Source organism: Phocoena sinus, chromosome 2, assembly GCF_008692025.1.
Source record: "Phocoena sinus isolate mPhoSin1 chromosome 2, mPhoSin1.pri, whole genome shotgun sequence".
In the NCBI taxonomy this organism is placed as follows: domain Eukaryota; kingdom Metazoa; phylum Chordata; class Mammalia; order Artiodactyla; family Phocoenidae; genus Phocoena; species Phocoena sinus.
Genome location: NC_045764.1, coordinates 88,219,956 through 88,292,044, shown reverse-complemented (window position 1 = coordinate 88,292,044; position 72,089 = coordinate 88,219,956).

Here is a 72,089-nt window from a genome sequence, read left to right as displayed (position 1 = left end):
CTTCTGAGTCAGAAAGGGAGAAAGAACTCAGTTGTTGATATTTGAATGGGTGAACATGAGACACAGAAAATAACTTGTCTATATTAAGAGACAAATAGAGCTCAAAAGGCAATCATTTGACTAGTGGTATTATCAACCTATTCTCAAAGCTTTTTTTTTTTTTTTTTGACAATTGTTTTAAGGATGAGAAATTCAAAGTGTATCTTAACAGCATCCCTGGGAATTCAAAGTGTGAATAATCTTCCTGATATCTTCTTTAAACTCCTAGTTGCCATTTTTGGTTCCAGAGGTCCTAGAATGCAAAGGGGACAATGGGCATTCCTTGTTTTCAGTACAGTCTCACCTATGGAAAGCTGGCAATTCCAGGTTGCTGACAGTTTCCTAACAATGTTTACAGCCGATTAGGATGGTTTGGCAGCAGCATAGGGAAGAAATGACAGAGAGGATCTAGGTTACTCCTGCTGCTAAACCCAATGCCAGAAGTCGCTGTTCTTGGGCTCTTTCTCAAAGCTGTGTCCTGGCAACAAGCATTTCTAGAAAGAATATGTGTATGTGTGGGGGGGAGCAGGGTAAGCTGTTGAAGGGAGGGAAAGAGATATCAGGGAGACAGTGTCTTCATGTTTCCTATATGGTACTCGGCTGGGTACATCAATCATATATAAATATTAAGTTGGTCCCTAAACCATATATCAGAATTTTGGTGGCAAATCTTTCACTCTACACTTTTGAATCCCAGTGTTCTCCCCACTGCACCATTCTGCTCCAGCGGAAGCGGGTGCTATGTTGAGAGAGGATTGGCGAGGGAAAGGATAAATGAAGGGCAAGAAGACCTCCTGGCTGCTGCAATAAACCAGGGTAAACCAAGCAAGTAGTGATGATGGAGATGTAAAAAATTTGAAGATACAAAAAAAAAAAAAAGGTCTTGGTGACCTAATCAGGTGTGGGAATTAATCAGAGAATTCTTGCTTGAGCAACTGGGTAGACAGCAGCAGCATCCATAGAGCCAGAGAGACATAAAAAATTGCTAGCTGGGTTGAGGTCAGTTGGGGGAGCATAGCCATATAAGAAATGCATATGAAATTCAATAGGAATCTTAAACTGTGGTGCAAATCTTGTGACCCCATTATTTTTTGTTTGCTTGTTTACTATTATTCTATGTGAGTCTCTCTCCAGCCTCACTTCTTTCTATACATTTTCATGCCCGCTTGCTTTGCTTCCTTAATCCCCTAACAGACTTACACTTAACTTCTTTTAGTTCCTTGAATGTTCCTTTCCCTATCTCACCTCTGCAACTAGACATATGCTTTGCTTTCTGGAGTGCTTTTCTCCTTCCCTCTAGTCCTCTTTCTTTGGGTCACTGCTGTTCACCTTTCAGTCTTCCACTTAGCCATCACTTTCTCCAGAAGCCTTCCTTGCACCATCCGCAACCTTCCCAAGCCCATGTTAGGTAACTCTTTAATGTACTTCTACTTCCTCTATCATAGTGCTTATCACTAGTATTGAAACTGTCTGTCTTCACTTCTACATTATAAGCTCAACTAAAACAGAAGAAATGTTTGCCTTGCCGATAATTAAGCCCAAAGAATCAGAATAAAACTTAAATACACATTAGTAGAATTGAATATTTCTAAAATTATCTAGCAAACATAAAATAAAGACAAATGTACAAAGAGACCCAAATTCTCAAGCTTTGTAGTCATTATGACCTTTCTTCATTTATATCAATTGATATGTCAATTATAATTTATAAGAATAAATAAGAATATATATGTATGACATATATAATATGGGGAGGGAGAGAGAGGTAATAAACTAAGAACTAGAAAATAGAGTTCTATATGACATTCTGTGCTTAAAAAGCAAAGTATGGCTTTATATATGGCATTTAAATACTCTGGGTTTAAATTTTATCATCCGTACAAATAAAAGGTAGGATGAAGAAAGTTTTATGTTTCTTCAGATTTAACATTATGTGAATCTATGAAAATAAACAACAAGGAGGAATCTAAGGCTTATCAATTGTAAACGTTGTAAACAGAGATTTTCAAAAATAAGATAAGAATTGGGGTGATGTACAATAATATGGGAGTAGAAATAAATTTCCAATTTCTGTCAAAAAATAGAAGTACCATGCGTTTTTTGTTTTTTTTTAAAGAAGAACTTTATTCCTGGATTCTTCAAGTTTGACTTTGTATATTATAAATATTTTGTAAAGCCTAGCTGTAGACTTGCTCATCAAGATGGTTAAAGCTCACCATAATACATGATAAATCAAGTGCAGCTAGTAAGCACTGGTAAAAAGACCTTCTACTAACATGTAACATTACTGAGGGGCAAGATGGAGGGAGACTGTAGACACAAACAAAGCACTTGGATACATGCAAAGATAAATTACTGATATAATATTACATCATTTCCAAATAAAGGTAAGATATTAAACCAATACCAGGGAAAGCGGAAATCCTTTCAAGTGTTCCAGAACAAATAAGTACTGGTTGGGAGAGACCCTCAGAGATCATTTGATCCAGCCTCACTAGGATCTTTGATCTTGAAATACCCCCAGTAAGTGCTGTCCCACTTATTCTTGAATGTCTTTGAGGAGACAATCTCGCTGGAAGCAACTCATTCCATCTTTGGGCATCTCTACCTATTCCAGAATGTTTTCTTTTACCATGCTCCCTGAAGCTTCCATTCATTGGTCTTAGTTCTGCCACGGGGATCAAGCAAAACACATCAAATATCTCTTTCACATGAGAGCTTAAAATTGCTATTGCAAATCTGGAATGAATTAGCAATTTTGTATTTCTATGCAACATAAAAATATACTATGACAAGACCTTTTTGAACTAGATGTGATAGTTTAATTTCTTTTTTATTCACCGAATTATAGAAATTACAGTTTTGCCTAAATCTGATTCATGTTGTTTTTAAACTAAAGCTATCCTTTTTTAAAAGTATCGCACCACCTCTTGCCTCTTTTCTGCAGTTTTACATCAGTCATCAGAGTGTAATTGCTCTTGTTCTTGCTTCTTGGTATGTGAGACGTGGGTGGTCAGTTTGTATGACATCTGACATTAAATGCTTGCTGACTTCCCTCTTTTATAGAAATAGCTTATGTATCACACTGTAATATGCTGCCAGCTAAGGTACACTGGGGAGTAGAGTGGCCGTGAGGATGGTGTGAACAGAAGCCACTTCTTCTCTCAGACAAAAGTATGTTGCAAAACGGTTAAGAAAATGACAACTATAAAACAGTGAAGCGCTTCCCTGGTGGCGCAGTGGTTGAGAGTCCACCTGCCGATGCAGGGGACATGGGTTCGTGCCCCGGTCCGGGAAGATCCCACATGCCGCGGAGCGGCTGGGCCCGTGAGCCATGGCCGCTGAGCCTGTGCTCAACGGGAGAGGCCACAACAGTGAGAGGCCCGTGTACCAAAAAAAAAAAAAACAATGAATTCTTTGAAATAAGACCAGAACTAATTTGTAACTTGGCCTAGAAAGTTACCATCTACATAACCTTCATTAAATGAGTTAACTTCACTCAGCCCTAGGGTCTTCGCCTATAAAATGGGAATAATATTGACTTTGCAGGCCTCTTGTGATAATTAAATGAGGCACTTTTGCACACTTCATCTAGTAAAATGCCTGGCTTGCTTCTCCTGTTTCAAAGCTAGTGTACTTAGAAACTTTCTCTCTTAGCTCTTGATAGCTTCTCCAGGCCTCCACACCCTCCCACACAACAGTGCTGCTCAGGACACCCTCCAGCCCTATATTCAGGCCAGGTAGCATTTTCTGCTCTGAGCTCTTACCTCCTGCAACTGGATGATTCCAAAATGAGAGCTCCTCAGCAGTGGTGAAAGCGTCAGGACTGAACTGAGCTGCCTTATTCTCATTCCTCAGATGCCGGCAATGCACAGACTGATGAGGAATTGAATGTCTCCACAACCCAGTTTGGTAGGTCCCTGAGTAACTGAGGCTGCTTGGCCTCTGAAGGTCCTCTTGGTGGTCTTCCTTGGATAGCTTTGGTTGAGAGAAGCCTGCTGCTATTGCCCAGGGAACCAAGGGGAAGGAAACATGTACAGAATACTGATCATGTGTCAAGAACTGTGCCGGGTCTGTGCCTCAGGAACACTCGTTGAGATATCCATGCATTCTTCATTTATTCATCAAAATCTATTGCAAGCCACCTCTGGGCCAAGTTGTGTGTGACAGTCTCAGAGAAGAAGTCCAGTGAAATGTGTAAAACAGAGAAATTATACAGATAAAGGAACTCTTAGTCTCTGGGGTTGTAAGATCCTGGAAGAAATGACATAGGAACTGAGGTTTGAAAGAGAACAGGCTTTAGAGGGAAGAATAGTTCAGGCATGGGAAACACACATATGAAAATACAGGAGGCCTGACCAAACATAGCTTGTTGTGGAAATATCCATATGGTGACATTATAGAAGCTTGACATGCAAAAGAGGATTGTGAAAATACCTTAAGCTAGAAAGAGGGTGTTGTGTAAAATAAGACCAAAGACATAGAATTTAAAGCTATGTTGCTTACCAAGGTAGGAAGGAGGGAAATCTCACCAGCTCATGGCTGGGATGCAATCACTTTTCAATTCCTTTGCACATCAAAATCACAGACTTTCTGGTCAAAAAGTACAAACTTCTAGTTATAAGCTAAATAAGTACTGGGGATGTAATGTACAGCATGGTGACTATAGTTAACACTGTTCTATGGTACATATGAAAGTTGTTAGGAGAGTAAACCCTAAGAGCTCTCATCACAAGGAGAAAAAAACCTTTTTGTTCTTTTTTGTGCTTTTCCTTTTTATTGTATCTATATGAAATGATGGATATTAACTAAATCTAATGTGGTAATCATTTCACAATATATATAAGTCAAAACATTATGCTGTACGCCTTAAACTTATACAGTGCTGTATGTTAATTGTATCTCAATAAGACTGTAGAAAATTAATCACAGAGTTCCTTTTATATAAGGATACAACATAAGATCCTTTGAGAATTGAATTTTGTCAGCAGTGGACTAGAAATTTGAGGATACATTGGTGATGCAAGTATAACATGATGTGGGGGTAGGGAGATTCTTGGGAAAAGTTGTGGAGAGAAATCTTAATGAAAGCCCACCTCAGAAGGTTATCTGTGAAGGGTAGTGACAATTTAGACATGAAAGAGGCACAGGACTTGTGTGGTAAACATTAAGGTATTTTTATTTTGCTGAGACCATATACTCTTCTAACTAACAGGAAGTTATATAAGATGAAGTTCTGTTTAACATAGGAGAGTTGACTTTTTTCATCAGGAACCTGGACTTGTGTGTTCCATATATTTTGCAGGGTTAATGAATAATTTAAGCATGTAGAGTCATGATCAGATTTACACTTCATAAATATTACCTTGATCACAATGCAGAATATAAATTTGTGGGGGATGAGGCTGGAGGCAGATAAATTAGTTAGGAGGCTACTGCAATATACTGCGGGGAGATAATGAGGGATTACACTAAGAAGAGCCACTGGGAATAGAAAGGAGATGAGGTTATCTAATAAAAACCTGCAGAAAATAGCAAATATAATGGAGAAAACTTAGATGCATTCTGTTTAAAGTTGGGGTAAGCCATGGGTACCTGCTATCACTGCTACTTTTCAACATAGCACAGAGATTCTGGTCAATTCAGTGATTTTAGAAAAAGAAGGTGCAGTAGATTGAAAGCATGAGACAGTGTGTGATTATTTACTGATGATGTAATGACACACACACACAAGCACACACACACACACACAAATCCACAAACTATTAAAACAAAAAATAGAGTCCATCCGTATGCTGGATACAAGATCACTTTAAAAATCAACACACATTAAGATCTTTAATCCATTTTGAGTTTATTTTTGTGTATGGTGTTAGGTAGAGTTCTAATTTCATTCTTTTCATGTAGCTGTCCAGTTTTCCCAGCACCATTTATTGAAGAGGCTGTCTTTTCTCCATTGTATATTCTTGCCTCCTTTGTCATAGATTAGGTGACCATAGGTGCATGGGTTTATCTCTGGGCTTTCTATCCTGTACCATTGATCTATATTTCTGTTTTCTTTGACATAAATCACAGCAAGATCTTTTATGACCCACCTCCTAGAGTAATGAAAATAAAAACAAAAATAAGCAAATGGAACCTAATTAAACTTCAAAGCTTTTGCACAGCAAAGGAAACCATAAACAAGATGAAAAGACAACCCACAGAATGGGAGAAAATATTTGCAAATGAAGCAACAGACAAAGGATTGATCTCCAAAATATACAAACAGCTCATGGAGCTCAATATCAAAAAAACAAACAACCCAATCCAAAAATGGGAAGAAGATCTGAATAGACATTTCACCAAAAAGACATACAGATGTCCAAGAGGCACATGAAAAGATGCTCAATATCACTAATTATTAGAGAAATGCAAATCAAAACTACAATGAGGTATCACCTCATACCAGTCAGAATGGCCATCATCAAAAAATCTACAAACACTAAATGCTGGAGAGGGTGCGGAGAAAAGGGAACCCTCTTGCACTGTTGGTGGGAATGTAAATTGATATAGCCACTGTGGAGAACAGTATAGAGGTTCCTTAAAAAGCTAAATAAAGAACTACCATATGACCCAGCAATCCCACTACTGGGCAGATACCCCAAGAAAACCATAATTCAAAAAAACACATGTACCCGAAAGTTCACTGCAGCACTATTTACAATAGCCAGGGCATGGAAACAACCTAGATGTCCACTGACAGATGAATGGATAAAGAAGATGTGGTACACATATATAATGGAATATTACTCAGCCATAAAAAGAAATGAAATTGGGTCACTTGTAGAGATGTAGATGGACCTAGAGTCTGTCATACAGAGTGAAGTAAGTCAGAAAGAGAAAAACAAATATCATATATTAATGCATATATGTGGAATCTAGAAAAATGGTACAGATGAGCCTATTTGCAGGGCAGGAATAGAAACGCAGATGTAGAGAATCGATGTGTGGACATGGCGGGGAAGGGGAGGGTGGGGTGAACTCAGAGATTAGGTTTGACATAAATACACTACCATGTGTAAAATGGATAGCTAGTGGGAACCTGCTGTATAGCACAGGGAGCTCAGCTCGGTGCTCAGTGATGACCTAGATGGGTGGGATGGGGAGGTCCAAGAGGGAGGGGATATATGTATACATATAGCTGATTCACTTCACTGTACAGCAGGAAGTAACACAACATTGTAAAGCAATTATATGCCAATAAAAAAAATCAACACACAAAATATCAACAAATTGCATCAAAAACAATTGTGCCAAAGACTACATATGTATGCAGGGATTCCACCCCACTCCTCCCCAGCTCTCTTCCTTTTTCCCACTCACATCTAAGTGTGGCAAACCTTCCTGCCTCCTTCATGGGAAACCCAGGGAACTATAGTATTTCTTGTGGTTACCCTACATCTTAGCCACATTTAAGCAAAATGTCCTTTATTAATCTCTCCCGCTAGGACCCTGACAAATCATAATACTAATCATCCCTTCTCAAGATGATTAGTATTAGCCACTACAGAAAGTCCATGTTTCTTTTCCGTCATTGATCCAACAAATATTTGTTGACATGTGACCCAATTTTGGCCGATTAAATGGGATAGGAAATCTAATTAGCTTCCAGGGAAAAGTTTATACACTCATTAAAAAGCATCACAGCCTGGTGTATAGCACGGGGAACTCCACTCAATACTCCGTAATGGCCTATATGAGAAAAGAATCTAAAAAAAAAGAGTGTATAGGGACTTCCGTGGTGGCGCAGTGGTTAAGAATCCGCCTGCCAATGCAGGGGACACAGGTTTGAGCCCTGGTCCGGGAAGATCCCACATGCTGTGGAGCAACTAAGCCCATGCACCACAACTACTGAGCCTGCACTCTACAGCCCATGAGCCACAACTACTGAGCCTGCGTGAAGCCCGTGAGCCTAGAGCCTGTGCTCCGCAACAAGAGAAGCCACCGCGATGAGAATCCCATGCACCGCAATGAAGAGCAGCCCCCACTCGCTGCAACTGAGAAAGCCCGCTCGCAGCAACGAAGACTCAACGCCGCCAAAAATAAAAAAACAAATAAATTTATTAATAAAAAAGAGTAGATGTATAACAGACTCACTTTGTTGTACACCTGAAAGTAACACAAAGTTGTAAATCAACTATACTTCAATAAAAATTTTTAAAAAAGCATCGCAGGAAAAGATGGTTCTCTCTTTCCTCTGAATGTTGTCCTGACTGAATGTGGAACTTGAAATTTCTGAATCATCTTTCTATCACAATGTGGATGAAGTTACCCCAAAGAATTTGTTCAGCACTGAGAGAATGAAGTGAGAGAAGAAAGCAAAGAACCAGACTCTAGAGAACTTCAACACTGACAGGTGGTGTGAAAGAGGAGTTCTAGAAGTGACTGAGAAATGTCAATCAAAGAGACAGGACATGAGTCAGAAGAAAGGACAAGTATGGAAAGTAAGAAAGAAAAAGCTTCAAGAAAAAGGGGCATGGCCGATATCATCATGCTGTTGAAGGGGCTGGTCAACTGAGGTCTGCGAAGAGACTATACAATCTGAAGCAAAAGCAGTTGCAGTGGAATGATGGTGCTGAAACCCAATTGTCAAGGCCTGAGAAGTTAAAAAGGAGTTAGAACATGGATGTAGAACATGAGGAGAAACTGGATACATTTTTGGAGAGTTTTCCAGGGAAGCAGTGCATTAAAAGAAGGAAAGGGGGCTTCCCTGGTGGTGCAGTGGTTGGGAGTCCGCCTGCCGATGCAGGGGACACGGGTTCGTGCCCCGGTCCGGGAGGATCCCACGTGCCGTGGAGTGACTGGGCCCGTGAGCCATGGCCGCTGAGCCTGCGCGTCTGGAGCCTGTTCTCCGCAACGGGAGAGGCCACAACTGCGAGAGGCCCAATTACCCCAAAAAATAAAAAAAAAAAAAAGTAAAAAAAAAAAAAAAAAAAAGGAGTAAAGGAAAGTTGTTGGCCCTTTTTTTCCCTTTTTATATAGGAGATAATCCAGGATGGAATAAACCTGTGGGTAGAGAGTGAGAAATTAAAACTGCAGAGGAAGACAGATTGGTCACCATAGAACTTTCATCAGTTTGAACAATTACACTATTTTTAACAGCGGATTGATTTTAATCAAGTCTACCTCATGTATTTGAACACTTATACCTATGATCTGAAGGTGTAGGATCTGAGTTTCTACTCCTGCACCCCCCTCACTCTCTCCCTGCACCTTCCTTTAGGGCTCTAACACTCCAACTTAACCTGATAACTGTCAGTGGCCCTGCCTGCAGCTTGAATTTTAGGTATGTGACCCTCTAGTGAAAGTAAGAACTATGGAAAAAAAGCAGGAGAGCTGACCAGAACCAGAGCACTTGGGCAGATACTCTGACTTCTGATGACATTTCTGGCCACAGAGTCATTTCACTAATGCCTGAAATCTAGATGGTGAGGCAGGGCAAGGGGCCTGGGGCTTGGAGAGAAGCAGGTTAGAAAAGGGATTTCCTTGGGGAGATTGCTCAGAGGTAGGTCTAGAAAATGTACTGTTCAAAGGGAAAACAGTAGCTACTTTTCTTTTCCTCCCTCCCTTTCTCCCTCCCTCCCTTCCTTTTAAAATTCCTAATGCCTTTATAATAGTTACAGTTATTCAGAAAAGAATCTAAGCTTTTCTAATTTATTTTGCACTTCCTGGGATTCATTTCCTCCTCCACACTCTGCCCTCCTGTATTTTCTTCCTATTTAATATTAATGTGATTCCCATCTTGTTTCTCCTCCACTCAGCCTACTTTCTTTTTCAGCTTCAGTGATGAGTCTCTGGCACTCAGGTTAATTTTCCCTTTATTTTAATCATTTCTACTTTCTCACTTTGACCTTTCCTTCATTTCTAATCGACACCCCCAGGCTACTGTGAGAAAATTAAGTCACCTCCATCCATTTCGGAGGACCAAAGTGTGCACTGCTCAGTCACAAATTCTCCATCTCATTTCCTTCCATAACAGAGGCCCATCGAGATTAGTCGAAAGGAGCAAGAAATGAGTGAACTATTTGTCCGTGGCGGCCATGGCTCACGGGCCCAGTTGCTCCGCGGCATGTGGGATCTTCCCGGACCTGGGCACGAACCCGTGTCCCCTGCATCGGCAGGCGGACTCTCAACCACTGTGCCACCAGGGAAGCCCTCAAGCTCCAATATTTAAAAGAAAAAACTTTTTGTTGGAATCTTTATGAAGACTGATTATTCTATAACGCACTTGCTAAATACCAGCCTCAGTGCATGAAGTCACTAGGAAAGAGAAGCAGTGTGGTGAACACACCGGCTATCTGAGTTATTTTCTTAGCTCTGACAACCTCTTTCTTCACCTCTTCATGTGAAGCTGTGCAGCTTTGGGCAGTTACTTAACTTCTCTGACACTAAGTGGTTTCATCTGAAGGAAATTAGGTCTCTGCTCCCATGAAGTCAGCAGTGCTAGAGCGATCTTACTGTTCTTTAATGTTCATAGTGTCATAATGTGATTATTATGAGTGTGGAGGCTTTGTTTTATTCAACTTACCTAGCATCAGAGAAACAGGTTTTAGGGCTTGTGTGTCTTCAGTTTTTGTTCTGGATTTGCCCTTTATTTGAGTGTTACAGTACACAGAGTGTGCTGCTATATGTCCAGATTGCAGGGAATTAGGATTCCCTTCTCATTTACCAGTATCTTTCTCAGCAGACAAATGTTTTATTTTCCTATTAGTCTATCCCACCATTTTACTGCATCTAGAGATTTATACAGGGTGCAAGTTTGGGGGTCTGTAAAGGCTAGAAATGGAGGCCCACTCTTCACTTCTGCAACGCTGCTGCATTCACAGACTTGTACAGTCAGTATTTTTGTGCCCTGGAAAACCAGGTTGGATGACAGCACCCGGAGAACACTAATGTCTTTCATTTTAGTTTCATTTCCTGGTGTCAGGGCAGAGGAGGGCATGCTCCCTTTGCTGCTGGCAGGTGTTGTTAGCCACGTTCAACTGTATTTTCCTTGTAATTTACTTCTGTTCTTCTTGAAGTAAATGTCACTCATGGATTCTTGTAGCTCCCATTGGTCTAAAGTGTATAAAATCCAAGCCTGAGTTTTGAGCTGCTGACCTATCTGGGGTTATTGCAGCAACAGTTCAAGAAGACTAGGACATAGAACTGGGGACAAAACTTGGGAATAACCTTGAACAAGTCCATTAACCTGTTTTGGCCTCAGCTTCTTTATTGGTACAATGCACATGTTAACCAATATCATCCCTTCATCTGTGACATTCGAAGACTCTAGTTCTTGATGTTGCCACTAGTGGTTAGTTTCTGCATTTCTCTGTGAGTTGTTTAGAGATTTTCTTTACATATATACTTAATTATTGGCCTGGGCCATTGATTACCATTTCATGTATATATCTAGATATTGGATTTAAAAATATGAATGGATCATTATAAGCCCATGTAATTCAGTATCAGATGGAGTTACATTAAGGAAAACAGTCTAGCTTCCAAATTTAGAAGTAACTCAAGTATTTTCTTGAAAGCCTCAAGACTGAGAGATTCTCCAAACAAATAGTTCACGAAATATTTCTTAACATCCCTTGTCCTCTCTTCAATTCTTTGTCTTCATAAAACTCTTTGGAGACTCTCCCTCCCCAAAATGCAGAAGACCTTATAATTCCTCACTTTCGTCTTCCTCCCATCAATTCCCCTTACTTATTTCCTGTTTTACACAGGTTTCGCCTGACTTTTTAAAATCCTTGTTCTCATGCTCTGTCCCCATCCAGTTCTTGAGCAAAAGGTAAAAGGCAGGGAGGCCAACAGTGAATGTTCACTTTATTGCCACATTCATCTCTAACTGATGATCTTTTGCAAATAACTGAAAAAGCAGGAAGTCATGGTGAGAAATGTGACAAAAGTACAGCTTAGTTCCTCACCTGTAGTCTGGGAGAGACAAAGGGGAAACAAAAGAATTAACTTCCCAGTAGTAACCCCTTCTTTTCTCCCACATTGAGTTCATCAAAATGCAGGGGGTCATACATCTTTGGAATAACAAGCTAGGCACACTGCTCATTACTCCTCCTCACAAATCCTAGAAAACTATGGGACCTTCGTGGGCTAATTCTAAAATAATGGAATATTTTAAGTGCCTAATTCAGGCAATAATTGCCCTAAAGAGCCCATTCTAAGACAAATTATTTATGAGATAGATAACTCTAGGCAGGCAAACCAATCTTTCCCTTCATTTATTTAAATTCCAACTTTCTTGAGAGGGTCTTGAGTTGCTCTGTTTCTGATCACGTTTATCCCTATCCAGTCTGGGTTTTCACTAATGGGTGAATTATTATTATCTGTTTAATCCTTTAAATAGGAGGCATCCTGTATCATTTAGGAACCATTTGGCTACTAACACTAAATAATGAAGGCTGTTTCTACATGCAAAATGTCTCCAGGGATGCTGCTGATTGCATTGTTTTGGGGACTAGACTTACGACATCAGAGCTAGCTGGCATCTCTGTGATTAATCTAGCCATCTCTTATTGTTTCACATCATGAACACAAGATGGCTCTTGTAGTGTTAGTTTAATGTCCACATTAAAGCAGAAAGAAGGGGAAGGGGAAAAGGGTTTTAAGTCAGGCATTTTGTCCCTTTAGTTAGGAAAGCGTAAGCAAAAGTTTTTCCCAAACACTGCCCCACCTCCAGTTCAGCAGACATGTCACTGAATACAACTGGATCCCATGGCCATCCCTCACTGTAATGGAGGCTCAAAAGGATGAGAAGAGGATTGATTCATGAGCCACTGCCTGAGGCTGTGAATATTATTTCTCTGAACAGATTAGGTTGCTTTTCTCAAGGATAATACGGGAATGGCTCTGGAGAAGCCAATCCCCACTGAATATCCTACACCTTTCAAGGAAGTAGAGAATCATCTTTGAAAGAAATTTTCTTAAACAGATAAGGGCTATTAAGTTTTCGTAGAGATTTACCAGTAAGTGTTGATCAAATAGTCTCTTTGATGTATGGGAACAGGAAGGAAAAAGAGGAAGGGAATAAGAAAGCAAGAGTATCTGTGGAGAAGGCAATGGAACTGAGACTTTTTCTGGTGGATCCAGAGTTCAAATTTATATCTCTCTGTAGAATTTATCATCTACGCTACTTTGTATTTTACTGCTGTGGAATTTTTCATCCATTCTACTTTGCTGCTTCTATTAGTAAGTATTACATTTTAATTTAAATTCCGTAGCATCAACACCACTGAGAGGGTTACAGAGTGACTGCTGGTATATCCCTTTCCTTCACTTTTATAAAGATAAGTGAAAAACTGAATGTATAATTCTCTGAGAACTCAGAGGTCACAGTTGTGAGTATTTTGATGAGGAACAAAAAACTATGGTCACCATTTGGATGTGGGAATTATTTTCTCTCTTGGGGGACGTAGATTTTCTAGAATTCTGAGAAATTAGACGTAGAGGTATATTCAGAAACACTTGGACACTGAATCTGCTTTTGCACCTTAGCTGTCATGTGGCCTCACTGTCTCTGCGTTTATTTGGAGAACTGCAAGAGTCTAATGTTTTAAAACGTTCCTTTAAATTGTAGTGAATAAATTAAGTGTAATTTCTTCTAGATGGAGATGTAAGCCTCAAATATAAAAGACATTGGTGTAGCAAGAATAGAGTGTTTCACCTTTGGTAAGACCCTAACTTTGTGTGGGCAATGCCACTGCAGCTTCATGCCCACACTGGGGACTTTGAAACTGAGGAAAGCTCTGCTAAAATATGTCATTTTTGTTCCATCCCCATGTGTCATTTCACTTCCATTAAAATATTTTACCTGTGAAGAATTAAACGGTGAAGTAAGTCTAATCTTAGGGTTATCTGTGTGTGTGGTTCTTACTCACTTTCCAGTCTCCAAAAATGCAGGTTCCACAAGTAAGTCAATGACATGGAAGACTGTAGTCCTGTTCTCTCTTCCCAGCACTAATTTCCAAGTCACACTATTACAAGGTTGTTTGGGGAAGGACTACTCTAATAACGAGCAAGTCGTACCACTGGAAGGACGCCAGAAAGCCTCCTCATTGACTAAAATGATCTATTATGCCAGTCTCAGTGGGTATATGAAATGAGTCCCAAGGAAAGACAAAAAGTGAGAAAATTTAGGAGGTACCTGCTATAGAACTGATGGCATATTTACTCATAATCACCCACCAAGATCCTAATAAGAATTTATATGCCTGCTTTCCTTGTTGGCATCTGTTTGGAAAACACTGAATCAAGTACTTGTCTGCAAAGATATAGTCCTGAAGCCCAAAAGGCTGGCCTGCGTAGACAAGCTGCAGAAGTGATTTCTGGGATCCTAGACTGCAGCGTGAGTGGGTGATATATGAAGAGAATGGTTACTAAATCCCAGCATAGAAACTCTGTCTATCCAGCGTGGTTTCCTACAGCTAAGCAAAGGAGCAGCCTGTCTCTATATAAATGGCTTTAGCACCAACATAGCTGTGAATTTGGAGCAGAAATAACTAGGAAGAATCTAAAAAATGTGGGCTTTAACCAAGAGATGCCAAAAGCCTGCAGGAATAACACAAGAACAGGAGCCTAACCAAGCAGAAAGCAACAATCTTTATTACAAAGCAAAGAGCAACAGCAAATTGAAAGGCATGAGCTATATCAACCAGTTATAGATACAGCAGGAAGGGAAGCCACACAGAAGGATGCCATGTGGAAAATGTTCTGTGAGCTTCTTAAAGAAACACAGAGCAGAGAGCATGGTGCAGAACTAACATCCCACAGGCTAATTCTTACTGTCACGTTATGATGCCTTGATTTGCTGTGATTGTCAAAGACATGAGAGTTGCTGGAGTTCATCCCCACCCCCACACTTCAAATACAGCCATCCTAGTAACTTCACTGACAGCAAATACAGCTGAGGTGATTACTGCCATGCCCTGAGTTCACCACACTAGGAGAAAGCTCTGCCACTCATCTACTGGGGTCTGAAGCTTTGCCATTGAATACCGTGGCTTCAGATGTCCTTTGATTCTGCTTCTGCAAAAGAATATGCTTAAGCACAAGAAAGGACAGGGGCACCAAATAAAACCTCTATTACCTCATAATTTTGCATGTGGCCAGTGTTATAGTTATGGAGAAGAGCAAAACAGGTTATTTGGGTACAGCTAAACATTTTCTCTCAGTATCAAGAACAAAACAAAAACTTGAGACATCAGGCTAGTGAGTAGCTGTGCTTTCCTAAAAAATGGTGTATGTTATAGACGGAATGTTTGTGTCCCCTTCAAATTCATCTGTTGAAAGCCAATGCCCTCCTCCCCCCACCTCCAGGGATGATATTAGGAGGTGGGGCCTTTGGGAGGTGATTAAAATTAGATGATGTCATGAAGGTGGAGTTCTCATGAACGGAATTAGTGAGTTACCAGAGAGCTTGCTTTCTCTCTCTGCTCTTCATATTACGAGGTTACAAGGAGAAGTCGGCAGTCTGCAACCAAGAAGAGGTTTCTCACCAGAACCTGGCCATGTTGGCACCCTGATCTAGGACTTCTAGCCTCTGGAACTGTGAGAAATACATTTCTGTTGTTTATAAATACCTGGGTGCTTTTATCTTGGGCTTTTACAAAACATTAAAAAAAATTGTTGACAGAAGAGAGAGAGGCTTGCAAAACAGCAGAGCAGGAGGAGGTGGAGCTCATCTCCCTCCCCATGAGCATATCAAAAATACATCTACATGTGCAGCAATTCTCACTGAAAACAGACTTGAGACCGGCAGAAAGACTTATACAACAAGGGTATGAGATAGAGCTACACAAAATCAGGCAGAAAGGGTTGAGAAGTGATTAGGTTGGGGCCAGTGCCCCTGGGAGGTGACACAAAAGTGGAGGAAAATATCACGGCTTTGAGATCCTCCCTGGGTAGTAAGTGGCATGAACCACATATTGGGCACCTGAGCCATGGGGTCCAACACTGTGAGAATGAGTCCCCTTAGCTGGTTGAAAACCAGTGGGACTGAAAGCAGGGCTGTAAGAAATCTAGACTCCACTTGTGAAGAGCACACACATGCTTGCTTACTACTGAAACAAGGCAGAGGAAGCAGACTGAAACTGTCCAGGTCTCAGGCCAGTTTTTCGGACCGCCCCAGTGCATGCCCCAGCCTGAGCAGAGTGCCCCTTCTTCTCCTCTTGCCCTGCCACACAGCTCCACATTGGGGTGAGGGGTGCTGCAGTCAACGGGAGTACATAGATGTGAGGGATGGAGCCAGCATTTGAACATGTCTAGGGCAGCCATTGCTGGCACTGAAGGAGGCAGTGAATCAGAAGCAGTCCAGGACTTTAACTGGTGTGACTTCACCACACTAGGGTGAAGGCTGGTGATGCCAAGGGAGGGCCCAGTTGTGGAGGATGGAGCCATATTGGACCTGGCACAACATCCAAACGGGACAAAAGTGGCCATTACTGGTGTTCACGGAGGTGACAGATGGGGAAAGTTCTGGAGCTCTGACTGGTGTGACAAGACTGCATAGTATGCATCCTGACCCATACAAAGTGCCCACTCCAGCCCATCTTGCTCCAGCACTGCTCCCTTCTAGGACAAAGATGCCATTGCTAGTAGCGGGGGAGAGTGCACATCTAGAGGGAACAGAACCAGTTTGGACCCAACCCTCAGGGATTCTGGTCCAGCAACTTGGGACCTGCCCTTGACCCCAATAAGATAATGCCAGCCACCGAGGATAGGAGAAACCTTAGCTCATACCTGGTTCTGGCTCTTATCCCTTCATCTCCAGCCCTAACTCACACCAAGGAAGAGCCAGCACACCCTGGGGGAAGACATGATCCATGCTCACTTCAGATCCTACTTTCTCACCAAAGACACCAAGCACATGTTGACTGTATAGGGATGCACCCACACAAGGACACAACATTAAGACTGGGATAGGCAACTGTTTCACCTAGTTTCGTAGAGTCAGAGAAAGTTAATAAGCAAAATGAGAAGAGAAAGAAATTTATTTCAAATTAAAAAACTAGAGAAAACACCTGAAAAAAATAACTAATGAAAGAGAAATAAGTGATCTATCAGATAAAGAGCTCAAAGCATTGGTAATGAGAATGCTAACTGAATTAGGGAAAAGAATAGATGAACACAGTGAAATTTTACCAAGAAACTGGAAAATATAAAAAAGAACTAGTCAGAATAACTACAATAAGTGAAATAAAAAACACACTAGATGGAATTAACCACAAACTTGGTGATACAGAAAAATGCATAAGTGATCTGGAAAATAGAAAAACGAAAATCACTCAATCAGAACATCAAAAAGAAAAAAAATATTTGAAAAGAGAATAGTTTAAGGGACCTCTCTGACAACATCAAAACTACCAACATTCACATTATAGGGGACTCAGAAGGAGAAGAGAGAGAAGAGGGTTGAAAATTTATTTGATGAAATTATGGTTGAAAATTCCCCAAACCTGAAGAAGGAAACAGATATCCAGGTACAGGAAGCACAGAAGGTCCCAAACAAGATGAAACTAACAGACTCACACCAAGACATATCATAATTAAAACGGCAAAAGTTAAAGATAAAGAGAATTCTAAAGGCAGCAAGAGACAGAGTCATATACAAGGGAACACCCATAAGGCTATCAGCTGATTTTTCTGCAGAAACTTTGCAGGTCAGAAGGAAATGGCATGATATATTTAAAGTGCTGAAAGGGAAAAATTGCAACTTATGATACTCTACCCAGCAAGATTATCATTTAGAATTGAAAGAGAGAAAAATAACTTCTCAGAGGAGCGAAAACTGAAAGAGTTGATCAATACTAAACCTACCCTAAAAGAAATGGTACGAGGTCTTCTCTAAGTGGAAAAGAAAAGACTACAACAAGAGGTAAGAATCTATAAGAAAGGAAAAATCCCACTATTAAAAGTGAATATAGAGTGAAGGCTATGGATCGACCACTGAAATAGGGTAATACAAAGATAAAGACAAAAAAAATGTGTAAGATCAACTATAACTGAAATAAACAGTGAAGAGATAAACATGAAGATGCAAACTATGACATCAAAAACATGGGGGAGGGGAGTAAAAAAATGTAGCTCTCTTAGAATGTGTTTGAATTTAAATGAGTACCAGTTTAAAACAAGTAGATATAGGTCAACATATATGAATCCCATGGTAACCACTAATCAAAAACCTACAATAGACACACAAAAACTAAAGAGAAAGGAACACAAGCATATCACTAAAATAAAAAAATCATCAAACTGCAAGGGAAGAAACTAACAGAAGAAGAAAAGAACAGAGAACTACAAAACAACCAGAAAACAAGTAACAAAATGGCAATAAATATATAACTATCAATAATCACTTTAAATGTCAGTAAAATAATTGTTCTAATCAAAAGACATAGGGTGGCTGAATGGATTAAAAAAAAAAAGACCCATCTATATGCTATAAGAGACAAGAGACTCATGTCAGAGCTAAAGACACACACAGACTGAAAGTGAGAGGATAGAAAAAGATTATTTCATGCAAATGGAAATGACAAGAAAGCTGGGGTAGCAAAACTCCTATCAGACAAAGTAGACTTTAAAACAAAGTATATAACAAAAGACAATATATCATTATATAATGATAATGGGATCAATACAAGAAGGGGACATAACACTGGTTAATATATATGCACCTAATATAGGAGCACATAAATATATAAGGCAAATATTAACAGACATAAAGGGAGAAATTGACAATAATACAATAATATTAGGGGACTGTAACACTCCAATTACATCATTGAACAGATCATTCAGACAGAAAATCCATAAGGAAATGGTAATCTTAAATGACACAGTACACCAAGTGGACTTAATAGACATCTATAGGACATTCCATCCAGAAGTAACAGAATACACATTCTTTTCAAGGGCACATGGAATTTTCTCCAGGAATAGTTCACATTCTAGGCCCCAAAAGAAGTACCAACAAATTTAAGAGGATGTAAATTATACCAAGCATTTTTTTCTGACTACAACTGTATGAAACTAGAAATCAATTACAGAAAGAAATGTGCAAAATACAAACAACAAACATGTGAAGAATAAACAATATGCTACTAATGAAGAAATCTAATAGGAAATCAGAAAATACCTTAAGAAAAATGAAAAAAAAAACACAGCTTTCTAAAATCTATGGGATGCAACAAAAGCAGTTCTAAGTGTGAAGTTTATAGCAATACAGGCCTACCTCAATAAACCAGAAAAATGTCAAATAAAAAACCTACCACCTAAAGGAATTAGCAATGGAAGAACAAAGTCCAAAGTCAGCAAAAGGAGGGAAATAATAAAAATTAGAGAGAAAATAAACAAAAGAGAGAACAACAACAAAAATAGATAAGCTCAATGAAACCAATAACTGCTTTTTTGAAAAGATAAACAAAATTGATAAGCCCTTAGCTAGGCCCATCAAGCAAAAAAGAGAAAGACCCAAATAAACAAAGTAAGAAATGAAAGAGAAGAAATAACAACCAATATAACAGAAATTTTTTTAAAAAAGGAAATACTATGAACAGTTATATGCCAACAAATTAGGCAACCTAGAAGAAATGGATAAATTTCTAGAAACATGAAATCTTCCAAGCCTGAAACACAAATAAATAGACAATATGAACAGACCAATCACAATAGTGAAATTAAATTCATAATTAAAAAATCTCCCAGGAAACAAAAATCCAGAATTGGACTGAGAATGAGAAATGAGAATACACAATACAATATTGTGTATGTTGTAGGTATACAGAATCATTTTCAGTTATACATATACATATATCTATGCATGTTCAGCTTCTTTTCCCATATTGGTTATTAGAGACTGTTGACAGCCCTTCTTGGTATACATAAATCCTTGTTGAATACCTGTTTTATATGAAATACTTTGTATTTGTTAATCCCATTCTCCTAATTTATCCGTTGACCCCTTCAGTCCTGTTTGGTAACCATATGTTTGTTTTCTAAGTCCCTTAGTCTGTTTATGTGTTCTCCATTTGTTCAATAGTGTGTATTTTTAGATTCCAACTATAAGTGATATCATATCATATTAGTCTTTCTGACTCTGACTTACTTTATTTAGTATGATTATCTCTAGGCTTATCTGTGTTCCTGCAAATGGCATTATTTCCTTCATTTACATGACTGAATCACATTCCATTCCTTACAGGTATCACTTCTTCTTTATCTGTTCATCTGGTCATGGACATTTGGTTGGCCTCTATGTCTTGGCTCTTGTAAATGGTGCTGCAGTGCATACTTGGGTGCATGTGTCTTTTTGAATTCTGGTTTTCTCCACATATACTCTTGGGGTAGTAATGCCAGATCATATGGTAGCTCTATTTTTAGCTTTTAAAGCCACTTCCATAATGTACTCTACAGTGGCTGTTACCATTTATATCCCACCATCACCATAAAAGGGTTTCCATTTTTCCATACCCTCTACACCATTTATTCATTGTCAATTTTTGATGATGGTTATTCACACCAGTGCCAGGTGATCCCTCATTGTAGTTTTGATTTGCATTGCAAAGAAAAAGAAAACAAAACAAAAAAACCCTGTTTAAAATTGCATCAAAAAGAAAAAAAATAACTAGGAATAAACTTAACCAAGGAGGTAAGAGACCTATACTCTGAAAACTATAAAATATTGATGAAAGTATTGAAGTTGATACAAATAAATGGAAAGATATCCTGTGTTCTTACATTGGAAGAATTGATATCATTAAAATGTCCACACTACCCAAAACAATCTACAGATTTAATGCAATCCCTATCAAAATACCCATCACATTTTCACAGAGCAAGAAAACCAGAAAAAATAATGCTAAAATTTATATAGAACCACAAAAACAAACAAACCTCAGAATTGTCAAAGCAAACTTGAAAAAACAAAAACAAAGCTGACTTCAGACTATATGCCAAAGCTACAGTATCAAAACAATATAGTACTTGAACAAAAAACAGATACGAAGATCAATGGAACAGAATAGGGAGCCCAGAAATAAATTCAGGCACCTATGATCAATTAATCTATGACAAAAGAGGCAAGAATATACAATGGAGAAAAGACAGTTTCTTCAGTAAGTGATGCATGGAAAACTGGACAGCTACATATAAAAGAATGAAATTAAAACATTTTCTTACAGCATATACAAAAATAAACTCCAAATGGATTAAAGACCTAAATATAAGACCACAAACCTAGAAAAAACTTAGGCAGAACACTCTTTGACATAAATCGTAGCAATATATTCTGGACCTGTCCCCTACAGCAAAGGAAACAGAAGCAAAAACAAATGGAACCTAATTAAAGTTAAAAACTTTTGCACAGCAAAGGAAACCACTGACAAAACGAAAAGACAACCTACTAAATGGGAGAAGATATTTACAAATGAGATGACCAATAAGTGGTTAATATCCAAAATATATAAATAGCTTATACAACTCAATATCAAAAAAATAAACCACCTAATTAAAAATTGGGCAGATGACCTGAAGAGACAAAGAAGATATACAGATGGTCAACAGACACATGAAAAGATACTCAACATCTCTATTCATCAGAGAAATGTAAATCAAAACCAAAATAAGGTATCACCTCACGTGTCACAATGTCTATCATCAGAAAGTCTACAAATGGGCTTCCCTGGTGGCGCAGTGGTTGAGAGTCCACCTGCCAATGCAGGGGACATGGGTTCGTGCCCCAGTCCGGGAAGATCCCACATGCCACGGAGCGGCTGGGCCCGTGAGCCATGGCCGCTGGGCCTGTGTGTCCGGAGCCTGTGCTCCGCAACGGGAGAGGCCACAACAGTGAGAGGCCTGCGTACCGCAAAAAAAAAAAAAAAAAAAAAAAAAAAGGTCTACAAATAACAAATGCTGGAGAGGATGTTGGGAAAAGGAACCCTAGTATTGGGTTGGCCAAAAGGTTCATTTGGTTTTTTCCATAAGATGGTTCTAGTATCGCTCAGTTGTCTTTAACTTCATTCAAAACAATTTTTGTTAGACTGTATTGTGACAGCTGTAGCTATCAGTGTGCATTAAAAAGAAAAACTTATCAAAACTGGTGAATTTTTGTGTAGCCATTTTAATATTGAAGATGGAAGAAGAAAAGCAACATTTTTGGCATATTATACTTTATTATTTCAAGAAAGGTAAAAATGCAACTGAAATGCAAAAAAAGATTTGTGCAGTGTATGGAGAAGGTGCTGTGACTGATCGAACTTGTCAAAAGTGGTTTGCGAAGTTTCGTGCTGGAGATTTCTCACTGGACGATGCACCACAGTCGTGGTAGAACCGTTGAAGTTGATAGCAATCAAACTGAGACACTAATTGAGAACAATCAATGTTATACCATGTGGGAGATAGCCGACATATCCAAATCAAGTGTTAAAAATCATTTGCACCAGCTTGGTTATGTTAATTGCTTTGATGTTTGAAAATGAAACCTGTATATATATATATATATATATATATATATATATAACCTGAAATGAAATTCTGCCAATTGCAAAAACATGGATAGACCTAGAGTGTAATATGCTCAGTGAAATAGATCTGACAGAGAAAGACAAATACCAAATGTTATCACTTTTATGTGTAATCTAAAAAATAAAACAAACAAAAATATAACAAAACAGAAACAGACTCACATATATAGAGAACAAACTAGTGGCTGCCAGTGGGAAAAGGGAAAGGGGGAGGGGCAAGATAAGGTAGGGTATTAAGAGGCACAATCTACTCTGTATAAAATAAATAAACTACATAGACATATTGTACAGCACGAGGACTATCGCCAATATTTTACAGTATCTTTAAATGGAGTATAATCTATAAAATATTGAATCACTATGTTGTACACTTGAAACTAATGTAGTATTGTAAATCAGTTATACTTCAGTAATAAATGAACAAATAAATAAAATAAAACATTGTTAACATGCATTAACCCTTCACACTAGAGTGTATATTTAGTATACATAATTTTTACATAAAGTCAACTTAAGCATAAATATATTCAGTAAGCTACAGGGACCACACAGATAGCTCTACTGTTTGAAACAGAACCTTAAAATAATAATAATAAACATTCTTTAGATGTTTTCTTTGTGCCACACGTTGTCACATTTAGTCTTTCTAGCCTCCAAGCTTCAAGGTAGGTATTATAAGTTTTCTTTACCAAGTGAGGAAATTGAGGCTTTAAGAGATTATTGTGCTATATCACAAGGCTAATAAATGGAGGATCCAAGATTTGAACTTAAATTTGAATTTTAAAAATCAGTGCTTTTAATTGCTATTTAATGATTCCTCATAGGACATTGGGGAACCCCTTATTCTGGAGGGGCTACACAATCTCCCTGAGGTCCACAAAGCTTCCTGCTTATGAGGGGACATCTGGGTGTACAATCTGTCAAAATAATCTTAAGTTCTTTTTTGCAAAATCTGTTTAAAGTCACACTTTAATTTCAGAGTCTTCTCCTTCAACTATCACTAACTCAGTTACGTTTCTTACTCAGCTTCTAAATGCTACTATATATAACAAAGGAAAAAATGGATTTTTAGAAAAAATATGATTCCTTTCATATTTCATTTCAGTTGGACTGCTCCCTGCAAATATTGTTGTGGTATCATAGAAAGATATTTTACTTTTGTTCTCAGGTCCTATCGTAGAGCTCCTAAAACCCTTGAGATTTCCTGAATAACACGGGTAATAGAATCATCTTTGTTCTAGTGAGGTGATTCTTGGCAGCACCCAGATACCTTCAGGCTGGTCACCGTCAAGACCAAACCTTGATTAGAAGTTTGGAACTTTCAACCCCATCCCCCAACTCTGGGGAAGAGAGAGGACTGGAGATTGAGTTAATCACCAATGGGCAATGACTTAATCAATCATGCCTACATATTGAAACCTCCATAAAAACGTCTACACAATGGGGTTTGGAGAGTTTCTGCATTGGTGAACACATGGGGGTGCCTGGAGAAAGCATAGAATCTCTTCTCCCCTTCCCCCATACCTTACCCTATGTAGCTCTTCTATTTGGCTATTTCTGAGTTGTATTCTTCAAACACGTTGTATCCTTTAAACAATAAACCAGTAAACACAGGCAAAGTGTTTTTCTGAGTTCTGTGAGTTGTTCTAGGAAATTATCAAACCTGAGGGAGAACTGGAAGAACCCCAAATTTGTAGTAAACTGAGCAGAAATGTGGATAGCCTGGGCAGCCCATTGCAGCTGGCATTTGAGGTGAGGGCAGTCTTGTGGGACGGAGGCATTAACTTGTAGGGTCTGGGTACTTAGTGACAGAACTGAATTGAGTTGTAGGACACCTAGTTGGTGTCAGAGAATTGGAGAAGTGGTGTTGGAAAAGACATCATGTATTTGGTGTCAGAAAAGGAAAAAATACACATTTGGTGTCAGAAGTTTTGTGAGTAAAGAGTACACCTGTTCACCCAGGAATACTTTTTGTTTTCAGCTTTGTGGGACTCATCATATTCCTGGTTGAGGTACTACAGTCATTAACTAGGTGAAAGGGAAAACACAGCCCTTGTACTAAGATGTGCTCTCCTTCCTGGTATTTCCAATAGTCTCGCTACAGCAGCTTATGCTAAGAGGTGGGTGTTTTACTCTTTCTTGCCCATTCTCTGTTATATAAGGGGTGTACCCAGGTTTTCTGGAGCCTGAAGCCCATACAATTTGATGAGCCCTCTTTAGGAAATGTAATACAAAAACATCTTACAGTTGCACAACAAGAACACACTGGGAAGTCTCCTCCCAGGTCTTAGGAAAAGGCCCGTGTGGAGGAGGAACCAGGAAGCTTAAACTTCAATAGCTTCATGGTGTAGGCAACCTCAACTTCCCTTGGATAATGTTGATCTTCTGCAGTGATAGAGCAAAGAGAACATGGCACAGGCGTAACATCTGTTTCAGGACCAGAGAAAACTTGAGAATCCTCCAGAGTACTGGAGGGAGGGGTCGAAGGGAAGGGCATAGGAAACACCTGGGGAAGGCAACACCCAGACTCTAGCAATGGCCCTGTCATCTAGCAGGTGAGTTGATAAATGTTTATTGACTGAATAAATGAGCACAGACAGATTTCCTCGACAGGTCTCACTGGTAGATTCATTTGATCTAATGAATCAATTAATTCATTCTGCATTGGCAAATTATGCAGATTTTAAAGTAAATCCTTTTTAAAAACTCCTTATTTCTCTATTTTAAACATAAGGCTAGGACTTTGACTCTGTGATCATTCTCTATACCTAGACTGCCAGATTGGTTGTCCTTGCCATTCCAGAACAATAGAGATCATGATAGAGATGTGCAAATCGATACCCACATATGATCAGAGCATCATGGCACACATAAGGACATGGAGAGCTATGAAGTGCATCTGGCCCAGGAAAAATGCACTCCCAGAAAAAGAGGATTTTGTCCGACCTTTAAGATGCTGTGGTGTCCAATTTATTCATAATAGTTTTCAAGGCAAAAATCCAGGGATGCGTAAGTATAAAAAAGAGGAGGAATAAAAATAACACTTGCAACTCCACAAGCTCCAGATCATTTTAATCAAAATTATTTCCAGTTACTGTCACTCCTCCCGAGCAGCCATTTCTGCCACAAGGCATCAGGCCAATACAGTCAGGTTCCTGAAAGTTTCCTTCATCAATCCAGGAAATATATAGCGGGCCATTTGTACCATCTGCCACCCAGGTGTCAGTCATTGGAAAGCAGATAGGAACCCGGGAAAGTGTGTTGGAATGCCATTTGGAAAAAAAATGAAACGTGCTCTGGGAAAGAGACTGGGAGTGTATTGAGCAAGAGGAAGAAAGAGACTCCACAAAAAGAGCACATAAAAAGCAAAGATATATGTTAAAGCTCTGACAAATCAAAAGAAATTCTTCTATCACCTCTCAGCCAATTTGATATCATTCTTACTTTTGGCAATGATAAAAAATATAATATTTCACAGGCATTTTGTTGTGGTTGATATTACATTCTTTATGCATATAAATATCTCCTTGTAACAATATTTGTGCACCCCTCTTTTTTATAGTGGGGAATACAGGGGAAGAAATCTTGTTACAGGGCACCCTAATCCTGACCTTATCTCAAGCTGTAATAAAAAAAAAATCTTCATTGTAGTTAACCTTCTGAAATAATTATGCTCTTTATTTAGAGACTGATTAAAGTCACATAAGTGCAACCTTTACACTGCTGGTATTAGAAATGCTGGCAGCTTTGGTCTTCAGTAATGTGGCCATTTCATCTGCCACAAAATTATACTGTCTTACTTTTCAGTTAGGAATCCTTAATACAGACAATTGAGAAGTTTTCAGGCAAGGCGGACCTGTGATAGAATGGCATCTGGTTACATAGAACGGTCATGGTTTTGTCTGTCTTTGTGTGCTGTTCAGGTATCCATATAACTGACACAGTCATAGGAGTCAGTAATAGTCATTGTATCTTCAGCAATGGAACAGACAAAAGTGTGTGGTTGGTAAAACTTTCCCTTAGTATCATGTCACCTTTTTAGTGCTGTTTCTGCTTTTGTGGGACTCCTCTCCTTCCTCTCCCTACCTGTCTCTTTGCTCCCACACAAATTGCTTATCTGTTGATTTATTTCATGGAAATCTCACTTGGAGTTTGGGAGAGTTGAAAAGGACCTAGGCCATGTTTCTCTAACTTGAGTAATGTGTGGCTCCCTTTAAAGGATTTTTAAAAAATCTCCTGGATTTTGAGTATTAACTTAAGTGATTTTTACAATGTTACTTAAGTATTTATAAACCTAAAGCTAGGTATAAGCTCCATCTGCTTATAGCTGTTATACAAGAATACAATCAAGACAAATTACATATTAAATACAAGGGAAACTACAAAACAACAAAACAAAACAACATGAATTTAATGTGACAGATAAACCTGTTTTGCTGAAATCAAATTGACTCTCATATTGTAAATACTGTCCTCAGTGCTATGGCTCAAGTCCTCTTGAGTCTGGCACGTATATAACTATTACAAGCTCTGAGGTGACTATACAGGAAGTCAGTGGGGGATGTAGGACAGTTATCATTTTGACTTGCGCACACGGGCAGCATCAGGGCAGTCAGATAGGTTTGCCAGCACATCAGAAGGATTCCAAAGATTCCACTATACTTAAAACACTTTTTTTTAAAATTTTAAAAATAATCCTGGAATTAAAAAAAAATTTCAATTCAAAGCAACAATTCCATTGGTGGTTACTTTCAACAGGTTTTCCCACCATGATCTATTATTACCATTAAAGAAAAAATTGTTGGTGAGAATTTAACTCCCTTAGTTCACGTTTCTTTGTTACCTAAAAAAAAGAGCTCTACATGTATTAATTATTGAAACAAAATATAACAAATACCAAAACTAAGGCTTGCTATTAAACATCTGCATTTTTTGCAATGCTGTAGTAAATCTTGCTCACTGCATTATTTATTCCAATTTCTTTTTCTTCAAACCTTCAGCAATATTTTCTACGAGTCTTTCTGATATTTTGCTGATAGAAGAACACATTTTAGTTTATTCCCAAGTTTTTTTTTTGCGTTACGCGGGCCTCTCACTGTCGTGGCCTCTCCCGTTGCGGAGCACAGGCTCCGGACGCTCAGGCTCAGCGGCCATGGCTCACGGGCCCAGCCGCTCCGCGGCATGTGGGATCTTCCCGGACCGGGGCACGGACCCGTGTCCCCTGCATCGGCAGGCGGACTCTCAACCACTGCGCCACCAGGGAAGCCCTCCAAGTTGTGTTTTTATGTATTATTTCATCCATTTTTAGTGTATCAGGAAGAACAGGGATTTACCCAGTGGTTACATAGCTTTTTGTTTGTTTTTTGTTATTAAGGAGGAAACCTAAAATCAACTTACAAATATTTATAATTAAATCTAAAATTTTTTAACCTTGAAATAATTATAGACACAGGAATTTTCAAAAATAGTCAAGAGAGGTCCCAGTTACCCTTCACTCAGCTTCCTTCAAATGTTCAAACATCTTGTCTAACGCTAACATAACATCAAACATGAAAACCGGGTCATTGGCATTGGTACAATCTACAGGCCTTATTTATTATTAAATTTTAGTGAAACTTTGTAAATACTGGCTTGAGCATACAATAGCCTCAGGTATTACTGAACAAATAATTAAGGTATGTATCGTGATCGAGCTGCTTAGTTTGTGAATGTTTCGGGGCTCACCATGATGCCTTCATAGTATCCATTACCTAATCAACTGAGGGAAAATCTGTGCTTGGGGCAAGGCTCTTTATTTATAATAATGGATATAAAACATGTTGCAAATATTGTTCTTGATGATTTATGTTTCTAGGCTGACACTATGTGTAATTTGATTAGGCTGCTTTTTTAAAAGTTTGCTATGTGGCTGACAGTTTTCCTAGAATTAGAAAATGTATCTGTTCTTTCCCTTTATTGATTTATATTAGTGCATATAGTAATGTATTATCTTTAACCTAGTTTCTTTTTTTGGTCACTTTTGATTTGAGGATTTAATTGAAACTAGATATTTATGCAGTAAATCTACTTGACTAGCAACATGTAAGCTACATAAATTGCTTAATATAAAAGGGCGATTGAGAGTCCTATTTCTCTCTCCTCTCCCTTTATGTTAAGGAACTCTCTTCACTCAAGATTATCTCATGTATTTCATATGACACCTGACCCATGACCTTCTTGTAAATAGATTAAAAAATAATAGGACTTGAAGTTTAAACACTCAATGGATCATCTTATGTCCCTATTGGAGGTTATGAACTCCACTTAAAAGCACTGACCCACAAGATAACAAAGCCCTCACTGTTTCCTTGTTCCTTTCTAGTGTCATTACTTTGTGTTTATAGCTCATAATAGCAGACTACTGTTAACTGACGAGAAACATCTTCTTATCCCTTTGTAAAATACTTTTCACTTCATCTGGAGTTCTCTTCCTTCCTTTACTGATCTGGAAAACTATTCTTTCTTTGAAAGTCCAGCTCATATGTCCCTTCTTCCAAAAAGCTTTCCCTTTTCCTTTCTCTGTATTACATGTTTGTTCCATGTAAATCCACTGGCATACTTATCTCCCCAGGCTGTACTTTGTTTCATTACGCCCCTACTCAGTAGAGGGTAGAAGCTATGTCTTATTCTTCTCCCTCAGTGTTTGGCATCTTGGATCCAATTGATTTTAGACTTATCTTTTCCCAAAATGCAATGGCTTGCCTTTATAGAATCTTGACCACTTGAACCACATGGAACCCACCAGAAAAAGCACAATGATGGCGTGGAATAGAGTATTTGCCATTAAAATTTTTAACCATGAGGATTTTCAAAACTAATACAACTGGAGAAAAGAATTAACCTGTAAAAGAAACAACAAATTTCTCTTTGATAGCTTCAGTTATATTACTATTATGAAAGAATTCTGAGGATAATAAGTATAATTTTCCCATAACATTCAGGATTATTGTCTCCATTGTGCGTTAAATGGCCTATTATTTTCTTACTCACAAAGGTACAATGAATATCTCTGAGGCATTTCATGATCCTGCCTCCACAAGCCCCCAGAGACCTTAAGCTGCATTGTAGCCTCCAGGACTGCAGAGTATGTTATATGGCGGAGGGTAAGGGAGGTGTCTAATATTAGACTTTAAAAACTAGGCTTTATGCTGTCATATCCTTTGGGAAATGAACCACAGGGTATACATTTCTCATTTCTTTTCTCTCAGGAGGGTGCCAAACTCTTGCTTAGGCACAAGGGAGAGAAGGTACTTTGGGCTATGTTTTCTTTTCCTCTGACATTTGTTTTATAAAGGAACTATTACTGGACTCCAGCTAAAATTCCCCCATTGCGTATACCTGAGCGTGTAATATCCATTTGTTTTAACCTTCCTCAAATGCCAAATCATCTGTCAAGTTTTATGCTTAATTGTGACGTTTTCACTGCTTCTGATTTATAGTGTTTGTCTCTGGTGCTCACAGTAAAGATATCTCAGACATCTCAGTGACCAAAAGAGTATAGTCAGAGGCAGTAGGGAGTTAGGGGAAGAGGGAAAGGCATAGCCTAGCTCACTAGATACTTGGGGAGTTAGGTAGATGAAGCCTTGATTTGTTTGTCCTCAGGTACATAATCTGTCCCAGACTGGGAGGAAAAAAACGGGGAGATAAAACAGGGAAGACAGTAGTTTTTTTCTTAAGAGCTGGTTGTTGAAAATTTTCCAGCTTACCATTGAGAATAGATTTAATATGACAAAAATGTATCCAGCATCCAAGCAGTCTATAAGAAAGACTGTCTCCAATGCTATTGTACCTACTGTATATACTATTACTTATTACCAGCAAAAAGGTTGTACCTTTTCCACACTTAGTTCCAGCATCCACCAGGGTCCTGGCAGGGGAAAATAACTCATTCAAAAAGGGTATTTTGATCATGGTTTAGGGCAAGATGAAGAGAACCTAAAAAGTGTTGAGAGTCCTTACTATTTTTTAGCCTGAAGAAGACAGGGAAGGGAGTCATTATCAGAAGTTGGAGACAAAGCAGCTGTGTAAAAGGGGGGCACTTAACAGGACCTGTGACCTGTGGAGGAGGGATGCAATCAGGAGCTAGGAGAATACTTTGATGTCACTTTTCTCCCTTTGTCAATCTGCTCATTCTTCCCATTATCCAAACCCAACTCTTAAGTCAGGGGGCAATGGAGCCCATTGATGTAGTTCCTACAGATCAGACTCATTGGGCGTAAAGCAGGGTGGAGTGACTTAGCGCGCATAAATGGAGGATACCCAACACAGAACCTACAGATGTTGGTTTTCTGTGTCTTTTTCTGGTGCGCATGTGTGTGTGTGCACAGAACGTAAGATATCAGGCCTTAGAGATTCATTCCAAAGAGGCAACTAGCAGTAAGCTGCAGGTTGCCCCAGCAAGGCCCTAACCAAACAATGGTACTAGGGCTGCTCTGGGTCCAAGATCTCAAGTCACCATTTTGGCTGTTTCTTGTGATTCAGCAGGATAAGTGGCTAACCGGGTAAAGTGAACACCAGCTATGAATGTTTTCTTCATCAAGGAACCTTCCCTCGTAAGTGGTTGATGGAAGAACTGGTGCATTTTCCCAAGTGGGCTCTTCTGTGCCTACTGTCCATTTCATAGAGGCCTCTGCCAGTGGTGTGCTGGAGCCAGGTCGTACCGACTCACAAGAGCCAACTGCATCACTTCCCAATTTCAGTTCAGTGACATCACATTTGCAGCCTGAAATTGGCCCTGGCGTGAAAATTTATACCACGGAAAGCAGAAAGAAACTCTATAAATCATTTTATTTGCTTCCCCCAGAGAGTTTGTTTTTAAACATTGAGCAGCACACTGCTTATGCATATGGAAATTCTCTGAATAAATTACTAAGGAGAGCTCTAGGAAACAGAGCTTTCTGCTAGGACTTAGATGTGAGAACCTACCCTTCTTGTTTTATTATTTTTCTCCTAAAATATTGACTGTTTACTTAAAATTTCCCAATTTTTGAATTCTCCTTTCTCTAACCACAGAAACGCTAGTCCATCGAGGTGTCAGGGAATTTATAGCTTGCATATATTAGCTTGTAAAAAGTCCTGAATCAGTCTACATATGCCCTTTTTTGTATCACTTTGGCTTGGTTACATCTTCATGATTGTTTACCTATTTTATTGCATATATATCGACCCAGATGAGTTACTCCATGTCAATCAGGATGGGGATCTTTTGGTGTGTTATTGCTACATCCTCCTGTGAATGTGTCAGCTATTTCCACTCAGTCAAAATGAGGGACTGTGATATACAGGACACCACTGGATTCTGAGGGGCACTGAGAGAGAACCGGGGGGTGGCAGGGTTTAGGAAGACATTTGTATTGAAAACCTTCCTTCTTGAATAATTGTTGTTTTTAGGTAGGGGAGTTATCTCTATAGTGTCATGGATATTCGTATTATTTTCAGATGTGGAATCAGTGATGGAAGGGCATTAGAGTTGAGACTTGCTTCAGAGAGCTTATTAACACTGATCAAATCCAAAATTTATTTCTTCTGTTTGCCCTTCCAGATCCCTTCTCCTCTCTTTTCTGCACTGCTCTGAGCACTGGGAGACAGACCACCGTGGATTGTATACTGAGACTCCCTTGCCTTCTACTTTCCTGCTGGGTTTACTCAATGGGAGGCACCAACAGATCAGAGGAAGAAGAGATAAATCAGTTTAGCCATGACTGCTTCTCTGCCAATATCTATGGTTCTCCCAAATTCTTATAATACCCTCTCTTCCCCACCATCCCTGTCTTTTCATGTTGGAAGCGGTAACAGCTCCATTCTGTTAGAAGTATAACAGACCCTGGGTGCATCACCAAACCCTGTTGGCTCCCTTAACCTATACTCACCTTCTTGTTAAAACAAAAAAACAAAAAAAACCCCTTTACTTAACACTTTTCAGTTACCTCATTTCATTGGACCATCTATCTCCTATCAAGGTCCTAATACGTTGTTATAATTGTTTTAAATATAGCTTTTAAAGTGAAGAGAAAATGGGGAGAGACGTTTTCATTGCTGGTGGAGCTTTTTTGCACACCGAGCCCCAAGCCAAATTGCTGCGCTCTGTCGACTTCCAGATTCCCCTGGGTTGTGTCAGTCTTCCAAGGAGTGATGCCACTCCTTTTGGCCTCACCAAGTTATTCTAATTTCTCATTTTCCAGTTGTTTTTTTTTTTTTTTTTTATGGAGCAAAAGACATTTGGCTCATGGCTTTCTTTCTCTTCCTATTGCATCCTAACGTCATGCCCATCCACTTCTCTGTTGCCCTTAAACACAACAGCTACTCCTCATGCCCCATTAAGTGTAGCAATTTCTTCTAGTTCAGGGGTGTTTCTAGAGTTACACGTAATCATATGAGTGTACTAGATTTATTAAAGCATTTGGAAATATCACTAGGGCTGTAAATGTCTCTAGTATTTCCAGAGTATGGAAAGTCTACCAGCAAATCTGGCAGAGAACAGTCTATTACCAATCCAAACACTAGCGCTTCACATCTGTTATGCTTAAAAATTTTAAACTAATGTATTCATTCCAGAAACAGCAGAACAAAAAGATATCCAGCTAGGATGTCTATTTTCATATCAATATTTAAAATGTTTTCAATATTCACCATTTCACACTCATTAACTCTCCAGTGACTTTTTGCTTTCAGGAGATCCATCAGTTTCAAACCAAAGCGAACAACTAAAAGGACATGTAAAAATGCAATACACATTGTCAGGCAGGGAGTCCAAAGCTATCCAGAGAATGCAATTAGCAAATTTTCTCCAAATTCATGCAAATGAAAAAATTATATCACCACCTTCAAAATCCATATTTATTATCACTCCAAAGAGAGTAAATCAGGGTCTAATTTTACAGTCTAGCCCTCAAAAGAAAGTATTTTATAAAGTGATAATCATGGGGCTTCCCTGGTGGCACAATGGTTGAGAATCTGCCTGCCAATGCAGGGGACACGGGTTCAAGCCCTGGTCTGGGAAGATCCCACATGCCGTGGAGCAACTAAGCCCGTGAGCCACAACAACTGAGCCTGCACGTCTGAAGCCTGTGCTCCTCAACAAGAGAGGCCGCGACAGTGAGAGGGCCGCGCACGGTGATGAAGAGTGGCCCCCGCTTGCCACAACTAAAGAAAGCCCTCGCACAGAAACGAAGACCCAACACAGCCAAAAATAAATAAATAAATAAAATTTAAAAAAAAAAAAAAAAAGTGATAATCATGAATAGAAAATTCACACTAAAAAACAAAATGTATAAAACAAATAAACGTATTAGAAATGAGCTTTACTAATGAAATTACAGAAAATAAAACAATGAGTTTTCTTGTCTTTCAAATTGAGAAAATATCTTTTAAAATAATATTGATGAGTGTTATGGGAAAATAATAATGTATTTTTGAAGACATACTATCTGGGTTTAAGTCCCTGTTTCATTTCTAACTGAGTAACTTTGGACATTTGACTTAATCTGTTTGTGCCACAGTTTTTTAATCTCTAAAATGGGGTTCATTATAACATACGTTACAGAATTACTGAGAAGATTTTCAAATATAGCATCTGTAAAATAGAACAGGTCCTGCCTCATGGTAAGGGCTTAGTAATTACCAGCAATCATTATTATTACAGCTATGATGAATGATGATGGCCTATGGTGAGAAGGGCAGTGAATTGGGTGTTGAACAGTTGTTTGTACTATAATGAGAGTGTAAACTGGCATAAACTTTCTGGACGGAAGTTTACCTGTATGCATATACAGTTTTGAAAATATCAGTTTTCTTTAATACAGTAAAAACCATTTCTAAGCATTTATCCTAAGCATCACGGAGACAATGATTTCTTTCCAAGGATGTTCAGTTTAGCATTATTTATAGATAATCATTAGAAACAACATCTAAAAATGGAAATATAAAAATATTTCAATGGAATATTATATAATAAATATTTCTGAATATTATTTAATGTCAGAAAATATATAATATGTGAAAAAGCAGAATATTAAATGTTCATGTGGTTGGACTCTAATACTTGTTCTAAAATGTAAATTTTATAAATTGTATATATGCACAAAATTATATATATTGAAAATTTCATATATATATGAAAACCTGAAAAGAAATTAATCAATGTCTTGATTTCACAGGGCATTATTGCAGGTGATTTTTGTTGACCTCTTTATATATTTGCGTTTTCTGAGATTTTTATTATTTTTATTTTATTTTAAACTAATTTTATTAATTAGTTTCAGAATTAGAACAAAAATCTGATAAAAGTCTCCTTAAGAGGCTTTATATATCATTAACAGACGTTCAAGCTAGAGCAGTCCTGTAGTCTCTTACTCATCTTTCTTTTCCTGACAATTGCTTGTTCAATTAGATGCATTTACAACTTCATGCACAATTGATAACCTTTTGTCATAAATGTGACGACAATTACCTGGTCAGCAACCTTGACACCAGTTTTGTGGCCAAACATAAGTGTAACTCATCTCCACTTCAAAATACATAATAACTAACATTTACTTATAATTTATTGAGAATATACTATACGCCAGACATCGTTAAATATTTTGCATACATTATTGACTTCCATTTTTACAATCATCCTGTGAATTAGGTATAATATTCTCTATTTTATAGAAGAGGGATTTGAGGCCTCTGGAGATTAACTTGTCCACAGGTACCCAAATTCCAATACTGGAATTTGATGCCAAATTAATCTGACTCAGAGACTAAGCTTTGACCCCTGTGTATGTTACCTCTCAACAAATGCCTTGTGCATACCTGGCTTCTTTTCTTTGCTCTCATTATTGGGAAGAAGAAAAAAACTATTCCAAAGTATAATCTAGGATTTATTGATGTCTGAAAGTTAGTATAAAATAACCTGGAATTTAACAACTGTGGCTAATACATAAACTAGACAACCATGCTAAACTGGAGATTAGTTGTAGACATTTTGCTAAAGACCGTACATTTACCAAAAAATAAAAGAGAATAATCAAATATAGGAAATGTATGGCAAACCTTAGTAGTATTTTTTATAAGAAAAAAAACTTAAACAACAACAAAAAACTGTGTTTCATATGAGGATTCATTTCTTAACAATGGAAATGTTTCTTAGTTTTGGTTTTTGTCTTTACAGTGACAATTTGCTGCAATTGGCCACCCAGAGGGAGTAAGGGTTAGACACCATTTCCTCGTTTGTATAACGAAAGGGTATTTTATAATCTCAAACAGGCCTTAATTTTATCAGTCTATGATTCTGGTAGTACTAGAACACCATAGCTATACAGTAAATATTTAAAGAGTGAATACATATCTTTCAGTTATTTCTTAATCCTATGTATTCTTCAAGGCCTAGCTGAAGCGTCACCTCCATAAAGTCTCCTTTGATTACTCAGACTGCCTGAACTCATAAATAGTACAGTAATTACATGTTATCTTTAAACATTTCTTAATAATTTCACATTTGGAAGTCATTTTAAAATAAGTTGTAAGTCAATTTGACAGAGACAGGTTTTCAGCCCATAATTTCATATATTCCTTGGGTTCTGCCACAGTGTTGGTCTCACAGCTGATGCTTAGCCAATTCCTGCTGAATGCAGAGTAAATTTGAATCTGCAACTAGATTCAGAATTTCTTATGTCAGGATATTTCTTTTCTCAAAGTGAGGTTTCTCAGATTGCAGTCCAGGTCTTCTCCATACCTGCTGTTACTTGATCATCATCATCATCACAGTCATCATCATCTTCATAATCAAGAACATTTATTTGGTCCTTCTGGAATGAATGGCAGCAGCCCATGTTCCATCTTCAGGTGAGACGGGAAACAGCTGGTTATTATTCTCTATATAATAACCTTTTATATGTTTAAGGACTGTTTCCAGGGTCTAAGATCATTAACTTTAAAGCACTTTGAGGGCTTCCCTGGTGGCAGAGTGGTTAAAAATCCGCCTGCCAATGCAGGGGACACTGGTTCGAGCCCAGCCCTGGTCCGGGAAGATCCCACATGCTGCGGAGCAACTAAGCCCATGTGCCACAACTACTGAGCCCATGTGCCATAACTACTGAAGCCCACGTGCCTAGAGCCCATGCTCTGCAACAAGAGAAGCCACCGCAATGAGAAGCCCGCCCACTGCAAAGAAGAGTAGCCCCTGCTCACCGCAACTAAAGAAAGCCCGTGCACAGCAATGAAGACCCAACGCAGCCAAAAATAAATTAATTAATTTTTTTAAAAAAAAGAGCCTTGAATATTGGACAAGGTCAATTGATGCAAAAGAGGGAATGAGAGGAATGACTGAGAACATGTTATGGGGAGAGGAGGGATTGTGTGTTACCAACATGCTACACATCTCTCCACCAAGTGTAATGCAGCAAGCAAGGGCAGGAGAAGATGAGCTGTCAGTCTCTTGGTGCACATCATTTGTCATGGGTCCTCTTCTGTCTGCAGAGGCAGGGACACCCCTGTTAGAATGCAGAGCTTGTCACTGGACCAATCATATCTATGCACACTGAGTGCACTTTTGTTCTTGCCAGTTAACGTAGCTAAGAATGGTTGTACTTCAGGACTGCGATTTCGCCAATGCTTTTGGCAGTTGAAATTAAAATCAAATTCCTGAATATATATTTAAAGAAAATAGATGATTTGCCTCATTCTCCAAAGGGGTAGGGGATAGATTTAGAGCAGTCTTTTGGCAGTCATTGTTTACATTTAAAAATACCTAAAATTGATAGTATAACCCGGGCACAGGACCAAGTTTTGACAAATTAGGTAAAGAATTAGAGACCACCTTGAAAAACAGGCATGGGATTTCCACACTGAGCTGCATACTTCTAGGAGTAAACATTTTGTGTCACCACTCACGTATCTATTCACAAAGAGGTAGTTGTTTCTGGAAGATGGCATCAAAAACCAAAGGCCAGCTTGAATAAAAATCCAAATTTGGTCACCATCCTCCTCTAAATAGAAAGGAAACCACATAACTTCAGCTTTGAAAATTGCCTCTCCTTTCTTAGTTTCTTTGGCCAAAGTCTGAGCTACATATTTCTTAACTGTATTTCATGTTTACTTCTTTCTACGTCTCCTTTTCATTTGATTCAAGAACATATATCTCTCTATGTATGAAGTCTTACTTGTTTTTTGGTTTTTAGCCAAGGGAATTTAATTAAATTAATCTGGAAGATGGAAAGCTGAGGCCCATAAGGGCAGTAATAAATACTAAAAATATTGATAATAAGAAGGATGTAAAAATATTCTGATTTGGAGGTAGAGGGATTTAATTATACTTGGAGGGTCTTATTAATTAATTAATAAATTCTTGGTAGTCATTCCTCTTTTTTTTTCTAATTCCCTTTGCTCAGGTACTGAAAAATATTCTTTGGCCAGAATGCTGAACCTGAAGCAGACAGACAGATTTTTCCATCTCCTATACTTTCTTTAGTCATTGCTCCTTCAGTAGGAATTGGTGTTAGCAGGCAGTGTTCATGAGTAGCAGATTTCCTGGGACAGTTCCAGTTTCAAAGAGGTTCTGTTGTCTTCCATAAACATATAACTGCAATTTACAGCATGTAATCTGATTCAGGGATTGGAAAAATAAGGTCCCTCTTCATGGTGAGTATTAGTCAATTGTTTAATCAACATGTATATTTGTATATATGTATGTTATATGTTGGTGTTTAAAAAAACTATATATTGTATGCATGTATATATACATATATATGTGTATATATATACACAGGTATACATACATACAGCTGATTCTCATTCTCATTAGTTTTGTTCTGTGAAGCTGTTGCAAACACTGAATTAGCAAACACTGAATTAGCAAACACTGAATCATTGCTCCTAGGGGAAATACACAGGTTTCTGAAAGCCTCCAATCACAACAGTCTTGTCAACTGATCAATACATAGCCTTGTTTCATGCATATTTCTGTTTAAAGATGCCTTTTTAATATATATTGCTGAATCATTAACATTGAACTCAAGACCCACAGCACTGTAATTCATGCTTGAATGAAGCTTATCTAACACATATTTTCTTTGTAAGTCACATCACAGCCTTCTTGCACTTAGAACACTAGACAGCTCTTGAGCACTACCCTTGGGGGTTATTTTAAACTGTGAAATCAACAAAAAGCACAAAAATTCAAAAAAGGTAGCACTTAATGGACCATGAAACAGACACTGGTTTACAGTACGGGAGTTGAAACAAGAAGGAAGAGTATCGTCTTCTTCGACTTTAGCTGGGATTGTGCGTCAGGTAATTCAAATTTTTCTTCACTCTGGGCATGTCTGCAAATAACCATGAAACTGCTCAAGTGTTGACTTTATGGTTAAAAATAAATTTTAGCAATTAGCCAAAATTTACAATACAGAATCCACAAATATGAGGATTATTTGTATACGTGTGTGTGTGGTGTGCGAATGTGTATGTATATGTATGCTTGTCTCATCTAAATTAATTGCAGAGGAGCAATTTGCAAAAATACTTTTAACAAATTTACAAATCTAAAAGCCTAAATTGGCAATACTAGTAATTTCCTGGGCCATCCTAAGATAAGGGGAGATTCAGCCTGACCATTCACCTTCTATGTCTCTATTTACCACTGCTGAGTAAAGACACATCCTCAGAAACATGGCACTGAGACCTTTAGTTCTTAACAAGATGGAGTTGTAATCCTTCCACATGATTTCTTTGCCCACTCATTAACATGTGTTCTAGCCTTGATATTCCCACAAAAAGAGAGATTTGGTATTCTCCACATACCCCACCTGTCTCTCTTCTGTGTTTTCTTCACATTTAATACAATTGTCTCCACCATATTACAAGCTGGAGAAGCACCACTGTTATATACACAGCATCGCTTATTACTTGTGAACTTTCATTTTAAAAAAGGAAAGTACATTGAAGCTAAAGGCCAGTCAAGTACGACTACCACCAACAGATGGTGTTAATGTTTACTTATATAGCACTTTGTTCTAACCAAGAAGTTGAATCTGAGGAGAGATTTTCAGAACCTAATATGTATGCCAGTAGAGCAGCTTCTATATTTGTGTGTGTCCATCTCCTCCACTTGGCGGTTATTTTGTGGGCAACAGTGGCACTTCACTAATTTTTGTAGCCTTCATGTGTATCACTGTATCTGATACTGTATAGATAGCTCTCAATAAGATATAATTTGTATTAACTAGAGTAAGTATTATCATTGATTGCAAGAAACTTACATTTCAGTAATGTGAAGAAAAAAGAGAATATATTGAAATATTAAGAGTTATAATGGAGAGGAAGAATTATTGGTGAGTTTTATTTTCTTCTTTATGTTTGTATATCGTCTAATTTTCTTACAATAAACATGGTATTATGTTTCAATAAGATGGTAAAAAATTTTCTGAATTGAAAAACAGAAAGCAGAAATATTTATTTTTGCAAAATTCACAGTAATGTCCTCTCTTTCATCAGATATGAGCATGTAGAGCAAGAGCATTACAGACAGAAGATGCAGCGTTTGCAAAATCTTTGCTTGTGTAAGGAATTGGAAGGAAGAAAATGTGGCAAGAATATGAGGACGAGAAGGGGAGAGACAATCTAGTGCCTACCATATCACATTGTGTCTACCACTCTGCTGGCTGCTAAGTGGATTGGATATCAGAGTAAGGATTGGCGAGAGAGAAGAGAGGGTCAAGAGTGTCTCTTTAGCTTCGGCTTGTAAAATTGGATGAATGGGGGTGCTGCACTAGGCGCTCCTGAAATGTTTGTTTAGGAATGTCTTACATTCAGTCCTGATATGTTGAGCTTAATCTGTCTTCAAATAGAAATGTAAAATAAGCAACTGCATGTTAATAATGATAATAATAAAATAATAAAAATAATAAATGACAAGTAACACTTATGTAGCCCTTATTTTTTGCTGGTCATTATTGTAAGAGCTACGTATTCATTTAATTCTTCCAACAAACCCAGGAGATTTGTTTATTATTAGCTTCTTTTTACAGATGAGGCACAAAGAAGTGTGTGTGTGTGTGTGTGTGTGTGTGTGTGTGTGTGTGTGTGTATGCATTTACATGGCATTCAGTGGCAAGATGGTGGGGAACTGAGCGAGCAGAGGATCAGAGTATTGAGCAGGATTGCTGAACAGCTTTGATGGCTCTCTTGAGGCTAGTGAGCTCAAATTTATAATACCAATAGGCGATTTATAATAATACCAATAATACCACTTGGCTACTGGAGTGAAGACAGAGAAAAAGCAGAGAGTAGGCAGCATAAGGCTTGAGGTTTTGCTCACGAGGTGTGATGAAAAGACAGAAGAGCAAAGGAGTTTAAGAATGTCACTGAAATACAGTATGATAAGAAAGTGGAAAAAAGATGGAGCTGATGATTGGCAGAAATTGAGGAGTCAGTGGATTTCCTTTTAGCCAATCTGGAGCCCCCACAGAATCCTTAAAGATCAGGAAATGTGATCTTTTTATGTGATGTAAGCTTATGATCTGCCTTAGCTTAATCTCATAAAAATACTATCAACTTGCTTGAACTCCAGAAAATCTTGCTTGTTCTCAACCACTAAATCCTGACCCAGTTGGTTCTCTTTAGGTGCCAAGGATCTCAATGATGTCTAATCCCCAGAGGTTTGTGCTTTGTAAGCCCAATAGATCTTAACCCAATAAATCTATTCACAATTAAGATATGTTCTCATATTTATTAGCCTTTCACTTTAATTGAAGGTTTATTCCTCTCTGTGTATTTTTAGAAAAGTGGAAGTCAAAACTATAAATCTAAACATTGAATAACGAGCCTTTTCTTCAGGCTCATATGTTGGCAAAATTATTGCTGAGGTAGCTTAAATAATTAATGATTACTATTAACAAATAGCTCTGGGCAACACAATCTTAGAGAACACCTCTGTATTTTCAGGATCAATGGCCCATCACTAGTGAGATATCTAGAAAAATGTTTGGGTTTAGGTGGGGAAAGAGATAAACTGGAACCCTCAAGCTGAATGGCACTGAAAAGAAAAAAAATGTATCACAATTTTATGATGGTCCTATTCTTTGGATTTTCCTAGGCTCACCAAATCAATGTGAGGAAGAACGTCCCTAGCTTGCACTACTGTGTAATCAAAATTATTTGCTTGCACATTTTTGAAACCGTAAATGATTCTGACCTTTGCTAAAGTATGATGAGTAGAAAGGAAAACTGTCCCTTTAAAACTTGCCTCTTGATGTGAATAAATTAGAGACTTCTCACAGCTCCATGCCAGACTCCATTTGTTGTAATGTTGAATTGAAGTTTCCAGGTGAAATGAACAGCTGCCAAGCTAGCCTTTCAAGAGCTGCCTTTGGGAACATGATACTTTATTATCCATGTTGTGCCATTCTATGCTGAGTAGTAGTTAAAATTATGAGAGGTCTGACTAAGTGATCTGCTTCAAGGTTATTTTCTCCTTCGCCAGTAGAGTAACTTCAGGCTGTTCCATCCATTTGTTCTTCCTCAGGGCACAAGAAGCCAGCCAGTTGGCTGAAACTAAAGTCTCTCACCTGTTTTTTTCTTTTTCCTTTTTTCTTTTTTAGTAAATTTGTAAACTGAATTCAGTCTCTAATAGGTTTATCTAAAACCAAGCTTTTGGCTTTCCCGGAAACATGTCTTCTTTCACTAGTTAAGAATCTTCTCCACTTGTTTTTGAGTTTAAAAGTTTGTCAGTTTCCTGTAGCCAGTGATCAAGGCAGTTAGTATGTTTTTATTTTGTTTTGTTTTGTTTTAACCCCTCCAGACTCCAGATCTGATTGATTACAGAACAAATTATATCCATTATTCAGAAGTCCAGTTCTATTTCTTTCTGGCAGAACATAATTACCTCTTAAAAGCTTAAGGAAAGATGTGATAATCTTCAAAATTTGGCTTGTTCATCAAATCAAATGGCTTTTATTAAGCAACAGTTTGAGTTGAGTACAAATGAATCAAAAACGTATTTTAAATAATAATGGAAAATGCCTTTAGAAAACCATATATTGGGCTTTTCCAAAAGCAAAACAATTGAAATTTTGTTGTGGTGTTTGGCAAAATTAAGGACATGCGTGAGTTTTGGGGAAGAAATGGAAAGAAGCCAGTTTTCTGGGAAGAAGACTTTGAGTTATCTCTTGTAAAGACATAGGACGACTGTAAATATCTTTCTTATCTCCAGGACTAGTGACAGAGAAGGTTATGGAAACTCTCTTCCCTACATATAGAAGAACTCTATTAATTAACTTGAGGTGCAATTGGTTTTTTAAAATAAGTTTCCTACAAAGTAATGCAAGACTGGAGGGAATGGAATAATACTAGTATTCTAGAGACTATGACAGGCACTGAAAGGGGCTAATTTGTGTCGGGGCCACATTCAATACTCCCAGACACTATTTAATGTATCCTATATTCATCCATGTAGCTAGAAATGGGTATTTCCCCTTGCCTTCTCATAGCTTGTAGACTGTACACTGGAAGAGCCCTTATATGTCCTCTATTGTGATTGTAATTTGATCTCAGAGTATACGTCAGTTTCTCAAAAGGGTCTTTTTCTGACTTTCTCCATCAAAATTATGTCTCCCTCTCCACTAGTTGCTTTCTCATAGAACCTGTTTATTTTCATTTCTAATCTTTATTACGACTGGTAATTTAACACTTACTTATAATACTTGTCTAATGTCTACCATCGCATTAAACTCTTAGCTGTGACTGTGTTGTACCCCTCGTACGCTTAGACTAATACCCTCACAGCCTCACCTCTGATTTCAGCCACTTATCTCATGATGATGAGTTTCTTGCCTCTGGAGGTCTTTCATTTTACCCCTTGACCTTCTCGTATGCTGCAGTCTTTATGGGACCCACTCATCAAGCAGGTGTTTGCAATCTGGAATGCAGGGAGCAAATGTCGTCAGGGACAACTTTCATCCAACAAGGTCCAGAGCTGATGGAGAAATGCTTTGGTATATCCTCAGGCTGGCAATGCTGAACTATTGGACTCACTCACGTATAGAGTGCCAGACTTAAAACTGGCTCTACTAAATGCTATATAATTGTGAATGTAGACCATTTGCCCATGTGTGTTGACCAAAGTGTTCACATGCACACTGGAAAGGTCTGGTTTTCTTCTTAAATGTAATTAATATAGGTCCCTGTTTTTGTAGAAATTGTTGTATTGTTGCATTTTGAGTCCTCAGAGTGTGTCAAAATGGTTTAGTTTGCACCGCACCTAGCGTTCTTTGGCCCTTTCTCAATTGATCAGCTGATCTCACCCTCATATTGCCTTTTACTGGACTCTGTTTCCAGATTCATGCTCAGAATTTTCCTTTTCTGACAATATCTGAGCTAGTTCTTGCTCCTCAGTCCCTGGTGGAGTCATGGAGACCCAGGAATATCCCCCTTGTTCTGGAGCTTGGTTCATTCACCACCTCTTCCCACTGGGTTCTGACAAAAACATCCATCTTCAGCGCTCCTCTGTTTCATAATCTTCTTTCAAAGAAGCTTTATTTTTTTCTCAAAATTTCACAGGAAGCCAGCATCTAGGTTTACACATACCCCCCCTAATAAATTGTTGTCTCCAGAGCTTGAGAATTCAATCCAGCTGACTTGAAATTAGTATTTCTATCCCAGGACCAAAATTGTTTAGAGATTTTCAAAACCAATTCTAACTTTGAATTATGACCTGAAGCAGAAGAGTAATCAATGTGCCTGGCTTTAGAACCTAAGGGTCACTTGCTGCAGACAGGCAGCTCAGAGTTCTAAGGAAAACAAATGCCCCTCTCGTGGTCCCAGGAGGAGAGCTCAGCACAGTAGACCTAATGGGAAGCTGTTTGAATTTGAAGTTCAAATCCAAAGCTTCCATGTCAAGCTTAGAAGAAAAAAACTATTCACCAGGTCAGGTACGTTATAATAAGCCTTGAAGATTACAAGTTAGTTTTTCAGGAAGTTGAATACTTTTTCCCTGTCAGGCATGAAATGATTAGTAAACTATCCAATCCCTATTTGAAATATAGGAGGGTGGGAAATTCCATGTAAAATGTAATGAAGTGGGTATCATCCCTATTTTATTGATGAGGAATCTGAGGCACTAAAGGATTAAATACCTTGCTCAAAGTCAGAAAGTTAAAAGCTGGTAGAGATGGGATTCAACCCAAGGATTATTTAATTTCAAAAGCCTCACTTTTGCTATAATAGCACGCAGCATCCGAGCCAAAATAAGCTAAAAACAAAAAAGATTTTGTTCAAATGTATAACTACTTGAAAAGTAATATTTTACTTATAAGGAATATCACATATCTTCCTGGCTGTCAAGTTAATGTCATATAAGAAAGCAAAAAATATTACCCACATTGGAACGGCTTATATTTTTCTTTACATCACACACCTAAAAAGTATAGCACAGACATCTAAAAGTGGAAGATGGGAACAAAGTATCATTTACTATAATTTTTATTTCTTTAGTTGTGATTCTTCTCTATCATCTTGGTGGCAAAGTTTTACATTCAATTCCTAAACCCCAAAAGTGTAATGTGGGATTGTGCTGAGGTGAGTAGATGTGGTCCCTGAGAGGTGTTAAGTCCTGTTCTCTGGTTTTGAAACCGAGTGGAGCCCTGTGGGGCTCCCGGGCATGGAGGCCTTTTTTTTTGGCCCCTGTTTCTTGCAGGCGAGACTCCAGCGTCCATGACCTCCCCTGAGTTCCAAAGGGCAGATTCGAACAGTTGCTAATCAAGGGAGGAGTAGCCAAAAAACCACCTGAGGCCAGATTAAAGGGAGCAGAGAAGCTCATCAAGATTAGGAGACCACCTGAGATGAGATTAAGGGTGTGCACTGGCCTCCCCCAACACCACCCTTGATCTATTGCTATAAAACCCCTCATATAATCCTCCCGGGTTGGGACACACAATTTTAGAGGGCAGGAGCCCACTGTGTTCCCCTTTGCTGGGCAAAGCAATAGAGCTATTCGTTTCTACTTCACCCAAAACTGTCTCTGAGGTTCGACTCAGCAGCAGTGTACAGAGGCTGAGATTTTGACATCAATTTCCTCATATAAGAGAAGCAATTTCTACTGCTAATGAAAAAGCATGGAATGTAGATGGTAACCAGAGGCATTTTTATTTCTATTTCCCATTCTCCCTTTAAAATTTTATTTAAAGGGTTATATTCCTCCCCTGCCCCTCAATGAAAACTTGGGCAGGCTCATTACTTTTCTGTTCCCATTCAGATTGAAAATGAACAAACAAAATAGTCATTTTGTCATAAAAATTCATAATTCAGAAATTCAATAAAATTCATATCCATTTCCACATAAGAGCTAAAATTCTAAATTTGACTTAGTGGTAAGTCTCTGATTTAATCTGCTTCGGTCAGGGGGTGGATGGTTGGGGAAATGGATGAAGGTGATCAAAAGGTACAAACTTCCAGTTATAAGATAAATAAGTTCTGGGGATGAAATGTTTAGCATGGTGACTGTAGTTAACAAAATTGTATTATATATTTGAAAGTTGCTAAGATAGATTTTTAAAATTCTCATCACAAGAAAAAAAGTTACAACTGTGAAGTGATGGATGTTAACTAAGCTTAGTGTGGTAATCATTTTGCAATATATACATGTATCGAATCATGTTGTATACCTTAAACTAATACAATGTTATATGTCAGTTTTATCTAAAAAACCTGGGGAAAAACTCAATACGGTTTAGTTAAAAAAAATCACAGCATTATGGGTGGGGTATGTGTTGTGGAAATAGAGACCATCCCCCCCGCAAAATTTCTTATTTAATCTACTTCACGCAGAAAGCCTACATGGGGAGGGGTGTAAGGTACTTCTATTCTCTGCTTTCTTCATGTTCTCATTCTCAATTTTCCTGCTAGGGTGAGGGTTGAGGTAGGTGAGTCTAACGGTCTATAGGCCAGTTATTACTTGTTTTACTTGTTAGCAATATGGGCCTGGCAGGTAGCTAAAGTTAGTGATCCTGAGTGGGCCTAGCTAATGATGAAAGCTAGATCTATCTCTTTTCACAGCTTTTTTTTTTTTTTTTTTTTTTTTTTTGCGGTACACGGGCCTCTCATTGCCGTGGCCTCTCCCATTGCGGAGCATGGACATGCAGGCTCAGCGGCCACGGCTCACGGGCCCAGCCGCTCCGCGGCACGTGGGATCTTCCCGGACCGGGGCACGAACCCATGTCCCCTGCATCGGCAGGCGGACTCACAACCGCTGCGCCACCAGGGAAGCCCTAGATCTCTTATGGGTGCTTTTGCTGGTACTTCAAAGGTCGTCTGCTTGGCATCTCTTTCCTGCAGTTTTCATTAATTAGCCAAACATATCTATCTCCCAGATGGTCTCTTGTAACCTCTAACTCAGCCCCTGGGCATCCAGCCTATCTCTTGAGGTCCCTGTACCCCTCTGGAAGGCCATACTGGTCAGAACCAAGAGGACTCTACTTACCACACCTCTACTGACCACACCTGGTCAGTGGAAAACACTCCTACAACACTTGGGGTTTCAGGATGATCTTACTGCTTTAGCACTAAACTGACTCTACCACCAAGGATGTTAGTCTGCCTGACCATTGCCTTCTACATTTCCAGGGATCTGATTAGACTCCCGCTGTAGTCCACTTTCGCTTCTTCAGGCGAGTCGGGCACTGCTCTCTATCTTTGGACTGCAGGGAATATATCTCAAAACACTCTGAGTCATCTCCTTATCAAGGATGTTATCCAAAACTTATAAAAAAAGGCAAAAAGATTACCATGTGCCCTTTCAAATTCATATGAGCATTGTCTGACTAGCCTGTCCAAAGGTCATCTGTCAGTCCAGAATAAGCTAACATTTGTGACTTACTATTTACTAATAATTAGGTCTTAGATTCTGAAAAGTTAGGTATAAACTTACAGAATATTGATCGGCTACAAATTCGTTTTGATCAATAGAGATGCAAATGATATTTTTTTAGAGAAGACTGGTGATTTCTACGGTTATAATTTTTTTTTTGGTCCTATGGGACATCACACAATTTTCTATCTAACTTTGAAATAGTATCTGACATTTATTTATATATAAAAATATATATATTATTGTTTTGTTATCAGGCAGTTTTACTCATTAAGGAGTTAAATAAGCTATTGACATAGATTCACTGTTTATTCATGTGAGAGTCAACTTTTTGAAAATTACATTTTGATGCCCTGGAAGCCCATGTTCTAAGTTCGAAGTTAGAAGGTGGTGCCTCACTTCTCATCACTTGAAAAGAGGGTGGTGAGAGTTCAGCAAAGTAACAACTCTTTCTAAAGAACTGTGTTCACCAGTCTGTTTCACAATATCTTCCCCTCACACTCTGGTTCCTTATTATATTCATGAAGTAAATGTAAAGATTCATGATTCTGGGAACAAGTTTTGGATCATTTCCTTTGAAAACTGGAATATGGAAGGTTTCTCACTTACATTTGACTCCCTAATAAACTATTCTATTGATAACTCAGTCAGTCAGTTGTGGAGCACAGGCTCTAGGCATGAGGGCTGCAGTAGTTGTGGCACGTGGGCTCAGTAGTGTGGCTCGTGGGCTTAGTTGCTCCGCAGCATGGGGGATCTTCCCGGACCAGGGCTTGACCCCGTGTCCCCTGCATTGGCAGGCAGATTCTTAACCCCTGCAAGACCAGGGAAGTCCTGGCAGTATTCTTTGAACATCACATTTTCACAATATTTATGTCTAGAAACTTCTAAAAGAGGTCAGTATGAATTGGCCTAGCTTTCATTACCTGTGAAGCTGAGAATTGTTTGCTATTTATATTGAGCAGGTACAAGGTAGGTGCTGAAGAAGTGCATAGATTAGAGACAGTGACCTAATCTCAAATGTTGTCTTCTTATATATGCAACAACACCATTTTGTTTAAAGTTAATTTGTAAAACATCAGATTTCCTACATAAAACCTTTATCAAAAATGCCTTCTGAGATCATTTATAAATGATCAACTAGGGAATCACTTATCTGATTGAGGTTATGTGAATTCCTGTACAGTTCACAACCCCTCACCTTGTTTTAATGTCAGTTATGGAGATGGACTCCAGTAACATGAAAAGTTCTATGACGTGTAACTGCGTATGACTTGAAAACTTGAAGACAAAATAAATGCAAGACATTTCATTTAACACAGGCTCTGAACAAAGTGGAAGTATTTGCAATTACTGACTAAAAGGAACTGACAAGGATTTCCAGGTTGGGATTATCCTTGCTCATTGTATTTCACTTTCAGATGATTAAAACTTTGGAAAGTGATGAGGTCAGCATAGGCAAGCCCAAACTGGTTGAGATCTTTACTAATCTTTGGGAGCATAAGATGATGCCAACACAACAATTAGATTTCTACAAAGATTCAAACTTTTTTTTTAATATTTGAATTTTATTTTTTATACAGCAGGTTATTAGTTATCTATTTTATGCATATTAGCGTATACATGTCAATCCTAATCTCCCAATTCATCACACCACCACCACCCCACCACCACTTTCCCCACTTGGTATCCATACATTTGTTCTCTACATCTGTTTCTCTATTTCTGCCCTGCAAACCGGTTCATCTGTACCATTTTTCTAGGTCCCACATATATGCATTAATATATGATATTTGTTTTTCTCTTCCTGACTTACTTCACTCTGTATGACAGTATCTAGGTCCATACAGGTCTCTACAAATGACCCAATTTTGTTCCTTTTTATGGCTGAGTAATATTCTGTTGTATATATGTACCACATCTGCTTTATCCATTCATGTGTCGATGGACATGTAGGTTGCTTCCATGTCCCGGCTATTGTAATTAGAGCTGCAATGAACATTGTGGTACATGATTCTTTTTGAATTATGGTTTTCTCAGGGTATATGCCCAGTAGTGGGAATGCTGGGTTGTATGGTAGTTCTATTTTTAGTTTTATAAGGAACCTCCATACTGTTCTCCATAGTGGCTGTTTCACTTTACATTCCCACCAACAGTGCAAGAGAGTTCCCTTTTCTCCACACCCTCTCCAGCATTCGTTGTTTGTAGATTTTCTGATGATGCCCATTCTAACCGGTGTGAGGTGACACCTCATTGTAGTTTTTTTTTTTTTTTTTTTTTTTTCAGGACGCGGGGCTCTCACTTTTGTGGCCTCACCCGTTGCGGAGCACAGGGTCCGGACGTGCAGGCTCAGTGGCCATGGCTCATGGGCCCAGCCGCTCCGCGGCATGTGGGATCTTCCCGGACCGGGGCACGAACCCGTGTCCCCTGCATCAGCAGGCGGACTCTCAAGCACTGCACCACCAGGGAAGCCCCCTCATTGTAGTTTTGATTTGCATTTCTCTAATAATTAGTGAAGTTGAGCAGCTTTTCATGTGCTTCTTGCCATCTGTATGTCTTCTTTGGAGAAATGTCTATTTAGGTCTTCTGCCCATTTTTGGATTGGGTTGTTTTTCTAATATTGAGCTGTTTATATATTTTGGAGATTGATCCTTTGTCCGTTGATTCGTTTGCAAATATTGTCTCCCATTCTGAGAGTCGTCTTTTCGTCTTGTTTATGGTTTCCTTTGCTGTGCAAAAGCTTTGAAGTTTCATTAGGTCCCATTTGTTTATTTTTGTTTTTATTTCCATTACTCTAGGAGATGGATCAAAACAGATCTTGCTGTGATTTATGTCAAAGAGTGTTCTTCCTATGGTTTCCTCTTAGAGTTTTATACTGTCTGGTCTTACATTTAGGTCTCTAATCCATGTTGAGTTTAATTTTTTGTAGGGTGTTAGGGAGTGTTCTAATTTCATTCTTTTACATGTAGCTGTCCAGTTTTCCCAGCACCACTTACTGAAGAGACTGTCTTTTCTCCATTGTATATCCTTGCCTCCTTACAAAGTTTCAAACTTTTTTAAAAGTAAAAATATTTGTTAATTGCAAACACCAGGATCCCAAGTTGATTGATTATCATTATAGTGCTATATTTTCTGGTTTTCTGGGAAAATACTAAATACAAAATGGTCCCCCACTCTACTGTTTTATGTTCAGGCCCTGCAATCTTTGAAAGGCTTAACATGCAAGTTGTAAAATGCAAGTCTGAAAGAGAATTCATTGTGCCAGAAGTGACAGAGGGCAGTAGGAAACTTACAAGCTGTCCTCTAGTAGATTCAAAAAGTAATTAATTGCAGCTGCTGTTTTGCAGTAAGCTGGGGAAATGTCACCAAATACAGAAAACTCCAAAAAGAATGACAAGGCCTTCCTGTAATTTTCCCAGCCTAAACAGAAATGAGGTGAATGCATTGTGACTGCTGTAGGTAACGAGACTTTGTAAGATTATTATAAATAGGGTGCATAATTAGTGTTCTGCAGTGCAGTAAGCATTTTGTGTTTTTTTGTGAATTTGGAGTAGGCCTCAATGGCTTGACAAAACATTCACTCTCCCTAAACTAGGCAAACATCTTGGCTTCAAACACTGCCTTCAAATACACTGACTGTCAATTACTTGCGAAGATGAATTTAGAAAAGAATCAAAGCATTAACTATAAGAAGAATTAACAGTGAGTGAGTGACTATCACGTATCAGCAATGAGTTATTCATTTTACAAACTACGCATTACAGGTATTATCTCATTTTATCTGCATTAGGCAACTATTGCTATTCTCTTTCATAGATGAGAAACTGAGGTCTGGAGAGGTAAACTTGACCAATATTTATAGATAACAAATGATATTTGAACCCAGGCTGTCTAATTTAAAATCCTTGATTCTCTAAGTTATAACATCTTACTTTCCACAGATGCCTTCAATGTGTGGAAATTTGTATTGTGTATTTTTTCCTTTGAGCTGTTCTTTAGAGTGATGTTTGCTATGCATTTTAGTGAAAAATATTCCAGAAGAGCAAATGCATTTACTATAGAGAGGCCAGTGATGGCAGCCACTACAAAGGAAAAAAAAAAAAGTCGTGTTGAAATTGTTAATTGATGAGAGTCAGGCACCATCCATCACTCTGTACTTGCATTTGCAAAGGTGAACTCATAAATATCCAAAAGTTTTCATTTATTTTTGGTAAGAAGTAAAAATAGAAAATAGGAGGACTAAAAAGAATTTTACTATCTGATTTTAAAAATGAAAGGAAGCCATCATCAGCTTTGAAGAATGTCAGTAAAGAGGAAGAAATACATAACTTTTTGTAGAGATAAAATGGTGCTTTAGTTCACAAGTATATCATAACCAAAGACATCTTGAAAACTGTGGTGTGAACTAGGGTCTGTATAGTTGGGGACTTGTGGGAAAGGGAATACAGGGAAAGAGAGTAGGCCAGATTTCTGAGGAACCCCTTCCTCTGGATTAATTTGGGTATAATCTAACCTGATGTAACAAAAGGACCCAAGGCACAATGGCTTAAGCATTATAGAAGCTTGCTTTTCTTTCCCATACTAGTTAAGAAGTCCATGGCTGCTAGGGAAGCTCTACCATCCTCAAGATACACTTTCATCTCTGGATCCCTGGCATCTGCATCTGCCATCATACCTATATGCCAGCCAATGGTAAAGAGGAGAGGGACAAGGAGAGAGCAGACTCATTCCCGTTTAAGAGCGAGATCCAGAAGTGGCACACATACCACTGTAGCTTAAAACGTAGTCATCTGACCACAAGGGGGCCTGGGAAATGGAATCTTGTTGACTGGCTGTGTGCTCTGCTGACTCTAGAAGGAGAGTTTGAATCTTTGTGGACAACTATCAGTATCTGCCATACTCAGCCAGGGAAGTAAGGAACCTAGGTGGCTGAGCCCTAGGAGATATCATGGTCCAATTGTTGAATTAGGGATTTTCAAATGTCTCCTCAAATTCCCTCTCCTGTTTCTCGATACCTCTCCTCTTTGCCCTAACTATCTCTGGAGGATTGCAAAGTAGAGGAAAGAAGTACATAGTTGTTAAGTATGCAAGGTGGTGTTTTGGTAGTGAAATCCCATCATTCATCATTTCACCTTTCTGGGGTTGATGACATTCAAAAAAAGAAAAACAAAAAACCAATAGCTAAATGGGAGATAAAGAGCCAATATTATTTATTGCCAACCAAGCAGATTACACAAACAAGTGTAGGGCTCTTCTGGATTTATTTTGTATTTTCTTTGCCTTCATGAAACATCAACCTGTAAGCCAAAGTATACTGTCCTAATCCTTCCCATTTGGGGGATCTGTGGAATTGACTCTGAATCTTCTTATTCTACAAGTCAAACAGACAAGAACAGAAACCATGCTTCACACACATCCCTTCTACCCCAGTCTGAGATGGAACTGAAAGTGTGAAGAGGCTCGTGGGCTCTGCCCAGTGTGTGCCTACCTCATGAATTCCAGACACAGAAGAGAGAATGCTGCATTTGGGTGAAAGCACTGGAAGCAAAAGGCCACTGTTGGTTGGGGGCCTTTTATGTTAGCTTCAGTACTTAGCTCTGACTAATCACTTCAGCTTTTCCTCCTTTTGGGGAGGTAACTAATGGGTAGAAAGAGAAAGAAGTAGTAAAGGCAGAATTTTCTTTCTCTTCAGGTTGAAAGTATAAAAAAAAGGATGAAAAAATAACACACTAGTTACTGTGGAAGAAAGTACAACAACAACAAGCCATGTATTCATTGGTTAATTTGTCCCCTTCTACCAAAGTGGTAATTCAAAGAGAAATGTTTAAAACAAAAGGATTTCAGGATGACATAAAATAGACAGGCCCAGCTATGGTTCTATATATGGTAGCAACCTAGAGGAAACAAGACACAAAGATGGAAACGTATCCATACCTTCTCTTCTTGGACGTAGGAGGAAACAAGTTAGATAAAACCTGGATAATAAGAACTTGTGGTCTGGATGTGTTGCTTTCTAAATGGGATGAAGAACCCTCTGCTACCGGCTACCACAGTGGTCATGCTCCTAAGTTCAAGAGAAGCTGTTGCTCCAGCCAAGCATGTATTACTCGAGCTGTTTGTGTGCATCGCACCCTGAACTTTGGTTCTGGGGACCCACACAGGAGCTGAGACTTTCCTTTATTTATATCTCAGTAGTTAGATGCTGCTGCTGGAATTGAAGAAAAGCTCTTAACTAGGAAGGGGCTTCTGGTTATTGATCAATCCCTGAATGCGGAGCCTATATTTAGTGTTTGTGGAATTGTAAGCCTCAGTTTCCCCATTAGTAAAATGGAAATAAGAAGAAGTATTGAAATCACTGGGTTATTATAAAGATAAACTAGCATTATGAATGCCAAGAATTTAACACAATGCCTAATGTGATGTTAAGTGTTGAATACATTATTAAAATTGTTGTTGTTTTACAGATTTGATTTACCACATAGTATGCAAGGTTCTGGGGATCAAACAACAATTAGCATACGTTTTTGCTTCAAAAGGTATACAACGCAAGATTGGGAGACAAATATGACAAATATGGGAACAACAAAGTAATACTTGTTCTGTAGTAGACATATTTACGGAGTGTGTTACCCATCAGGAGAGATTTTATAGCAGAGGCCGCACGTTTTGCCTAATTTAATTCAACAGGAAAAAGGAAAATTTAGAAACTGTGTTTTACTCTCTAAATCTCTATGCTAAGGAGAGTCCCACCTCCAAATTCACCATCTCAGGAAGTTGGATATTACCAATTTATGCTATATTCCATTTCTGCCCCCCATGACCCCCCTCACAGTGGCAAACTATATCTCCTCCTTCACATACTTATGTTTAAAACCTATCTCCATCCCTGCTTTGCTTTTGAAGTGTGAATGACATTTCCATGTGTAGTGTTTATAAACACCTAGAAATTATGTACATAAAATGTTCAGTACAGTCTGTGACACACTGAAAGGGACTTAGGCAAATTAATAGGATCTCTGAATGACAAAAAAAGCATTTCTGCCTGGAGAGACTTTTTTCATTAGAAATGCCTCTGCCCAACAAATGTCCTTTCTGCCTTTCAGTTAAAAAGACAGAGGGGCCAGCTGGGGACTATGAAAACAGAGTTGAGTGAGAGCTAGGTTAGGGGCATTAGAAAAAGAATGTGGAGAATCTGGAAACTTTCTGTTCACCAGTTTAAAAGGACAATCATTTAGGACAATCACTGAAAAGAATGCAGTTGACATGCTGAGAATCCTTCCCTTTTTAATAAATATCTGATGAAACCTCTTGACTAGAAGTTTTAACTTGCTGGAGAGACTAATAGGAGACAAAACTTGTGGAGATAGGGCACAGAATGACATGACAATTGCATTGAATTAATACTTGCATACAATGAACAGGAATTCATTCATCATAGGAGTCAGTGTGGCTAAGTATAAGACTTGGCACATAATAATTTGCCAAATGCATGAAAGCAAGGATGAGAAATTTGATTAGCCTCCTGGCAATTCCTAGGAAATGAATATTTTCCATAGCTTAGAATTTCATGCCTTGTTGTCTATACTTAGTAGGTATTTAAGTTCTTCCCTGAGAAATAGATGCTTTTCTGATTTCCGATCACTGAAACTGGCTTCCCAAACTAGATCACTGTTCTTGCTCTAAGAAATGCGTGCTGAGGTTCACAGGCACTATTACTTCCTCTGACATTTATGTTTCCTCTAGTGTCCCTTTCCCACATCTCCTGATATAGGACATGTTCAGTGATATGAAATGTGTTGTCTGACAATGTAATCAATAGAGCAGAAACCTGCCTCGAGATGCCCTGGGACCTATGTCTCATATTCATAAAAGGTGTTATTACATTGGGTACTGCTGGGCTGTCGAATCTCTCCATTTTTATTAATTGCATCTCTTAGCTACACTGGATAGAAAAGAGCTGCTGCTTTATGAGTTTTTTCATTTCCTGAATCTGGTAATGTTTTGGACTCTGAATGGGGAAAAAAATAATTCAAAAAAGCAACAGTTGTTGTTTGTCTCATACAATTAAATTCCAGAATCAACTCTAGAGGTGATGTTTTAAGGGGAAGCAGGATATATTGGTCATAAATGTCTTTGCCATTTGTTGAAATTGCAGTTCGATTTGGAGATGAAATCTGATAAAGTAAACAGAGAGCTAGACTGGAGTTAGGATACTAGTTTATTGCCTGAGTACTCCTGTTGACTTCCTGGGATGCTTTAGCTAAACACGTCATGCTTTTCTGTGCTATAGTTTCTTCGTGCGCAAATGTTGATAGCTGTGCCTATTTTAGAAGACAAAATATTTTTATTTGTAACTATACATATATAGCAAGGTACTTGATATAAAAACTCTAAATTATGGCCAGGGTATACAGTCTGTGCAGTTAAACAGTATCCTCTGCTTGGTTTAATGGTTGACTGTCCCTGCCTTGAAAGTTTTAATTCTTTTAAACAAGGGATGCTAATTTTTCCTTTTGTACTAGACTCTGCAAATCAGGCTTGATGATTGCACATTCAATTGTAATGAAGAAAACTGGTAGATATAGATCTCCATACTGTAAATTCTTTTTTTCAATGATGTAAACTGACAATTCATCCAATGTTTTCAAGGAGAATTTGGTTTAGTTCTTACCTCAGAAAAGTACTCAATATTAACTAGTTTATAATAATACTGGCAGGAGTAATTTCTGCTTGATTTTATAAGATACAGACATCATGGTCTTATGGAAAAACTAGCAAAATCCTCTGAAGAAATAAACTTTTACGCTTTTGGAAAATACTCCTGGGCCAAGGCAATATTTTTTGGTCTTAGGTACTCTTGAAAAGACTAATTTTTAGGTAGAAACTGTCTTCTATCACCTAAAGTTCTTATGTGGTCAACAGCCGTCAGGCAGAATCCTGACACAAGTCAACTCAACAACACCCAGCAGAGTGACAGCCACTGCTGTGTTTGCCATTGTAAGCTGTAATTAATCAAGTTTTTTTTTCCTGAAAATACCTTATTGAGTATGATGAATCAATGACATTAATGACATATATGCGGGTAAGGGGCATACTATGACTATCCAGTTTACTTGTTAAGACAGTTTTCCAATAGAGCCATTGCATTACTTTTGTCATTATTCTTTTTTAACCCCTGTCATATAGAATTAACAAGTTGAAAGTTGTTTCTCAGGAGTTGAGACGTTTTGTTGTTTATTTTTTTTGTGGGGAAGGAGTGTGGAGTTGTTATTTGTTCAAGTCCATATACATGCAATCTACATATGAACTACTCACAAATGGTACCCCGTTTCATTCCTAGTTTTGGGCTATCACCCTTTTACTTGTTTAGTTGGCCACTCACATGATTCACGATTTTAAGATAATGTATGGAAGAAAACCCTCCTTTAATATATGTGTATTGTCATTATATTCCTTCTGTCATACACAGAAACATGTTTGCCTCAGGTAGTATATTACAGTTTGTTTGGAATACAAGCATTGTAAAAAGATGGCGTAAAAACTGTTTTAAGTGCTATGACAAAATATAGATTAAGTCTATATTTTTAATTAAAAATATCGAAGGGATACCTAATTTAGACTGGAAGAGCAAGGAAGGAAACCACATTTAAGCTAATAACTGAATGATATTAGCAGCTAGCTTGAACCCACAGTTTAACCTTAAAGATAGCTTGGAAGCAAAAGGTGCAAACCAGAGAATAGATAAGTGGAGTGAATATGATGAAAACCATAGTCTGGTCAAATATGAGGAAAATGTAGTAATTGAGGTTAAGGTGAGACCTAGCCTTTAAGGAAAACATTACAAACAGTAGTTAATGGAAGATAACCTGGATTCAAGATTAGTAAATGATGGGTGTAGAATCTTAAGAATTCAACTTCAGAGCATCAAGTGCTTTTGGAGAAATGTTTTCTTCAAGAAATACTACATACAAACTCCACGAAAACATAGATTCTGTCTTGTTCACGGCCATATCACAAGGCATATAAAGAATCTTCTCAATAATAAGCTCCCATGTCATGTACTGAGTAACTGAATGATCTGTCTAGTTAAGTATGTAAGTAAAGTTAAAAATGAGAAGCCATGTTTGTCTAGGTGAGATCAAGCTGAAATCGGTAACAAAGCTGTATAACTGTAAATTGTCTTCCTGGACAGATTCCTTATACTTTAGCAAGACGCTTTTTATACTTTTTGCAAATGAGGGTTATGCTTGTTCTATATGGACAGAGAGAAAGAAAAGGGGTACATATCAGTTTATGAATGCAGTAAAAATGTTCTTTGAACTTTAGAACTCTTACTCTACTTTTTAAAGAAGTTTTAAAAGAAGTTTCAGCATCTAAAATATCATTTTTTAACTCTTTCCTATATATGTCATTGTTCAAATATATTAACTGCTCAGTTGGCAGAGTCTGTGGGGTACTAAGGAACCAAGGACTTCTTCCTAATGGCAATCGAGAAATATGTGTCCCTTGAATAATGAAAGCAATAAAGATGAGTAGTGAATAGATAGCTTCTACAACTTTTGTCCAGGTCACTTGAAGGACATATAATTAACTTCAGGAAATAACCAGCTCTCTTATAATGTATTTTTTTGTAAAATTCTGTTCTGTTGATAAATATCTCATAAATTTCCATTTGCTCTTCTTATATGTGAGTGTTAAAAAAGGTCTAATTCTAAACTCTGCAAAAGGTGCACTTATGGATGTGATGTTAACTACAGAGAAACTAACTATACCAAGGAGAAGTTTTTTATTTAGCTGATGACAGAATGCTAATATAAACCAGTTACATGCATCATGTAAGAAACCATTAAAATTAGATCAATTAAAGCTAATGACTTGAAGGAATAATGGGATTCAAATGAAAATATATTTTAATAAAAACATTATAAAAGAAGCCCAATGTAACTAGTTTAAAAATATTTTGAGTATTGATTTTGTTTTACATTTTAAGGTATTTATTTACCATGGGGAAAAATAGTAATTAGTGGTTCATTCTTCAGGCAGAGTAAAATCTATTGTTACAAGAATATTTTTAAAAACCTAATGAAGAAGTGTGAGCTGAAATCCCTTATATTAAGGTGATTAAATGAATCATTTTTCATGTATTTGATCAAACAATACTATCAGTAGAGTAAAGGCATTATTTTGATTCCTGGGCATCTTGTGCTTATTCATGGAGTATAATATTCTATGGCCTCAGATTCTTCTGCCAACTGCAGTCTCACAAAGGTTTGGTTTGTCACAGTGGGGCTCAAGAGAGAGCATGTGGGTCATTTTCAGAACCACTCAGGAAAACAAGTTTCTCAGATGGTGGGCCAATATTTTATTTTTCTTATGTATACAGTGTATTTAGCAGGAATAAAGAAAGACAGTGAAAAACTAACAAATAAAAGGCAAGTTTACTGTTATATATTTTTTTCCAATTTTAATTATGTCTCTCCTCTCCAAAAGAAATCTGAGATACTATCAAGGGGTGACTAACACAGTGTGAGAGATCTATTTAATCAGAGACCTTTGGGCAGAAAAAATTACAAAAGTTTCAAAGTGTGTTTTGTGCTGTAATGTCTGTGAACTTTGGCAGGAGAACAACCAGGTCCTGTGTTTGGTCATCAGAGCTGGGGTGTCTCAGCACAAGCAGGGTTCACGCTTGTGGATGAGGGCTCCATGGTCCCTGCTGAGCATAGTATGATAAACTCAAGAGCTCCTATTCAGAGATTTGGGGAATCTCTAATGGATCTCATTATTCTTAGTTTGGATAAGACTTGCTTATGTTTAAGATTCCTAAAGAACATGAGTCTCTGATAGATATTTAAAAGCCTGTCCCTCCCCTCCCTGGTCCACACTGCCTCAACAGTAACATCTGCTGGGAGTTTAAATTCTTGTTTTGTTCTCCTTTTTATAATTATACCTCTTTCACCTTTGGTTGAAATTTGACTTATTTCATCTTTCTCTAAATTGATTTTTATATCAATCTATTGTATGTAGATTCTTTTCACCCCTTTAAGGATTTCTGAAAATAAGAAAACCTATAATAGATTAAAGATGGCTGCACAATCTTTGCTATTCCTCCAGTTAAGGTATAAAGTCTAATCCCTCTCCTCTTGAATCTTCACTGGCTTTATGTACTATTAACCAATGGAACAGAATAGAAGTTAACTTCTGAAATTACGAGACTAGATCATAATAAATCTTGCAGCTTCTGCCTGGAACCTTCCCTTTGGACCTCTAAGCCTCCATGTAAGAAGTCTGACTACTCACCTAGAAATACTATGTGCAGAGACCCTGAGACTACTAAGTGAAGAGGGAGAGGTCCCAGATGAGCTCAACCTTCCAGTCCTCCCACGGAGGCACCAACCATATGAGTAACCATCTGGGACCATTAGTCTAAGATGGATACTGAATCTCACAGGCTGAAAGAAAGAAGAGAAGAAAAGCAATATGGTGGTTCTACAAAAGATTGGAGACTCGGCTGGAGGCTGTGAAAAAAATAGGAGTTCAGCAAATAGCCTAACCATGGCAAAACAATATAATTCAGCAATAGAAAGACAGTTACACCATGAGTAGGGAAACTGTGATAGGGAAAGCAGATTTAAAAACTGATGAATCAGAGTACTAGTTACCAAAGAGTCAAAAGGAGGAGAACTGAAGGTAGCCACAAATAAGGAGAAGTCTTAAGAGCACCATATAAATGCTCCCCCAATTCTTGACTGACCCCTGAACTCTGAATCCAATAATCATAGGGTAAACAGTATCTGGAAGGCTGACATACAAGTTGGTTATTTTTAAAAAAAGTTTTCTTAATAAGCCTACCCAGTGACTAACTGAGATATCTGATTGGCCACCTTGAGGTGTAATGATGTGGAAAATAAGTAGTCTTCCTTTTTTTCCATTGAACTTTATTGTCAGTAGAAACAAAACAGAATTTCTGTCTATAAAGTAGGAGGGAACCCCAGGGAATCAGGTAGGTAACGATATTATTTGCATAAAAAAGCTAAACATTTTCCAAGGGTAGGAATGCTGGAATAGATTTATGGGTTGTGATCATGACCTAATCCTTACCCTTTCACTTTTTTTTCTGCAGAAGACTGAGATGATATTCTCTTCACCAAGGTGTTGAAATATATTTGGGAAAAGGGGCAAAAGCATCCTTGGGAAGAAATGTAGTGTCTCTCATCTGTGCTGAGAGAGGATGGTAAGAGATGATGAAATTGGAGTAGACTCCTGAATTTCTATGACTCGTGCGTTTTGTGATTATAACAATGATCTCACCATGGGGATCTCTGGCCATGACTAATTGGTTATAAGTTCTCTTAGACTGGAATATGTGGACAGGCCATTAATAAATTATTTAACATATATTTCTGAATAGCCCCAGAACTGGTGAATAGAGGCCTGATTATTGCCACTGAGATAGAAAATCTCCATTTGAGTCAGTTCAAAGAAACTTCTCCAAAGGTATAACTTCTGTCAGTTCTACTTATTTGCCCCTTAGTCATACTTCCCCTTAAACTTTTGTATTACTAATTCATATTAGTACTTATCTCTGTATGAATGTCTTATCTCCAAAACTAATCTGTAATTTTCTTCAGGTAGGAGCCAAGTTTTATGCTTCTTCTCATTTCCTGAAGCACCTAGCTCAACAATGAACATGTGTTATCCATCTATAATTACTTTACTAAATTGACTGGACACAATGTCTAGACAGGAGGTGACTATTCATTTTGCCAGCACTTCCTTCAATCAGATATCCTTTCCCTATCCCTGGACAATATCTTGGGAAGATAAGGGTTTCTGGTTTTTTCTGTTCACTTTTAGACATTCAAGTGTTTTCTGAATGTAATTCTATGTTTATGCAGCATAAAAACAATCATATATGTTTTAATCTCTCCACAATCCTCCAATAACACATGCTAATCAATAAGGAAAGGATACAAAACTTTCTATTGCTCATGCCTAGAGAATAACAAGGAGACAGCAAACACTATAAACTTCAATTTATATGAAAATGGGGAAATAAATATCTGAAATCAATACAGCCATCCACAAACTCCACAAAAGGTTGGGTATTCAAATTGCAGATTGAAAAAAACAGAAGCTCAGAAAGCAGTGTAACCATGATAAGAAAAGATAATTCAGCAATAGAAAGAGAACATTATACTCTGAGTAGGAAAACAGGGAATAGAAATAACAGATCTGAAAACTGATCAATAAAAGTGCTGGGTACTAAAGAGTCAAAAAAGAAATGACTGGAAGGCAGCCCAAAATAGAGGAGCGTTCCAAACCAGCATATAAATTCTCCCCAGATTCTTGGATGATGATCTGAACTCTTCATGCACTAGAAGAGACTCCAATTATCCCAAAGTAAACTATAGCTGGAAGATGAAAATACCCGATGTGAGATTTCAGCAGCTGCTTAATGAAAAAAGACAGTGTGAGGTTCAAGTTTTGTAAAGTTAGAAGAGTTGGTAAACAGCTTGAATTTTTATGACTTAGAAGTAAATATTCTGTCTAGAGACTAAAAGATTTATCCTAGGTTTAAGGGTGAAAAATAATAAGACACATCCTGACAAAGACTAAAATGATGATTCCATAAAGTTGAGAAACTCTGCCAGCTATTTATCTGACTGGCAAACAAACTCAACACACTTTGGGGAGGAGGGGGAGGAAAAACCACATAATCCAGGGTCCCTACAAAAGCATCCCTCATGCACAGGATAAAATTAAAAGAAGTACTAAACAGATGAAGAAACAGAAAATTCGATTTATAGTTAAGAGAAAAATCCATCAACAGAAACAGACCCACAGACAACATAGATGTTGAAATTACAGACAATCCTAAATCCTAGTACTTAGGATACATTTGTTACAACATCTGCAGGAAAATATATATAATTAGTGGAGTTACATGGAAATTTTAATTAAGATGCAATTAGGAATATGAAAATTAAAAAATGTGAAATTAAAATAAAATTATTGGCAGGGGGAGATTTATCAAGATGGTGGAGTAGGAGGACATGGAACTCACCTCCCCCCACAAATATATCAAAAATACACCTACATGTATAACATTTCTCACTGAAAACTAACTGTAAACTGGCAGAAAGTTTCCTGTACACGAAGGTTGTAAGAAAGATCCATATGGGATTGTGTAGAAAGGGAAGAGAAGCGTTCAGGTCAGGATCTGTGCCCCTGGGAAGAGACTCAGAGGAAAAGGGAGATTATGCACAGACAGTGATCTGCCCTGGGGAGTGAGTGGTTTGAGCCACATATTGAGCAAAAACAATAGAAAAGATCAATAAATCCAAGAGCTGCTTTTTTAAAAAGATAAACAAAATTGACAAACCTTTAACTAGGCTCATCATGAAAAAAAGAGAGAACCCAGATAAATAAAACAAGAAACAGAGTGGAGAAATAAAAACTGATCTTACAGAGACACAAAAAATCAAAAGAGAATACTATGAACAGTTATATGCGAAAAAATTGGACCTAGAAGAAATGGACAAATTTCTAGTAACATACAACCTGCTGAGACTGAATCAGGAAGAAATAGAAATTCTGAACAGACTTATCACTAGTACTGAAATTGAATTTTTAATAAAAAGCAAACTCCCAGGAAACAAAAGTCCAGGACCAGAGAGCTTCACAGGGGAATTTTCCCAAACATATAAAGAGGAGCTATAGCTCTCCTCAAACTATTACAAAAAAATTGAAGAGGAGGGAACTTTCCCATATCCAATCTATGAGGCCACCATTACCCTGATGCCAAAACCAGACAATGCCACTACTAAAAAAAGAAAACTATACACAATATCTCAGATAAATATAGATACAAAAGCCCTCAACAAAATATTAGCAAACCAAATTCAACAATATATAAAAAGGATAATGTACCAGGAACAAGTGGAATTTATTCCAGGGATGAAAGGATGGTTCAATATCTGCAAATCAACCAATGTGATACACCACATCAACAAAAGGAAGGATAAAAAATTCCATGAGCATCTCCATGAGCATCTCAATAGATGCAGAAAAAGCATCTGACAAAATTCGCCATACATTCATAATAAAATGGACAAATTCATAATAAAAACTCTCATCAAAGTGGGTACAGAGGGAACATATCTCAACATAATGAAGGCGAAAAGGCTAAAAGCCTTTTCTCTAAAATCAGGAAAAAGCACTCTCACCATTTCTATCTAACATAGTATTGGCAGTCCTAGCCACAGTAATCAGACAAGAAAAATACATAAAAGAACTCCACATTGGAAATGAAGTGGTAAAACTGTCACTATTTGTAGATAACATGATACTATATATAGAAAACCCTAAAGTCTCCACCAAAAAGCATTAGAATAAATAAATGAATTGAATAAAGTTGCAGCACACAAGATTACTATACAGAAATCTGTTGCTTTTCTATACACTAACAATGAACTATCAGAAAGAGAAATTAAGAAAACAATCCCATTTAAAATTGCATCAAAAAGAATACCTAGGAATAAACTTAACCAAGGAGGTGAAAGGCCTGCACTCTGAAAACTATAAACCTACAATAATAAACCCAAAACATTTAAGAAAATGGTAATAGGAACATATATATCGATAATTACCTTAAATGTAAATGGATTAAATGCTCCAACCAAAAGACATAGACTGGCTGAATGGATACAAAAACTAGACCCGTATATATGCTGTCTACAAGAGACCCACCACAGACCTAGGGACACATACAGACTGAAAGTGAGGAGATGGAAAAAGATATTCCATGCAAATGGAAATAAAAAAAAAAGCTGGAGTACCAATTCTCGTATCATACGAAATAGACTTTAAAACAAAGACTATTACAGAGACAAAGAAGGACACTACATAATGATCAAGGGATCGATCCAAGAAGAAGATACAACAATTGTAAATATTTAGGCACCCAACAAAGGAGTACCTCAATACATAAGGCACATACTAACAGCCATAAAAGGGGAAATCGACAGTAACACAATCATAGTAGGGGACTTTAACACCCCACTTTCACCAATGGACAGATCTTCCAAAATGAAAATAAATAAGGAAACACACTTTAAATGATACATTAAACAAGATGGACTTAATTGATATTTATAGGACATTCCATCCAAAAACAACAGAATACACCTTCTTCTCAAGTGTTCATGGAACATTCTCCAGGATAGATCATATCTTGGGTCACAAATCAAGCCTTGGTAAATTTAAGAAAAGTGAAATTGTATCAAGTATCTTTTCTGACCACAACACTATGAGACTGGATAACAATTACAGGAAAAAATTCTGTAAGAAATACAAACACATGGAGGCTAAACAACACACTACTTAATAACCAAGAGATCACTGAAGAAATCAAAGAGGAAATAAAAAAATACCTAGAAACAAATGACAGTGAAAACACGACAACCCAAAACCTATGGGATGCAGCAAAAGCAGTTATAAGAGGGAAGTTTACAGCTATACAAGCCTACCTTATGAAACAAGAAACATTTCAAATAAACAACCTAACCTTACACCTAAAGCAATTAGAGAAAGAAGAACAAAAAAACCCCCCCAAAGTTAGCAGAAGGAAAGAAAACATAAAGATCAGATCAGAAATAAATGAAACAGAAATGAAGGAAACAATAGCAAACATCAATAAAATTAAAAGCTGGTTCTCTGAGAAGATACACAAAATTGATAGACCATTAGCCAGACTTATCAAGAAAAAAAGGGAGAAGGCTCACATCAATAGAATTAGAAATGAAAAAGGAGAAGTAACAACTCACACTGCAGAAATACAAAGAATCATAAGAGATTACTACAAGCAACTATATGCCAATAAAATGGACAACCTGGAAGAAATGGACAAATTCTTAGAAATGCACAACCTTCCAAGACTGAATCAGGAAGAAACAGAAAATATGAACAGACCAATCACAAGCACTGAAATTGAAACTGTGATTAAAAATCTTCCAACAAACAAAAGCCCAGGACCAGATGGCTTCACAGGTGAATTCTATCAAACATTTAGAGAAGAGCTAACACCTATCCTTCTCAAACTCTTACAAAACATAGCAGAGGGAGGAACACTCCCAAACTCATTTTACGAAGCCACCATCACTCTGATACCCAAACCAGACAACGTTGTCACAAAGAAAGAAAACCACAGGCCAATATCACGGATGAACATAAATGCAAAAATCCTCAACAAAATACTAGCAAAAAGAATCCAACAGCACATTAAAAGGATCATACACCATGATCAAGTGGGGTTTATCCCAGGAATGCAAGGATTCCTCAATATATGCAAATCAATCAACGTGATACACCATTTTAACAAATTGATGGAGAAAAACCATATGATCATCTGAATAGATGCAAAGAAAGCTTTTGACAAAATTCAATATCCATTTATGATAAAAACCCTTCAGAAAGTAGGAATAGAGGGAACTTTCCTCAAAATAATAAAGACCATATATGACAAACCCAAAGCCAACATCGTCCTCAATGGTGAAATATTGAAAGCATTTCCACTAAGATCAGGAACAAGACAAGGTTGCCCACTCTCACCGCTATTATTCAACATAGTTTTGGAAGTTTTAGCCACAGCAATCAGAGAAGAAAAAGAAATAAAAGGAATCCAAATTGCAAAAGAAGAAGTAAAGCTGTCACTGTTTGCAGATGACATGTTACTATACATAGAGAATCCTAAAGATGCCACCAGAAAACTACTAGAGCTAATCAATGAATTTGGTAAAGTAGCAGGATACAAAATTAATGCACACAAATTTCTGGCATTCCTGTACACTAATGATGAAAAATCTGAAAGTGAAATTAAGAAAACACTCCCATTTACCATTGCAACAAAAAGAATAAAATATCTAGGAATAAACCTACCTAAGGATACGAAAGACCTGTATGCAGAAAATTATAAGACACTGATGAAAGAAATTAAAGATGATACAAGCAGCTGGAGAGATATACCATATTCTTGGAGTGGAAGAATCAAAATAGTGAAAAAGACTCTACTACCCAAAGCAATCTGCAGATTCAATGCAATGCATATCAAACTACCACTGGTATTTTTCACAGAACTAGAACAAAAAATTTCACCATTTGTATGAAAAAGACCCCGAATAGCCAAAGCAATCTTGAGAAAGAAAAACGGAGCTGGAGGAATTAGGCTTCCTAACATGAGACTATACTACAAAGCTACAGTAATCAAGACAGTATGGTACTGGAACAAAAACAGAAATATAGATCAATGGAACAGGATAGAAAGTCCAGAGATAAACCCACGCACATATGGTCACCTTATCTTTGATGAAAGAGGCAAGAATATACAGTGGAGAATATATACACTATGAAATGTAAAACAGATAGCTAGTGGGAAGCAGCCACATAGCACAGCGAGATCAGCTCAGTGCTTTGCGACCACCTAGAGGGGTGGGATAGAGAGGGTGGGAGGGAGGGAGATGCTAGAGGGAAGAGCTATGGGGACATATGTATATGTATAACTGATTCACTTTGTTATACAGCAGAAACTAACACACCATTGTAAAGCAATTATACTCCAATAAAGATGTTAAAAAAAAAAAAAACATTATGTGTTGGCAGAATGAGTGAAGAGAAGAAGACAAAAGATACCAAGAGTTGAAGAAGGACAACAACTGAGACTCTCATAATACTGCTGGTGGGAGTACAAGTTGGTATAAATAAATTTGAAAACTGTTTTTCAGCATTTACTAAAGCTGAAGATATACCCTTTGCCCAGTAATTTTACTTCTAGGTATCCCCCAACAGAAATTTAATTCCTATTTCACCAAAATATTTTTACCAGAATTGTCAAACTACCACTGTTCAAAATAGTCCAACATTCACCTACATTAGAAGGGATAAATACATTGTGAGGTATTGGCATAATAGAAAAGTATATACACTTTTAGAAAAAAAGAAACATGAGAATCAGAAGAATATATATTATGGGATTACACTGTTATGAAGTTAAAATATCCAAATACAATTTTTAGTATTAGATGTCAATCCAGTGGTTACATTTGGGTGTTAGGTAAAACTGGAAGAGGATTTGAGGGGCTCCTGGTGTGTTTCAAAATGTTCTTCTTCTTTAGCTAGATGGGTATGTATGAACATATCTACCCAGGTATGCTCAGTAGGTAAAATTAATCGATATGTACATTTATAATTTGTATACTTTCCTATGTGTATGATGTACAATTAAAAGTTTATAAAAATAAAAATGGGAAAAGTGCAGTCTTAACAAAATCAACATTCATTGTCTTCTGCTTTGCCAACTCACTCAAATTCTGAAATAATAGAAAAAGTTCCTGCAACACACTTTATAAATATATTTTGAATTCTTAATCATGTATTCTTATATGCATAAAGGCAACAAATTCTGGCACAGCACCAAGTTAGAATTTAAGCTACATACTTAAAATTAGAACAACTTATTGCATTATTTTCCATGAAACTACTTGAATGTTCTTGGTCTGAGACTAATTGGAAGAAAATGTTATTTACCATCTCATGTGAGAAATGAGGACACTAAGTAAAATTAACTCTTCTGAAACTAATATTTTAGTTTCATTAAGATTTCATAGGGTCAAGACTAGAAAAAGGGCAGTAGAACTTTAAGATATCAACTGTGGTAGATTGCTAGAGCTGCCGTAATAAAGTATCAGAGACTGGGTTGTTTAAACAACAGAAATTTATTTTCTCACAATTCTGGAGAATAGGAGTCTAGGATCAAGGTGTTGGCAGGGTTGATTTCTTCTGAGGCCTCTCTCCTTAGCTTGTAGATGACTGTCTTCTCCCTGTGTCTTCATGTGTCTTTCCTCTGTGTCTGTGCCCTAATTTCCTTTTCCTATAAGGATGCTAGTCATATTGGATTAGGGCTCAACCCAATGTTCTCATTTAATTGTAATGACCTCTTTAAAGGCCCTGTCTCTAAATATTGTCACATTCTGAGGGACTAGAGTTTAGGACTTCAACATATGAATTTTGGGAGGACATAATTCAGCCCATAACAGCAACTAATTTGAGGATTGTGGCAGAATCCTTTTTTCATACCCAAGAAGTATTATAAAAACACCTCCCACTTCTATACCACCAGCACCCAATTTTGCTAGATACGTTTTTCCTAGGCTTCCTGGCCCTTTCTAAGGCCTACAGCCTGAATGATACAGGCCAACCGTGAACATTCCACTTCCCTTTCCAATCATGTGCCTAGGCATAGGCAAGTGATATAACCCTGGCCTATGAAATAGAAGGGGAAATGCATATGGGAAGCTTCTTGGGAAGTTTTCCTATTTCTTAAATAGAGACACGATGGAAGAACCAGCCTAGTTCCTGACTTTAGATTCTGCTTCATGTGGGTTTGAATCTTGGAGCTAAAGGGAGTATCTTGCAGCCCTGAGTGTAACCACTTCATAGACCCTAAGAAAGATAGAGAATAGAGAAGGATGATAGAAAGTCAAGGAAATCACAGTGAAAAACCTGACCCGTAGCTCTGACACAGTGAGTTGAATTAACCTTGGAATTGCCCTACCCCAGACTTCTTGGATATATTTTTTTCTTTAAGCCAATTTCAATTTGATAATCTATTTCTTGAAGCCAAAGACATCTTAATTGATACAAGGATGATGTAATTTGTACTCTAAGTATTTTTGTTGCCCATTTCACAAATACTCTGTGGGAAATGAAAAAAAAAGAATTTTTACCCCATTTTTACATAGTGCTGAGAAAGCCCAGTACATTTTCATCTTACTGTAGATGAAAATGAGGCATCACAGTCACATGGTTTTGCAGCAATATAATTTTACATGAAAGAAAAAAAATCATGCTTAGGCAATAAAAATTGCCTATAATTTGCATTATGTTCTTTGTTCCAGTTTCCCTCCTGAGAGCCTTGTATGTCAATTTTAGACTTACCAGCACTGACAAGGTGACTTAGGAAAATTGCTGACCCCTGGTCTTGTCCAATGGTATGAAAACAATAAAATGCTTCTAGATTTTCGTTTTACACACTGATGTCAACAGATCTCATTCAAATAGACATCTCTTCCAAGAGACTAACCTCCAGTTTCAGTCCAATATATTTGTGCCCCCTTCAGGTTTAAAAACTGTTTTCAAAAACCCTATCTGACATGAATTCAATGAGTTAAGAATCCTTTTGTACCATAATTGTAATCCATTACATCCTGTGAAAAGATATGCATGAAGTGCCCTTCATTTCTCTGTCAAGTCTTTCTTATAATTTATGTGAAATCACCTCACACATTAGGTGTTAAATAAAGGTCACTTTGTTAGATAAGACATATCCCTAACAACTTTCTTTTTAGATCCACAGAGGGTCTTTCACAGATTCTATGGAAATCTGGATTCTCTCTTGCTAGGCAGAGAGTTCTACTTCTTCATTGTCTCCAAATTTCTTTCCAGTGCTTTGCTCATATTCAGTTAACACTGAAACTTGGCATCAAAGCAAGTATTTCAAACTTTATTTGGCTTCAATCTGTATTCAATCTGATACAGATTGACTGGATGACATTTTACATTTCCTGGGGCCTACAAAAAATTTTCCTATTATTCAATCTACCAGTTACTCCATCTGATTTTGGAATGAAGGCAGACAGATTTTCACAGATGGAGGCCACTCTCTCATTGAACTTTAAATAAAGCAGCCAGTACTGTATACTATTTCTACTTTCAGAATTGCATCTAAAAAGGCAAAGAAAAATAACACCTAAATAAATCTAAGGTAAAGTTGTCAGGTTGTTGATTCTGAGTCATTGATCCTGACAGATTTCAGATTGTTGGTTCAGATGGTATTAGGCAAGATCAAAATTGCCCTTGCCCATTTTGACAACCTCTCAGTTATCATCTGCATCTTTATTGCTTCCTGTGAACTTCTTCACTGCCACATTGATTTGATTAGGTGGCACATCAAAGCCAAGTTTTTATGTAGATTAATGATTAAACATGTAATCTGTAATTAAGCCTGTAATTTTAGAATGTGTTCCTAGAGCAGACTTTGAGATAGAGAAGAACTGAGTAAAGGTTTAGGGACGAATTCTCACAGGATATACACCTATACCCAAGCCAGAATTGGGAATGAGGAGAAGCTGACCTGCAATGTGGTTGCACCTAAGACCTCAGTAGAGCCTACAGACTGGTGGCAGGGAGGTCACTCTGAAAGGCTAAAATAGCCCTTTGGAGTTCTCTTAAGCTGAGGGTAGGACTCAGGCCTTTGTATCAACACACAAACCAACCACTGGCTGCCAGCCACCAACAAGAGGGAATGTAACCTTAGGATATCAGTTCCTTGACGCTGAGAGCAATTCCTGGTGAGTGAAGCAGATGACAGTCACACTAGCTGAGGAGATGAGTGCCTCGCACTGAAGAGGGAACGTGGACAGAGCACCACTTGCTTCTTAAGGTAATTCCCTCCATCCAGGAACAACTACTCTAGTATTTGGCTTGTTCTTATTTCATGGGTTAATGTTAAATACTATAGGCCCTACCACTAATATTGATCTTGGAGGGACAGCTAATGCTACCACTTATCTCCTCTTCTATACTATTTAGACTGCCCTCACACTCAGCTGATGCCTCTCCTGGTTTAAATGTCTTGTCTGGTGTGTGCACCAAGATTCTTATCCCTGAGGGATGGGACCCATATGCTACCATGCCCTTCTCAGGCTATGACTGCTGCACTTATTCATTTATTATTGAATCTAAGCATGGAAGCAACACGAGGTACCCCAAAATCACTTGTGTGCCAAACATATTCTTACCTACCAAACTCCTAACGATAAAGGACATTTACCGCTGCCAGCATGGCAATTCCTCTCCTTGCCTCCTGGTCTTTGTACAGATTACTGAGTGGTAGTCAGAGCTTAAATTCCAGTGGGACTTCATCAAATTACCTGGTGAAAGTGACCACCATCTGGAACCAGGTTCTCTAGATGCACAAAGCCTAAAATCTTATAGGGATAGAAAGTATACCTTAAGTAGAACAATGAGGGTGATATTGAGTGGGGCCACTCCTACTTGTACGTGTTGGTTTCCAGACCCATGCATTCTGCCTACTGAGGACACAGCACTTAATTTATGGTAATTACCACACCCTGGAGGATGGTGCCCCATAGTCGGAGATTATTATCTAAACCGATGCCTGAGCAGGGTTTTTAAGAGGCTATCTCAGTGACCTTTCAGGCTGGAAGTTTGTGGGTGGTTGCAGTATGTGAAGGTTCACTGTACAACCCATAACCATTTTGCCACTTCCAGGTCTTCTTAGTCTGAGATGATACTGTGAAGAATCCTGTGTCTTTGTATCACATATTCTGTCAGCCCTTGAAAGTTGTGCTGGCCAAGGTCCTGAGGGCAGAAAAGGCAAACCTATACCCTTAACCTAGTCAGTCCCAGTCAAGATGAATCTGCTTATTTCAGGGTAGAAAGTGCTCGACCTAGTCCATTTGTCATCGAATGGTTGATTAGTCTCCTCAAAGAATTATGCCATACCAGAAGGCTTATTCTCTCTTGCTGGTAGTTTGAGG